This window comes from Larus michahellis, chromosome 1 (genome assembly GCF_964199755.1).
Source record: "Larus michahellis chromosome 1, bLarMic1.1, whole genome shotgun sequence".
Taxonomy (NCBI): Eukaryota; Metazoa; Chordata; class Aves; order Charadriiformes; family Laridae; genus Larus; species Larus michahellis.
In genome coordinates, this window is record NC_133896.1 from 17,844,900 (window position 1) to 17,905,847 (window position 60,948).

Here is a 60,948-nt window from a genome sequence, read left to right on the forward strand (position 1 = left end):
GACCCAGATTACAAATATCATTATTTTTTGCTTTGTCATTGTTTACCATTCTGGTTTGGCGTTTTTTGTCTTTTGTTTTTAGATGTTGGCACGAGAAGATGGCAACGGCGCGGTCTTATGCATTTAATACCATTTTGTGGATGATATGTTTCATGTACATTATTTACTCTAGTACAAAGAATACATTAATTATTCAGTGTGGCAAGAATTGAGTGTCAAAATGCCTCTGGTAAGTATGAATTATAGATTGATCTGGATATATACATGTTTTGTTCTTATGAGTTGCACTTTTAAGACTTTCCCTCAGTGGATTGTTCGTCAATATGATACTGATTCATGTCCGTAATCAACTATCAGTTCAGGTATACGCTCTGCCGTTGACAGGGCATGTTGCCTTCAGCTCTGTGGTCCTGCGCTCTTCACTACAGCAGCAGGGAATGAGGCCTGTTCCAGAATATACATGCTACCTATATACGGAATCACGGAATCACGGAATCTTCAGAGTTGGAAGGGACCTCTAGAGATCATCTAGTCCAACTCCCCTGCTAGAGCAGGATTGCCTAAAGCACATCCCTCAGGGCTGCATCCAGGCGGGTCTTGAAAATCTCCAGAGAAGGGGACTCCACAACCTCCCTGGGCAGCCTGTTCCAGTGCTCTGTCACCCTCACCGTAAAGAAGTTTTTCCGTGTATTTGAACAGAACTTCCTATGTTCTAGCTTGTGCCCATTGCCCCTTGTCCTGTCGCTGGGAACCATTGAAAAGAGCCTGGCTCCATCCTCCTTAAACCCACCCTTTAGATACTTGTAAACATTAATCAGGTCCCCCCTCAACCTTCTCTTCTCCAGGCTAAAGAGTCCCAGCTCTTTCAGCCTTTCCTCATAAGGGAGGTGCTCCAGTCCCATAATCATCTTGGTTGCCCTACGCTGGACTCGCTCCAGTAGTTCCCTGTCCTACCTATATACATGCTACCTATATGGTGGCCATGGCGACACACGACATGACCACCGAAGGTTTCATTGCTTACCTCCTTGCTCTGCGCAGCACTAAAGCTCATGCTCTGTGCCAACTACTGAGAGGGGAGCTGGTGCCATTAATCTCTGCTTAGAAGGTGTGGGGGTTGTCCCAGACATACCAGAATCTTGCCAGTGCAGCCTACCCAAGTGCAGCGGAAGCTGGCTGGTAGAAATTTGGCAGAGGTGGGAGATGGGAGATATTGCTTCTCAGAGAGACAAGCTGCTGTCAGTCAGTGTTATCTTGTGCCTGTGCAAGGCAGAAGCTCTTCAGTTCCTGCTGAATTTGTAATTTCTCCATCTGCTGCCCTCCTGTGGGCTCTGTAACTCCCCCCGGCATTTTCCAGGCCACACGTGGAGTACTGCACCCCCAGTCCCCACAATGCTGGTCCCCTCAATTCAAGAAAGACCTGGACAGACTGGACAGGGTCCCAGGGAGGGCCATGAAGATGATCAAAGGGATGGAGAACTTGTCCTTTGAGGATCAACTGAAGGAGTTAGGTTTTTTCTTCTCAGAAAAGAGAAGGCTCAGGGTGGGCCTCATGACTGTATTCCAGTACTTAAAGGGTGGCTACAATGGGGATGGAGGCTCTCCTCTTTCTTCACAAGGAGCCACATGGAGAAGACAAGGGGCAACAGGTACAATTTGTACCAGGAGGGGTTTCATCCCAACATAAGAAAAAAATTTTTTAGGCTAAGAACAATCACTGTCTGGAACAAAATCCCCAGGGACATGGTAGAGACCCTATCATTGGAAGTTTTCAAGATGTGGTTGGACAGGATGCTAGATAATATCATCTAGGCTACCTTTCCCACAAAAGGTTGGATCGGATAATCTTTTGAGGTCCCTTCCAACCTGGGCTGTTCTATGATTCTGTGTTTATTGTCCTGTACAAGAACAGCTTTTCCAGACAAAGTTCTGCTGTCTTAATGATGGCATGATAACAATATACATTCATCTCCTGCTTCAACTTTGAGTATAACCACCTCCTGGTTACATATGTATCATATGTATTTTCTCACCAGTGGCGAATGGCCAGGTGTTATGCAGCTATCTACTTCGAAGATTGTGGTGAGAGCTGCAGAGAAACTAGCTTAGGAGTTGTCACCAAGCTGAGTGGTGCAGTTGACACACCTGAGGGATGGGATGACAGCCAGAGGGACCCGGACAAGCTCAAGAAGTGGGCCCATGTGAACATCATGAAGGTCAACAAGGCCAAGTGCAGGGTCCCACATCTGTGTCAGGGCAACCCCCAGTATTAATACAGGCTGGGGGATGAAGAGATTGAGAGCAGCCCTGTGGAGAAGAACTTGGGGCTACTGGTGGATGAAAAGCTTGACATGAGTTGGCAATGTGCGCTCACAGCCCAGAAGGCCAACTGTACCCTGGGATACATCAAAAGCATGGCCAGCAGGTTGAGGGAGGTCATTCTGTCCCTCTACTCCACTCTAGAGAGACCCCACCTGGAGTACTACATCCAGTGCTGGAGCCTTCAGCACAGGAAAGACATGGACCTGTTGGAGTGGATCCAGAAGAAGGCCATAAAAATGATGAGAGGGATAGAACTCTGAGGACAGGATGAGGGAGTTGGGGTTGTTCAGCCTGAAGAGAAGGCTTTGGGGAGACCTTATTAAGCATTTTACTTAAAGAGGGCTTGTAGGAAAGATCGGGTCAGACATTTTACTAGGACCTGTTGCAATAGGACAAGGGACAATGGTTTTAAACTAAAAGCGGGTAGATTTAGTCCAGATTTGAGGAAATTTTTTACAATAGTGGTGGTGAGACACTGGAAGAGGTTTCTCAGAGAGGTGGTAAATGCTCCACCCCTGGAAACTTTCAAGCTCAGGCTGGATGGGGCTCTGAGCAACCTGATCTGGTTGAAGATGTCCCTGCTCATTGCAGGGGGGTTGGGCTAGATGACCTTTAAAGGTCCCTTCCAGCCCAAACCATTCTATGAGTCTGTGAGTCTTTAAGAGAAGCCGTTTTTCAAACCCATGAAACCACACAGACTTTTAAACATCAGGCACTTGATACAGCTGAAAGTAATTGCTCCGGTGCTGAAAAACAAAATTGTTCTCTGGGGATGATAGTGTTCTTTAGTTAAAATCACAGGAAAATAAATAACTTACTTTTCTAGAAGAAAGCCAAAAATGTCATTTAGAGCTGAGCAATCATTCTTAAAAGGCAGCACTTGTCTGACACGGCTACAGAAACAGCACTCTTCTCAGGAAGGAGCTTCTGTGGTTATTATCGTGATTCGTGCAGGTCCAGCTGCCTTGCCAGCAGAATGCGGAGCAGCTTTAATCACAGCTTTAAACTAATGTGGCAGATATTTATGATGAGAACAGTGGTGTCAGCTGTGTCAGATGCAGTAAAAAAAACCTCTAAACAATCAGCTGTCAGATGGGTTAAAAAAAAAAAAAGCCCTGTTTCCTCTGAAAGTGCTGAGGTAATTTAAGAAAAAATTATAAAGAGCAAAATTAAGTTTAATCAAACTATTTCAATGATAAATTGCAGCTGGGGAAGTCTCCTGGGGTTGCAAAGAACAGGTTTATATTGTCAGATGTGTCAAAAGGAAGATTAGATGGAGACATTGTAATGGCAGGGGAGAAGCAGGGAAGATCCTTTCCCTCAGTCCTCTGCTGTTACAGCATCCCAGAAGCGCCAAGTGATGTCCCCCGCCTGCTTTCTGCCCCCCTCAGACTTGCACCAATGAGGACACTTGATTCTGCAGAAAGCAGAAAAATAGTAAGAAACAGTAAGAACCTAAGGAGCCTGTCCCTGGAATGACAGCTCTGGGTGTAATAAGGGGACATCGGCTGGCACTGTCTGTCCTGCTGCGGGGCCGTACGACAGGGGACACGTGTGGCTTTGCTTTGCTGTTGTATCACTCCTTGTCTCCTTGCCTTGGTGCCGGTGGGCTGGGATCACCTCACCCTCCTGATGATGGCAGGAACAGCCGGCGTCCATCCAAGGGGCCGGATTACCAAGAGCACCCCTCCGCAGGGAAATACAGCCTGTTCCTCTGTGTTTGCTATGCAAAACGCTAAGGCTAATGCGCGTTGGGTGAAGGTGGGGCTAACCAATTTGGCTTATATGACGTGTGCAATCATAGTCCACGCTAAAGACTTAGCACATTAAAATGGACAGCCTGCACATTAATCTTAAATTTAAAAAAAAAAAAAAAAAGTCACGTCCTTTGTTGTTTCTGTATGGCAAAATTAATATGGGGAAGCAGAAAAATTAAATAGGCTGATCACTCAGTGCCATGCATTAAATGTTATCATTGAGGACTGTTGTACACGAAGATGGAAAATATTGTAGATATTTCGGGGATGATTCAATGTATCTGAAATAACTCGTGAACATAAGCTCTCCCTCACCACTGACAGAATAGCTAGACGTGTTTGATTTAGTTCATGCTGCTGCGCTGTGTCGCTCTGCTTTGTAAGTCCACACTTTTTCTGTTAACTCCTCAATTCAACCTTACAATGGGGAATTCAGATAACACAGGCCTTCACTTCTGATCTTAGTTGAATACCAATGCCATAATTTTATGCTTCCTTGCTTTCTCTACTCCCTGACCTTTCATGTTTCTTGAGGGACATCTCATTTCCTCTAGCTTTCAAACACCTTAACACTTATTTCTTCATATTGGTGATACAATTAAGTACACAACCTTAATTGAGTTACAAGCAAATACGTAGAATAATAACAGGGTGTTTATCTTTGTCAACCCTAGACAGGTAATTAAATAGTCTCCTTCACACTCTTCTAGGCAAACAGAACCCTTTAAACTGATACGCCGCCTTTACATAATGTCAATAGACCGTCTCCTCCTCTCCTGTGTTTAGATGGGCTTGTGTATGCGATAGAAAATGCAAATTTGTCTTGAGACCGACCTGGAAATGAACTTAACACTCCTATTAGTCTAGTTCCTCTGGTTTAGAGTATATTGAAGTAGAATAAAAAGTTACTTTGCTAGAGGTGACGGAACACAATTCCAGAGGTCACACCATGGATGCAAAGCCTGTTTTGAATTTTGGTGAAATGCATCCTGATACGTGCTTGGATTAAGCACGTATATTGGCTAAGCAGAGCAGCAGAGCTGCACCTATGGTAAACTGATGTGGCTCTACTAAAAAGCAAAGGAGCGGACTTCCATCAGCTGAGGATGTAGCTGACCTGCCACCCACGTCTTGTCCCTTTGCCCTTCAGAAGAGGAGGAAACCCTCTGATGTTCAGCATGGTAGTCGCCTCCAAAGGCTCTGTTGAGGAACCGCAGAATTTCAAAATCTTCATGTGAGGGTGTTGAAGAGGAATGGTGACTAGCCAAAGGCTCCAAAGTGCAGTTGGAATTTTGCAATCAACATGCCGCTGGCCAAGCTTTCTATATGACCTGAGATACACAAACACGCAGAGGTCTGGCTTCGATTTGTGCTTTTCTCTGCTCTGAGTTATTCCCTTTTGCTCCCCACAGGGCAGAGCGATTGGTACTTCTCCTGCTACCTTTTAGATAGCGTTGTGTTCTCTCTCATCATTTTCCACTACAGGCCCCAGGGATCTTAATACTCCTGAATTTAAAAGACATCCACAAGCAGCACAGCCCTTTTGGCCATAGGAACAGCCATTTTCCTTTTTACAGCTTATGGTTTCTGATGAAATCCGGTTACAAACATTAGGATGCACAACAATCAAGTGTTGTGTGGATTATAGATCCCATTGTAAACAAGCCAGCTCATAGCAATAAATGCTTGGAACATTTGCACTGAAATCACTCTATCCCATTTTCTGCAAAATTGCTTTTACACATATATCATTGCTCTGCTATACAGGAAAAAACATGTAGAGCATAAATATTGACATTTATATTGTCCATACTTGTACATGTTAAAGAAATCATTATTTTTTTAAAGGCTTTCAATAAAGATGGCTGTTGGAAGGTTAAGAGAGGGAACAAACATCTTAGCAGCGCCACACGGCACTTCTGTTTCCTTGGAGATTCCTTTTAATGTAGAAATAAGTAAGAAAAGCTCACTGTTCGCAGCGACGTGCTTTTTTTAACCCAGTCTTCTAGACAGAAAAGAAGTATGAATATGGCAGTGCGTTACCCCGATGGTGGTAGCGGTGACACCTCGTGTCAGTGATACTTGGCTTTTAAATGCTTCCTTAGAGACTATGCACTTACTTGTAATTGAATTCCATGTCACGAATAATAATTTCCTACTGCTATTGTCATTTGTTTATTATACGTAAATATTTCCCCTTGATAAAAGGTGTTTTTGAGAATTTTCAAACACTCAGGCAGAAAAACACGCACAAAGCCACGGTGCAAAGCTGATCAGTATGGCTGGGATATACCGTAACGTAAAATACTTGGGTACCCAAGGACGTGTCCAGATGCCAAGCATCTCTTCTCAGAGATATATAAATAAATCCCTTGTTTCAGATGAAAGTCTGCATCCCAAAATCAAGTGGAAAAGCTCCAGAAGAGAAATAACGTAGAGAAGAAGAACTTGACGGCCCATGTGCTGGAGCAGGAGGCAGCCAGCCCGAGGGAGTACCAACGGCAGAGCAAAGGAGATCAAAGGAATAGAGACATGTCATCAGGACAGTACTATGGGTACCATAGTTGAATTCCAGAAGGAGCCAGTAAAAGAAAGCAGCGGGAATAGTAAGAGATGAGGACAGCAATGAGGAAGGGATGAAGAGAAAAACCGGCAGCGCTGAGGGCATGTGCCAGGGCCCGCTGGCTGAGTTAGGGGGAATGCTGGGGCAGAAGAGGGGTGCTCAGAAATGCGGCCGTGAGAGGAGAAACGGGGCTGAGCCCCAGAACCGGGAACTGACAGGGAGAGGAAAAACAACAACAGCAGATGTAGCCAGGTTTGCCCCCGCCTCCCATAAGCCTCGTGGCACGGACCGAAAATAATACATTAAATGGTCTGTCCTTGCGGGCTATCAGCTTAACAGACATGGAAGCTTATTTTCTTTATTTATAACATTCTTCCACTCTTGCTTGGGGCAGAGCACAGTGAACTCTCATTCACTGAGAACTAGAACTACCTGAGACCTGCTGGAAACAACTATTTAAGCCACCTTTACTAGTGTGCCCAACACACTTGCTGCACAGGCAAATTCTCCTGACCTGTGAAAGTTGGTACATGAACAACAATCTAAGGGTCCCAGATGCTAAAATTTACAATTATACTTTTCCCCTATTTGACCTATGTTTACGTATTTTTTTTAGTGAAGCCATGGTTCAAATCATTCAGTTGCTTGGGACAAAAAACAACGGTGCAGCATCTGTCACTGTTTGCTCACGTCGAATCCTGTAAAGAAAAATTAAAAGTAGAAATTACCAGGGTGAAGTAACACGTAATTTGAATTGAAGCATGTTACTGCAGATCTCATCAGTGGGGAATCACAGGAAATGGATTTGCCAGACTACCTTAAAAATTAATGCTGTATGTGGAAATGTAGAGTCATTTCCAAGAGAAAAAAATTTCAGTAGAGGGAGCTGCAGGACTAAGTCAGACTTAAAACACTGAATAGCAGTTACTGCAGTAAGGTAGATAAAAAATTATTTACATTAACATGCAGAATTATTAAACAGTGTACCAGACAGTTTATTATCATAAAATGATTTAAACTTTAGAACTCTCAGCTGCAGCTTAGGGTGTGGAGAAAACAAGTGACATGTACATAACTGCATGTAAAGCCATTATTTGACATTTTACTGAAGAATAATTTTCTCTTTTTCTGGATTGTAGGCACTGATTTGTGATACAAAGACTCCAAAACCAAAACAAAGCTATATTTCTTTCCTTATTGAAAGTTAGTGGCAATATTTCCGATATGGTAACTGTAGACTGCAGATTGAGAGATTCAATCAACGTGCACATCAGAGCGCAATAGGCAGAGCGGTATTTGTATGCAAAATAATCTGCTTCTACCCAAAGGCAAATCCTGTGTGTGTGCAATTTTCTCTAGATGTGTCATTTTCAAGCGTTATCCTTTAGACTCAACAGGCACTGAGCCTTTTTTCTCTTGACGTTGCTCTTCCAATGTAGGCCAGTTAGAGACATTTAAAACCCTGTGCCGTTTACAGATGTTTAGTGTCCCTCAGTGTTAGTGAGCCTTCTCTGTACGGACACCACTGTGTCGGCAGTGACAGCCAGGACTGACACCTTGACAGGTGCCTGAACAAAAGAAAATGAAGTTACAACAAAATATCCGATGTTATTTACAGGTCTCGGACTACATACAAGAATGTACCTGAGATTTTTATTTAGAGTTGAACACCTCTGCCAGCGGACCCACAGGAAGAGGCTTTGAAAATACACCTTTGTCACAACTATTTCATCATATCCCATTACTCTGAAATACTTACAGTTACAAATATGCAGTAGCACCGGGGCAGCACCAGTAGAGTTGCTCTTCAGTCACTCCTGATGGCTGCTTCATGGCAATGGGCCTCTCCATGCCACATACGTGTCACTGGGCATGTGACACAAACCCAAAGGACAAGACTTTACTCCTCTACCATAACTCTTCTGCATCACATAGACCCCACTGCCCTATATAAAAGGTCCTGATGTGATCACCTCTCAGCGTCTGTATTCTTCCTGCTCATCAGTAGGTCGTAACAGGCTGATACTCATGAGAGGAGAGAAGGGCAAAAGAGCAAACAGGATGTTGCAGACAGCTTTAGGTAGGACAGCCACCACACTAAATGGCCCAGAGCATCTCAGGAGCCACCCTGCCTTAGAGATTTCCGAAACAAGGGAGGATGGCTAAGTTGCTGAAGGCCATCACTCGTGACATCAGGCTTGCTGTGTTTTAGAGATCTGGGATGTGGATCAGGACCTTTCAGCCCTCCTGGCTTAGCATAACTGCCTACACATGGTTAATTTTTGGACCTTTAGGCCAATAGATACCACAAAATCTGGAGTGACAATGCACTTGTTTCTAGGCCCTCACTCCCAACTAAGTGAGTGGCCATTGCCTTCAGTGAGCTCATAGAACCAAAGAACATCTCAAGTTGGAAGGGACCCATAAGGGTCATCGAGTCCAACTCCTTGCTCCTCACAGGACTACCTAACGTTAACCATATGACTAAAAGCGTCATCCAGATGCTCCTTGAACTCTGACAGCCTTGGTGCTGTGGCCACTTCCCTGGAGAGCCTGTTCCAGTGACTGACTACACTCTTGGTGAAGAAGCTTTTCCTAATGTCCAGTCTGAACTTCCCCTCATGCAGCTTCATTCCATTTCCTCATGTCCTATCGCTGGTCACCAGAGAGAGGAGATCAGCACCTCCCCCTCTGCTGCCCCGCCATGAGGAATTTGTAGACTGCCATGAGGTCACCCCTCAGCCTTCTCTTCTTCAGGCTGAACAAGACAAGTGACCTCAGCTGGTCCTTGTAGAAGTCTTGCTCTCTAGGCCCTTCATCATCTTGGTTGCCTTCCTCTGGGGACACTCTAATAGTTTGATGTCCTTCTTATATTGAGGTGCCCAAACCTGCACACAGTACTTCAGGTGGGGCCACACAGTGTTGCGTGGGACAGTCACTGGCTGTGCTCAGTCCCTGCAACTCTGTTGCACAGGAGTTCACAGTCAGCAAGTCCGTTATAGACATCATTAAGACCATCTCTGTCATCTCCTCTATTTTGTATAATCTGTTTTGTCTGTTCCCTGTTGGTTGTTGCTCACAGTGTCACTTCTGCACTCTGGAGGCAGAGCGTGACTTGTGTCAGAGCCATCAACGAGACGCACATCCTAACCTAAGGTCCTTTGCAGAGTGTACTCCACATGAGTGCTCCTGAGGACTGAAGGCTGCTCCTGCTTACCACTGTTGGCTGCACAGCCATGGAGGATACCCACATCTTTCTCTCGGTGCATACCAGGGTTCCCCAGAACAAGTTTCGACATGTATGAGAGACAACTACACAATCAACAACATCTCCTCTTCTGCAAAAATGTCTGTGGCCTTAGCCCAAAGGTAATGGCAACGTCATTTCCTGATGGATGTCAAAGAATCATAGAATAGTCTAGGTTGAAAGAGACCTTTAAGATCACCAAGTCCAACCATCAACCTAATACTGACAAAACCACCACTAAACCATGTCCCTAAGTGCCACGTCTACCCATCTTTTAAATACCTTCAGGGATGGTGACTCAACCGCTTCCCTGGGCAGTCCAACGTTTGATAACCCTTTCAGTGAATAAGTTTTTCCTAATATCCAACATAAACCTCCCCTGGAGCAACTTGAGGCCATTTCCTCTTGTCCTGCTTGTTACTTGGGAGAACAGACCGACTGCCACCTCTCTACAGCCTCCTTTCAGGTAGTTGTAGAGGGCAATAAGGTCTCCCCTCAGCCTCCTCTTCTCCAGGTTAAGCAACCCTAGTTACCTCAGCGGGTCCTCGTAAGACTTGGCCCTTCTGATTGCACCTTCATGTGGCCCACAGCCTGTTGTTACTGACTAAGACATCAGTCGATGTTAGTAGAAAGTGCACTGCAGGCATCATCATGGCCTGATGTGTGCTTCCCAGTCTTTATGAAGACAGCAGAGATGCATTCTCACCCAAGTGGCTTTAGGAGAAACATTAAACCAGAGTAACTGTAGTTCCTTTCACTGCTGCCTTGCACTAAGAGCATAGGGAAGCATTTGCCACTCCATAGGAAGCTCTGGCTGTCACCACTGACAGATGTACGCTGTGTCCTGGGACTGAAGGGAATTCAGATACAGCTATTGGTGCTTGTGAAAGGGTATGGCATTCATTTCCTTAGCCCTCACCCATGCCAAGGGGAGGAAGGAGTCTGGTATCTCAGTAGCCTTTGTTGGAAGATAGAAATCAGAAACTCTGGTAGAAATGAGTACAAGTAGCACTAGTCTCCCACTCCCCTTGCACTTGTAATGTAAGAGGTGTTGTGTCGTTGTGTCAGGTTCTTTCGGTAAGGGACAGGGTGAATCAACAACCCTTTCCTCACCTCCTTTTTACTTTTTTATCTCCAGTGAAAAAACTGAACACAGCCTACTTTTTGCTAATAAATTCCTGCTGTGCTTTTTCACAGCAGTGTTAAGGGAGATTTATCCCAGACCAGCGAAATTTCCAACAAATGAAGGCAGGGCAGACAGCAGTGGCCTTCAGTCCCCAAACTCGAGCAATTCACACAGGTGCAGTGCAACGTTTTGTCGGCTGGGAGGTTGAGTTTGGGCTGCTGAGTCTGCACAGCCCCAGATCTTTTGATATTCCCGCTCACCTCATCCCTCTCCCACACGAGTCCATCCAGAGGAGGCGTCACTGCCTGCTGTTCCCACTGAGACAGCCTGAGGACGGACTCCTCTGAGCATGGACGGCAGCAGGCCTCCCCTTCCTCCACGCCTCCCCTTCCTCCACCAAGCCTGCAAACTCTCTTACGCAGGAAGAAATAGAAATTCTCTTGTTGGCTCAGTTTTGCCTACGCACAGGGGAGAACAAACACCACAATCTGCTCTGGTGAGAGAATACGCCCATGTTTACTCTTTCCTGATCCTGCTACCAATGTGCTGAAGACTTTCTGAAAACCTTTAGTAGGAAATTGCAAATTCAGCAACGCCAGGGTGTTCAGGTTTTGCCTGTTTTCCCTAGAAAGCATTCACCAGAGGTGAAATGGAAATAGGAGGCTCTGGCCACCTGAGAGCTACTTATTGGGTTGACTCTTCTTGGGCCAGGGGCAGGGCAGCACCTACCAGCAGTGTAACCCTCAGAGTAGTTATTTATCTGATACATATTGCTGAGGGGAGATATCTCCTCGAAATGCATCCATCAGAGCTTTAGACAGCACTCTGTGAAAACATGATGTCTGGGAACTAACAGTATCGGATTTGATTGAGGACTTTATGCAGACACGCATTCCTTTTTCGGAGCAACCCTGTCAATACCAGCTCTTTCTATCGGGTCCCTTCTTTGGCGGTAAACAGAAATCAGCTTCAAGCAATTTTTCTTGGTATCGATATGTGCTCAAATACTGTGGGTTTTTTCCCTTCTCTGTCTGAATATTAATACTGTTTAGGCAAAGAACAGAAGACTGAGAGGGAACCCAAGAGCATAGGTAGGGAATTTCCCTGAAGGGAATGAGCCGGCCTCCGTGCCCACTGAAGACTTAATACTTGCATAAATACAGCAAAGGGGATTCAGTTAAGTGAGTAACCAAAGTTTTCTAACTACAGAAATCTTGAAGCAATCTGTTCTGATGGCTAAACTGCTTTGCAGAATACACACCACTGAAAGCGCAGAAGAACAGGTTACGCAAACACCTGCCAGGGACGGCAGAGGTATTTCTGCACGCAACCATTTTCTGCGGGAACTTTCCCTGCCGTGACGAGGTCTCTGGGGCAGACCCTCGGCTGCCGTGAGCCGCTACCCCACCACCTCGCCCCCAGCAGCACTGTAGTACCACCCAGCATCTCTTCTTGCTGCCCAACCTCCCCTTTCCTAAAACGCAGCTGTTAAATATTAGCATGAAAAATAAACATTTGGCAGATTAAATTGACCGGTCGTTTCAGAATGCTGCACGTCGCTACAGGAAGCTGCTTTTACAATTCTCCTTTAACACCTCTTCTAGCCATGCTGCTATTTCGGTAAAAAGTTTGTGAGTGGAAATACGGAGCACGGCCCAATATTTTTTTGGAAATATGTCTTCACAGCAGTGATAAAGCTTTTATTCTGTCTACCCGTTGTAAATAGTCCAACTTCTAACAATCTACTCAAACCTTTAGTGCTAGCTTCACTGTGCAGTTAAAGTACACATGCTTGGGCAATGCTTTCCAGCAAAATAAATTAAAAAAATTAAAATCTGTGGTTTGTTTTCCTATTTCTTCTTTTTAAAACCTCTTTTGCACTCGTTCTCTTTCATCCTTTCCAGAATTTGGTCTCCATGGATTTTTTTTTTAATTTGCATCACTTCTGTTATTCTTTCAGTATTTTTCCTTTATGAATAATTATTTTTCCCTTTCTATATTTTTCCTGTTCTGCGCTATTGAAGTCTTCTCTACATGTGAGAAAAAAAAAAAAAAAGAGAAAAAAATCCTATTGGTTTTATTTATGGCTGGAGGATTCCCATGAAATAAGGCACAAAACTGCATGGCAGGTGAGACAGATAGCTACCAACAAGAGCAAGTGCCCCTTTCAGACACCTAAGAGCCTTCAAGCAGGAAACATCTTTTGAAGACAACCTCTTGTTGGCAATTTTGGTAGGGACATATTAGGAGTCATTTCTAAACAGTAGGAAATGGAATACAAAAATTCGTTAATCCTCCCATTGCAGAGGATTTGAAAGGCATGACTGATTGCAGAATGAATGCCCCACCCCTTTCTAATTACTGGGACTAGTCACACGTTAATTGAGAACATGCATAAGCCTTTGGAAGATGTATGTCGTGTGCATGTCAGCGGGTACGACAGTCTGGGGAGACTGTCGCTTCATTATGGCCAGAATTCATTTACTGCAACTTAAACACCAGTTAGAATCTATTAAATGTACTTAACAATCCTGTTGAAAATTTGAAATAAGAGCAATGTGACTAATGAGAATAAAAATGATTAATTTCTATTACTCATTTATTTCATGGGGATTAAGGCAGGAGTTCTAGGGAAATAATACTTGAATTGCAAGACCGAGGCGTTCAGAGAAATTTCCAATTCTACATACTGCCTTCCCGTTCACGAATAACCATCGATTTCGTATAAGAAGCCACCAGGTGCCCACCCAGCCACTCTGTCCCTCCTCCTCCTCAGCAGCAGAGGGGGAGAAAATACAATGAAAACCTCTTGGGTCGAGATAAGGACACGGAGATCACTCCGCAATTGCAGTCAGGGACAAAAAAGGCTCAACTTGGGGAAGATTAATTTATTGCCAATTAATAACAGGGTAGGATAGACAGAAATAAAACTAAACCCACCTCCTCCTCTCCTTCCGCCCTCCACCCCTGTTCTTCCCAGGTCCAACTTCACTCCTGACTCTTCCACCTCCTCCCTCCACTTTGATCTGGGCAGGGGGCTGGGAAATGGGGGTTGTGGTTGGTTCATAACACTTTGTCTCTCTGACTTCTTCCTCCCTCATGAACTTCTCTGACTTGGGTCTGCTATGGGCCACAGTTCCTGCCAGAAGACCAGCCTCTGCATGCTCTCTTCTCCACGTCTGCAGCTTCTGCCAGGAAACCTGCTCCAGCATGGTGTCTCCATGGGCTGCCGCTTCCTTTAGGGCACATCCACCTGCTCCAACTTGGGATCCCCCACAGGCTGCAGGTGGATATGTGCTCCATTGAGGGCCTCCATGGGCTGTAAGGGGACAACCTCCCTCACCATGGTTTCCACAAGATTCTCTGCTCTGGTGCTTGGAGCACCTCCTCACCCCTCCTTCTTCACAGACTTCAAGTGTCTGCAGGGCTGTTTCTCTCTTCCCTCCCCCACACCGCTCTCTCACAGCTGCTGTGCAGCATTTTTTACCCTTTCTTTATTAAATATGTTATCACAGAAGTGCTACCAACATCACTGGTGTGCTCACTGCATGGTAGGTGAGATAGCTACCAACAAGAGCAAGTGCCCCTTTCAGACACCTAGGAGCCTTCAAGCAGGAAACATCTTTTGAAGACAACCTCTTGTTGGCAATTTTGGTAGGGACATATTAGGAATCATTTCTAAACAGTAGGAAAGGGAATAAAAAAGAATCATTAATCCTCTCGTTGCAGAGGATTTGAAAGGCATGACTGATTGCAGAACGAATGCCCCACCCCTTTCTATTTACTGGGATAGTCACACATTAATTAAGAACATGCATAAGCCTTTGGAAGATGTATGTCGTGTGCATGTCAGCAGGTACGACAGAAGTCTGGGGAGACTGTAATTTAGATTACATTGCTCTAAGATATATTTTAATGATTACAATGTTTTTTAAAAAATGACACGATGCAGTGTCTAAAATTAAAATGAAGCCATCAAAAAAAAAATATCTAAAATTGTAAAATCATTGTCAATTTGACTAAAATGCATATTCACTCAATTTCCCTGAGCTTTTATTTTTTTCTTCTCCCCCTTTGGGTAACAGTGGCTATAGTAAGTGTTCAACACGACCCTGGCTGTAGGCCAAGTCTTTACAGTTTTCCTCGATTGCCCTTGCAAATACGGCTCAGCCCACCCCCGGGGGCAGCTTCTGCTGTCTTCTCACAGATGCCAGCCCCGCAGCCCCCCCAGCTGCCAAAACCCGGCCACCCAAACCCAACACACTTCACAGGCAGAAGTCGCCACGGTGCGAAAGGTGTGTTCTCCTGCTGCGCCCACCGTCCGTCCACAACAAACTCGGTTTATTTATTAGAATATGAACTGCACCCGTAGTGATTGTTGCAATAAAATTCTAAACCCCCATCTATTTACTATATACTATTTAGGGTATATTACATATTTCATGCTTCTTAGAACACTAGTTTTCTTTGACTTTTTGTAGTTTATATTTTTCCATGATCAGTATCTCTAAATACTTACATTGTAACTAAGTTTCTTCTCCCCCATTCAATCTTTAGTTTATCTCGGTAGATTTACTTAGTTTTAGCAGAATTCCAGCTTCACTGGTTGCTTTTCTTTGCTCTCAGTGTTTGTCCACGCTCCTGCTTGCTACAAAGCTGTGGTAAACCCAAATGGAAGGTGAGGAATTACTTCTCGACCTGATTTAATCTGCCCACGTTGGTCACACTGAGTGACCACACCTTTGTCTGGTAGAAATACAGCAACAAGGTATTTTTTCAAATCAAGTTGTGCCAAGAAGACAACCACTGCATGGCTGTACAACGTATTTTTATTTTTTCAATGAAATGCCCTAGCGTCATAAAACAGAACACATTTTCTAATCTTGAAGCCAGCAAGATTGGGGAAAAAAAGTAAAATTGAACTTCGTTTTCCTATACATAAATTCCATACTGAGACTACATTCAGAGAGAAAAACCCTAGAATTAAAATGTAAGCAGACATTACTTAGGCAGCCCTCTTCTTAAAAATAAACTGGACATGTCATACAACTCACATACGGTGCTTTGCTAGTACAAGATGCTACAGATAGAATTATTCAAATGCAACTATGCAGCTTTTCTATTACCTAAGACCTTTCAATTTTATTATGTTGAAACACCTTTGTTATTTACTTCACACTTCATTACCATACTACAGAACCATCCCGTCTCCTTTTCCAGTGGCTTGTTTCTCAGAAAGGGAGCCTTCACTGTGGCTTTCTTTGGAAATTCAGTTTCAGATATTAAAAAACACTCAGTTTCAGATATTCAAAATACTCAAAGCATTTCAATATACGTTCGCAACTAGATTAAGCCTCCGTTTTTCAAGTAAGAGTCTCATGAGTTGCTAGTAAACCAATGGAAAGAGCTGGTTAGTATTTACTCCTGTACTCATTTACGAGAATGTAATCCAGACAGCTGTAATGCCTCGTAAATGCCCCCGTCTGTTGGTGAGCTGAGTGTGCACCATCTCATCCCCCACAAGAATTACAGTAACTCAAAGTCTGGGTTCTCACAATATTCATGGGACAGCCCAAAATAACTGTAGAACTTTTTAAACAAACGACACTTTCAAAAAATATTTGCATCTGTTGAACTGCATAATCTCATTTTCAATGAGGTTCTTAGGTCAAAAGTACTATTTCGCTTATTAAACATGGCTTTAAAAATACAGTGTACATAACACTTATGTTACAAATGTCTGAAAAGCATTGGATCAATCAACATTTCAACTCATTGCATTAATAAGGAAAGTAAACAGCAGTACTTTTGGAAAAGTATTCAAGTATTTCCCTGAAATACTATAGAACAAAAAACAGATCCTGAACTTCGTATGACTGTTCTTTAAACAATTATCATTTGCAAGTGCTTTTTTGTCATATAGAGCAGTATGACTAATACTTTGTAGCAGAGATATAGCACAACATTTTGACATTACACAGAACTGGAATGTAAATAATTTCAATAGGAAAAAAAAAATAAATCAGCCATTTATAACAATTTTCAAGTGCTTCAGTAATAAACTGACCAATCACCATGGCTTACACAGAGCAAATACATGAGAGACATGAAACTAATACAAGCTGAATGACAGAAGTGCCAATAAATATACACGAACAGAGAATCATTAGCTGTTCTGACACAAAAAAACCCTCAGATGCGATGAGTTTTAAAGAGAACTACGCAATTAAGAAGAGACAGAAGAGAGCAGGGGCTAACTTCTGATTCTCAAACAGGAATAAATCTGTATGAGAAAAGCAAAACTTAGCCCCAAGCCTACACACAGAACATGTGTGCGCCACAGTACCCAAATCCAAACGCAACTTAAGTAATCACTCCATAGCTACACACGATAGTCTAATGTTTTTTGCTATAAAAACAAATCGGCACAGTGAATTCATGATTTATCAGATGCCAGTTTCTTCCCTTGACTTCACAAAACAAACTATGTTTCACATTTAGTAAAATAAACATTATTTTAAAAACTTTCAATCACCAAATCATATTGTTAAACTTAACATTACAACATCTTATTTTGCAAAGACATTCCAACCTATGTAGTAGAATTTCCACAGAATTGTGTACTGAAAAGGGAAGCTTTTCATTTATTAATTTTAGATGTTTTAAAAAATTTAAAACTTGCTGGTGTTTCAGAAGATATTTGTATTTTCCTTTGCCTGTGCCTTCCTGGTATTATAAGTATCCCTGCGAGTTGCTTGCAAGACATTTCAGTTGCAGTGTGTGGTATTTGGTATCATCCAGTCATAAACCCCTTTACAATCCCAAAAAGCATCATGCAAGCAAGCCTTTATAAATAGAGTATATAGGATAAGGTAAGATCTGTATACAGATGTGCTTTGATTTTTCAAAGTATTTCTAAACTCATTACTTAAAGCCAGGAATGTGTGTTCCAATTGCATTGATAAGTTGCAAGGTATAGTCAGAATTACATAACGAAAGATTTTACTAAAGAAAAAGAAAAGTGAATGACAACACTGTTGTCCAGCATTTAAGCCACATGCAACTACATAACACTCCCAGCAGAAACGTCTTCTCAGATACTGAAAATGTCATTTTCGTATCTGTTATATTCATGATCAATGACAATGGAAAGTTCAATGTTTTATAACATTTAGGTATTATTGCAACACAACTGCTAAATAGCTCTCTACAGAAGCACAGAGAATTTATCAGTTGTCGTGAGTACATATATATATATATATGCCCAATCCTCTCTTTTCTAACATAACTTAGATTACATTGCTCCAAGATATATTGTAATGATTACAATGTTCTTAAAAAAAATAATACAATGCAATCAGATGTCTAAAATTAAACTGAAGCTATCAAAAAAAAGAATCTAAAATTTTAAAATCGTTGTCAATTTGACTAAAATGCATATTTACTCAATTTCCTTGAGCTTTTATTTTTTTCTTCTCCCCATTGGAGGAACAATGTCTATAGTAATTGTTCAACGCTACTCTGGCTGTAGGCAGCTTCATCTTTACAGTTTTCCTCGATTCCCCTTGCAAACAGTTTCATCAACTGGCAGTGAACCCTGAAAAATATGGAAATCAATTAAAAATAATTGAGTCCTACATATTTAATTCTAATAATCCACGAATTTCAAGCAGTTGGACAAAGTTCCTTGCTCCTGGCTACAGAAACCACACTCTCATTCTTGATACAATCCTCCCCTGCAAAGGCGGCTGGATGCGTTTGTGTATCCATCACTCCTCTTACTCCTCTTTCCCACACAAAATGTTCTACAGGCCACTTAGATGAGCTGATCGTACACAATACACAATATTTATAAAAATCACTTTGGACTCCTAAGTGATTATGTTTTAATGGAACACACTTGCATGTAAATATTTTGTATTGGTTTTGGTTCCCTTTGTTCTAGAAATGTCAAACAAAAACATTCAACCAAAACCAACCTCAAAAAAAAAAAGAAAAGAGCCCTTCAAATTTCACAAACCTCTATTCCCTATTAATTTGATTATTTGCACAACTGAAAACTTCTTTCTCCCTATGCCAAGGCTGGAAATAAGACTCTGTGCTGTGTGTCAAAAAAACACAGGGACATACTCAGTATTTCTGCAAGACAAAGATGCTTACTTAAGCTTAATAGGAAAAGCTAGTGCTGAGAGTAATGAGGTATGCCACTTATTTAAAAAGAATCCTCCCAACACCACCTTCACCTTCAGCACTTCAAACACACAATATCAGTCCTTTACAAGTAGGTAGGACTTCAAAGGTAGGGCCATCCATCTATCTCAGAGTGATCATTTACAATACACATGGTTGGAATAGTGTCTGGAAAGGACTCAAAAAAGTAACAAAAAAAAGTTTATTATCAGAAGACTCAAATTTGCTATGTGGAGGCACTTTTTGGGGATGTCTTTATGAGCACCTTTAAAATCATTAAAAGGCTTAATGTTCTCTGGCATATATAGAGAGAAAAAAAGGATCCTTACCTCACTTCAATCACTGAACTGTCCAGAGTTTCTCCATCACAATTCCAGGTGCTATTAGCAATATTACAGCAACAGACCGGATGATCTCTGCAGAACTGGCCAAAACGTTTCTTTCCTATGTCTGTGACATTGCTTTCATTGTCTTCTGAAAGCTTTGATGTAAATTGAAAACTCTTCACCCGATGAACATCTACAAATGAGAAGTCAAACTACAAAGAAAAAAATAAACAAAACAGGCAATTACAATTAGTTAAATATATTTGATGTGTCAAGCAACTCAGCATGCACATTTTGTATTCAAGAAAGTTCGTCCACTTCAATTTTCTAGAGAAGCTTACCTGAGACAGAGGGATTTTTGTTTTTAAAATCTGCACAAGCCAAAAAAACAATAAAGCAAAAGTGGAACCTGACTTTTCACTGGCCCTCTTTAAGGAGCTGCAAGTTTATGGATTATCAGGTAACAGGTTCTGAGATTATGAGTAAATGGGTTATAAAAAATATTTTAAAAACCCTATAAAAATTATTATAACATGGAATCAAAGTTAAAAAGGTTTGGACTGGATCCTTGTACCATCCTCAGGACCTGTTCAACTACAGCCCTTAAGACATACAGGTTTTTCTGAAAGCCTTCTGCTTCTGCATTTGGAACAATGGCCTGAAGGTGAGGATTCCACGGCAGTGTGGTCACAACACAGGGCTGGGTGTATACAAAAATAAGAATAGAGGGCACTATTATTACATTCTAACAAAATTAATTTTAACTAGTTAATTCAGCTAGAAAAAGGAGGACAATTAAGAGAGCGATCTTCTTCGATTTACGCTATGATATTGTACAAATGCTTTAAAATAGGCTTTGCAAATTAAAGAAATAATCAGATTAGAGGGTGCTCCCACCTGCCTTGAAAGCAACTTAACTGTAACATTAAACATGTAGTAAGCGGTAATAAGTACAGACATGCAATGGAGTATGTCTGTGTGTATCTATGGGAAGGGGATGGCAACGGAGCAAAAGTGGACAAAGAAACATTTTACCCATAAACCAGTCTGTATTAAGGTACGGTCACCCTTTTCTTCCTTTTTCTTTTCACATTTTCTTAAGTTTTCAAACAGGGTTTCTCATTATTATGGTAGATCCTAACCTGAGGTGAAGACAATATGTACAACCCTGCCTTTACACCGCAAAACCAACATATACCAGGGAGAAACGGTGGGAGGGGAATGACCACAGTGGCTATCACAAAAAGCATCAGAGTTGAAGGGACCTCCTAGGCGTTAAGTTCCTTTGGCTTTTAACCATAAACAAACTGTGAAGTTGTCAAACGCTGCACTTGGAAGCCGCGGCTCCTGGATACAAGGAGGCTGACCAAGCAGTGTGCTAGCCCCAACAGCCTAGTGGCAAAACCTGGCATCCACAGCTGCACAGAGCCACCCATGGATGCTCTCCTGTCTCCAGGCTAAGCAGAACCTAGCCTCTTGATAAATGTTGAAGCCAATTTGAAAAGTAGACAGGGAATGCTTCAAATAATCAAAAACAAATCCCTCCCATGAACGGCACCATGAGAGTGAGTGGGAAGGAGAGAAGGGAAGCAGAGGAGACCGAGAAGAGCAGGAAGGAGGGATACAGACACAAACACAATGTCCCAGGGAATGGTAATGAGGAAATACAAGAAAAAAAAAATCTATATTAATTCTTCTACAGAGGAGGAAGAATAGCATCATAAAAAAGTGAGATTTATTATTGCTTTTATAACTAGATATGACATTAGTCCATTGTTAGATAATTTCCAGACCGTGCTAGTAATATCAGGTTGTGACAAATACTAAATGGGTGTATTCACAGCCACAGCTCTGGTTTCAACAGATACTACAATCCAAAGCAGTGATGCATCTTCCCTTGTAGTCTGTCCTAACAGCTACAACATATGCAAGGAATAATTTTGAAGCTGAATGCATAAGCTCATATCCTGGTCACATATATGTATTAAAATTCTGCTAAAAGCCTGCCGTTTAGAATCAAACTGCAGTTCTGGTAACTTGCTTCTAAACTACATTTTTATACAGTTTACAAAAAGTGATTTATTATTCTTCACTACATCTTCTCTCTTAGCTACATTATACTGCTGTGAGCAGTTTTTCATGACGAATACATGGGGACACAGTTGTGATAAAATCGCTTTAAATATTGTCCAAACAGCAAATATATGGAATGTGTTATGACACAGAATTCAATTAGCAGAAGTGGAATTTTGTTAGAACATTATGGACAAAGACTTGACTTAGCTAAAAGGATTCTTTTTTCTTTTTAGTGGTACTAAAGATTATGTCACCCAAAATGCATAAACTTTTTTTTTTTTTTAAAACCTGCTTCGTAGATATTCTTTTTGCCATGTGAGAATATCAATATCTACAACTCTAGACTGAATCCTCTTGAGAATTCACTGTCAAAGGGAATACACACCTGATCATCTTGGTTTGTATGTCTGACAAGGTACCGTAGAAAATCGAATCTGGAGCATTTACGAACTAGAATGAGGTCAGCTGAGCCATCTGCCAGATGAGCTGCTGGTGAAAGACCTTTTGGACTTCGTGGACAGGCACAGCTCATATTTACTGCATTGATGGCTAGAAATTTCCCTTTAATAACCTTCCATTCTTCATCTTCTGAAACACATCAATAAAGGCATGGTGATAGGTTATTATTTGGTCTACTCACAAGAACACTAACAGTTGACAACTTTTACTGGCCATATTCATGCACTGTCAATACATATCTAAAATAAACTGCATTAAAAAAAATATTTATATTTCATATACTAACAGAGAAGGTTGCTTTCTCCCTTCACAGCCTGATTATCTACTAAAACTGCACACTATTTCTGACATGTGCCTGTCAAATTCAGGATCAATGCTATTTGGGAAACCCCACAAAGCGTTAGCCAGGGACAAGACAGAGGCAAGTTACAACTCTTGTAGCGTGAAAGTTCAGGGGGACTTTCAACTTTAAAAAAAAAAAAAATTATTATTGCTCTTCAACATGTTAATCTTAGCTAAACAGCGATGCAAAACAGTGGTTTAAAATTTGGTTTCTAAATCAATATTCCTCTTCTGCCTAAATGCCAAAACTATATTAAAAAAAAAAAAAAGACAGAAAGGGAAGAGATGACTCAGGGTTCAGCAAGGACCAGCAGGCAGCAGATCAGGAGTCTGTTTCCACCCCACGCCCCTCAAAATGGGGGCTCAGATATTTGAAATGAACAACTGCACAGCAGTAATGAATGCAGAGTAGTCTGTGGAGATACACGTGGTTCTAAGACTGGAGTTCAGGAGTGAAGCGCCATTGTTGATGATGAGGGGTAAAATTAAAGAATGAACAAAAAAATGATAAAGTTTGTTTATATAAGCTTGTTAACGTTTGATCATAAACCATGGCAAGACAGACGTTTTGAGGCATATTAGCTTGTATGGACTTAGAAATCTAACATTATTCAGTTCCCCATGTTTGGGTTAACTTATAGTTATTTTCAAGGTGCTTCTTTGATAGACTTTAGATGACATTTATGCTATATATTTCATGTCCTGAAATTCTGATATTCTTTACTGTCTTAGTTTTAGAAACTTCACATTTACTTTAGACAATCATTACTACAATTCTCTAGGTAATTTTGGACCTAACATCTATGATGCATTCATTTTGGATTGACCTCTTCCAAGCTTTATACAGCAGAAAAAATAAGAAAAAAAACTATGAAAAAAAATATTTTTGAAAGTATTTTGTAGTTGTTCTTTGTTCTTACTAACTACTCTTTAGTAACAGAACCAAAAAAAAAAAAAAACCACAAAAACAGGCTTCCAGGAAAAACAGAGTAGGATTATAATGTGACAAAAGACTTAAAGAACATTAAAAATTTTATTCTTTTTCCATCTAAACTGTCCTCTCTATCTCCTGACAAACAAATCAGTAATAACAAGAAAAAATGCAGGTCTTAAATTCAATATTTTTGTATCATTTGCCTGACTGGTTTTAGTATTGCTTGCTTTAATGCCGATCTTTTAATGCTGCTTTCAAACAGGACATTACAGAAAGAAATAACTTAAATCAGATTCAAAACGTGTATCATAAGAGCGATGAGAAAGACTTAAATGTCAGACTACAGAATGAATGTGTTCAGGCTGCAGGCAAATAATGGGGCCCTGCTCTGAGATTAAGGTAACTGAACAGAAGAACTACTGGAACTGGACATATCTGTGTCCGGAAGTGTAAAGGAAAATTTACAATATTTACAAGAAAACCAGGTGTTTTCTGAGATACACACAAAATGAAAACACCACCATTTACTGGTAAATGCTGTTGTTGTTTAGCTGAGAAACATTAATCATTTAGACTATAGTGCATCCAGATACGTGTTAACATTAGAAGTATGCTCACTGTAATAAATAAGTCTCAAATTACTTAAAGTAGAATGCTTATATGTGTTACTGTAATCGATTGTTTTCACCTGGTGGAAAAGTATAGTTCAGCATAAATTTCAGCATGTTACTCAAGAAAAGCTTCACTGTTCAAGTAGCAACAAAGTCAGGGTATTTATCACATTTTAAATGACCAACTGTTTTCACACCCATTCTGCAGGGTGCATCACTGTAATAGCACAAATTATTTGCCCACAATAACTTCCATACAATAGAGCAATCATAAGCAGGGAGGGCATAAACAGCACTCATTTCAGCTGTCTATTGTGTATATATACTGCAAGTTACTGAAATCAGCATAAAGCACCAACACTCAAAATTTACTCAGCACACGCACATAGAATTCTGCACCACACAAAGAAATATGTTCAGTTACAGTCAACACAAACATCCTTCTAAACTTGTCTGAATTGCACTCAAACCAAGCAGGCACAACGGAAGAGTCAGCCAATACGCTCTGCCAAGTAAAAAGCTTATCTGAGGCGGTGATTTAAAATCCTTTCTATTGCAAATCAAGAGTAGCTGATTTTTATTGTTTGCTTACCAGTACTGCATGGAGGAGAGATCGAACTACAAAGAAAGCCAGCTACCAGAAGTGAAATGGATTTAAGTAAACAATACCCTACATAAACAGCTGCTTAATGTCTTGTGCAATGCTGGCTAAAGCAGTCTTGATTGCTCACTAACCTGTAACTTTCTTCTGCCTTTGCTCCTTTGCTGGATCAAAGCTAACAAAATGTCAGATTTGAAAAAAACAACCAACAACAAAAAACAACCCTAACCCCCACCAAAACACAAAAAAAAAACCCCAAACAAACAAAATATCAAACAAACCCCCCCACAAACAAAATAAAAAAGGTTGGCAATTTCTAACTACAGTTATTTCTCAAAAAGACAGTTTAGCTATCATATTTAGCTCCTAAGAAAATATTATGTAAAGCAATTTCTTTAGCTGAATCTGGGCATAAACTAAAACAACTCAAGAAATACTCCAATCTGGCCATCTGTTGACTATATCAAAGATGTGAAAGCAGTAGCTGGGACAAAAGCACTATGGAGAAGCATGTGTAACAGGAATTCAAGTTGGCATAGAAATCTATATACAGTCTTTATGCTACAAATGAATTTCTATACTATGATGATACTCTTTTTGCTAACAAATGGCTAGAGCCTGGCACAGACACTGTGCAAAATAGCTGCAATTATAAAATAATCTAGGTCATAATGTTTGTGTCAAGAAAATTAAGGTTTTATGCACTGGGCTTTACAAGGAAAATAAGAAAAAAAAAAAAAGAGTAAAAGCAGAAACAAGCACCAGTGGAAGGCTGCCTGCAGTTTAAGAGGGGTTTATCCAAGTCGATGAACTGAGACCAGAGGCGAAACTCGGCCAACTGAATCTGCACATCTTACTCCAGCAAGGCCACAAGTCTATCAATATAGCACCGGGACACCCCAAGGCAATCCAGGGGGATTCACGCAAGAGGGTGACACAGCCAGCCCAGCTGAAGTGCCTCTACGCGAATGCATGCAGCTTCGGCAATAAACAGGATGAATTAAGGGCCGCTATGCTGCTGGAAAGCCATGACATAGTGGCCATTACTGAAACTTGGTGGGATGATTCCCATGACTGGAATGTAGGGGTAGATGGATAGAAGCTCTTTAGGAAGGACAGGCAGGGGAGGAGGGGAGGAGGTGTTGCCCTCTACATCAGTGACCAGCTAGAATCAATGCAGCTCCACATGGGGAAGGACGAGGAGCTGGTTGAGAGCGTATGAGTTAAGATTAAAGGGAAGACAGGGGAAGGTGAAGTTACAGCAGGGGTCTGCTACAGGCCACCTGACCGGCAGAGCCAAGCAGATGAGGCCCTCCATAGGCAGACAGAAGTGGCTTCACGATCACAGGCCCTGGTCCTCAATGGGGGATTTCAACCACCCTGACATCTGCTGGAGGGACAACACAGCAAGGCACCAGCAATCCAGGATGTTCCTGGAATGCATAGATGACAACTTCCTCCTCCAAATGGTAGAGGAACCAACAAGAAACGGTGCTATGCTGGACCTTGTTCTCACCAACGGGGAAGGGCTGGTGACCAACGTGAGGCTCAGGGATAACCTTGGCTGCAGTGACCACAAAGCAATAGAATTTAAGATCCTCAGGGCAACTAGGAGGATATATTCCAAGCTTATGACCCTGGATTTTAGGCATGTAGACTGTGGTCGCTTCAGGGATCTGCTGGACAAAGTGCCACGCGACAAAGCTCTAGAGGGAAGGGGGGCCCAGGACAGCTGGTCAGTATTCAAGGGTCACCTTCTCCGTGTCCAGGAGCAAACTATACCGACAAAGAGGAAGGCAGGAAAGAATGCTAGGAGACCTGCCTGGATGAACAGGGAGCTCCTGGACACACTGTCACACAAAAAGAAACTTTATAAGGAGGGGAAGAAAGGACAGCTGGAATGGGGGGCACATAAGGAAGCTGTCTGAACTGCAAGAGACCTGGTGAGAAAAGCTAAAGCTCAGTTAGAATTAAATCTAGCCAAGGAGATCAAGGGAAACAGCAAAAATATCTATAGGTACATTAATGGTAAGAAGAATTCTAGGGAGGGTGTTGCCCCCCTCAGAAAGGAAACGGGGGAGCTGGTGACAAGTGATATAGAGAAGGCCGAGGTTCTCAATGACTTCTTTTCCTCAGTCTTCACTGGCAAGGGCTCCACCCACACTCCCCGAGTCACGGAAGACAATGGCAGGGGTTGGACAGAACTGCCCATCGTAAGTGAAGATCCGGTTTGTGACCATCTGATGAACCTGAAAGTGAACAAGTCCATGGGACCCGATAGGATACACCCAGGGGTACTGATGGAACTGGTGGATGAGGTTGCTAAACCGCTCTCTATTATATTCCAAAAGTCGTATCAGTCTGGTGAAGTCCCCACTGACTGGAAAAGGGGAAACATAATCCCCATTTTCAAAAAGGGAAAGAAGGAGGAACCAGGGAACTATAGGCCAGGCAGTCTCACCTCCGTGCCTGGTAAGATTATGGAGCAGATCCTCCTGGAGGCACTGCTGAGGCAGAAGAATAATGAAGAGGTGATTGGGTACAATCAACACAGCTTCACCAAGGGCAAATCGTGCCTGACAAACCTTGTGGCCTTCTATGAGAAGGTCACAACATCAACAGACAAGGGGAGAGCAACTGATGTCATTTACCTGGACCTGAGCAAAGCCTTTGACACTGTCCCGCATGACATCCTGGTCTCCAAGCTGATAAAATATGGGATTGATGGACTGACAATTCAGTGGATAGAGAACTGGCTTGACGGACACACCCAAAGAGTGGCTGTCAATGGGTCCATGTCCAAGTGGAGTCCCTCGAGGATCACTACTGGGACCGGTCTTGTTTAATATCTTCATCAGCGACATGGACAGTGGCATAGAGTGCACCCTCAGCAAGTTTGCCAACGACACCAAGCTGTGTGGGGCAGCTGACACGCTGGAGGGAAGGGATGCCATCCAGAGGGACCTTGACAGGCTGGAGAGGTGGGCCCATGCCAACCTCATGAAGTTCAACAAGACCAAGTGCAAGGTCCTCCATCTGGGTCGGGGCAATCCCAAGCACCGATATAGGCTGGGCAGTGACTGGCTTGAGAGCAGCCCTGAAGAAAAGGACTTGGGGGTGCTGATAGACGAGAGGCTCAACATGAGCCGCCAGTGTGCACTTGAAGCCCAGAAAGCCAATCGTATCCTGGGCTGCATCAGGAGAAGCGTGGCCAGCAGGTCAAGGGAGGTGATTCTCCCCCTCTACTCCACTCTCGTGAGACCCCACCTGGAGTACTGTATCCAATTCTGGAGCCCCTACTACAAGAGAGATATGGACGTGCTGGAACATGTCCAGAGAAGGGCCACAAGGATGATCAGAGGGCTGGAGCACCTCTCCTATGACGACAGACTGACAGAGTAGGGGTTGTTCAGTCTGGAGAAAAGAAGGCTCCGAGGAGACCTTATAGTGGCCCATGAGTAACTTAAGGGGGCCTACAAGAAAGCTGGTGAGGGAATTTTTAGGATGTCGGGTAATGGTAGGACTAGAGGGAATGGATTAAAAATAGAGATGGGACGATTCAGACTGGACGTTGGGAAGTAGTTCTTCACCATGAGGGTGGTGAGACACTGGAACAGGTTGCCCAGAGAGGTGGTGGAGGCCCTGTCCCTGGAAGATTTTAAGGCCAGGCTGGACGGGCTCTGAGCAACCTGATCTAGTGGGAGGTGTCCCTGCCCATGGCAGGGGGGTTGGAACTAGATGATCTTTAAGGTCCCTTCCAACCCTAACAATTCTACAATTCTATAATATCAGTCCTTCCCATTAAGGCACAGTAGTCAGACATAAAGAGATACAGCTAGGAGGATGACTGCACAGAATCCAGTATATTGAGAGTTGTTTTAACAGAGGAAGGAAAAGCTATGCCCATAAAAAAATCCATGGAAGTGTGCACAGGAGTTGGAATGGGGGGAAAAAGGAGAGTAAGGATAGCATACTAGAGAAATCTTATTTATTATTTATACTGAGTACCAGTGGGGTACTGTACAGAAATACTTAAGCCCATGGTGCGGTTTAACCCCAATGGCAACTCGGACCACACAGCCATTCACTCACTTCCTTTCACCCCTGGCTCCCAGAGTAGGATAGTGAGAAAAGAGAGGGAGAAAAAAGGAAAAAACTCGTGGGTTGAGATAAAGACAGTTTAATAGAACAGTAATGGAGGAGAAAAACAAATAACAGCAAAAGAATACACAAAATAAGTGATGCAACACAATTGCTGTCACCACCTGATGATGGATCACCCAAGCCCATCCCTAGCATCGACTGCAGATCCCTGCCCCACAGCCGACCCCCATTATTTATATACTGCACGTGACATCTATGGTATGGAATATTCCTTTGTCCCGGCCAGCTTGTCCTGTCTATGCTCCCTCTCAGCTTCTATGGGAAGCTGAAAAAGCCCTTGACTTAATATTAATAGCAACAACTAAAAAAATATGTTATCAACATTATTCTCATACTAAATCCAAAACACAGCAGCTACTAGGAAGAAAATTAACTCTATCCCAGCTGAAACCAGGACAGTCTACTAGTTTGGTTATTAGCTGTCCAAGTTCACTGCCTCACATTTATTTAATGAACAGCTTTACATAGGATGACTTTTGGGCACAAATTTTTAATCCTGATCTATTCTAAAAGTTATCTTAATGAACTGCTTCCTTCTATACCACCTCACAGTTTATCACTTAAGTCCTCACAAAAGGAAGAGTCCTAGCTCACAAAATATATCTTTCTTAAAGAAAAGAAACATAACACATTGAAATACACAAGTAATTAGTATAATTTTATCAGAAATTTCTGAGGTCTGGGTGGAGGAGACACCTTACATCTTTTTCACATATTTACATGTATTTTCCTTAAAATAAAGAAACAATGGATTATATAGTAATTCGTGTTTAAAAAAACCAAAACACACACACACTTGACCTGATATATTCTGAAAAAACAGTATTTTGTATAATATTACACCATCTTACTGTTTATGACAAATTACCTTCGTGTTTTAATCCGCTTTCCTTCTGCTGTTCTGCCAGCTGTTGCTCACTTCTCTTGCAAATGTAACATCTGAAAACAAAAATACCATTCACTTCCTGAAAACAAAGCTATTATGCAGTTTAACTTTTGTTTTACCCAATCATTACAGGACCTTTCTCCACCACAAGATGCGGCACGGCACTGACAACTCTGATGTGGCATGAATCACAATAGCCCTGCAGGCAGTGTAGTTTCTTAAGTACAGTGCTGAAGATTACTCGATGTCAAAAACAGCATCACAGAACCACAAGATCACATTGGTTGGAAGGGACCTCTGATGTGGTCCAAACCTCTGCTCAGGGCAGGTCTTATACGATCAGTGTCTTGTTCAATCAAGTTTTGAATATCTGCAAGGGTACAACACCTCTGGGCAACCTGTTCCAATATTTGACTGCTACAACAGTGAAAGACATTGACATACTGGAGGCAGTCCATCTCATAAGTGCTGAGTACAGGGGAAGAATCACTTCTCCTGACCTGTTCACTTCTTTTTTTGATAAGAAAACCCAACATACGGTTGGCCTTTCTGGCTGCAAGGACACACTGCTGACTCAAGTACAGCTGTTGTCCACCAGGATCCCAAAGTTCTTTTCAGCAGAGGCACCTTCCAGTCAGTACTGTTGTATGAGATTATTCCACCCCAAGTACATGATGTTTCCCTCTGCTGAACTTCGGGAGGTTCTTCAGCTCACCAAGGTCCCTCTTAATAGCAGCCCTGACTTTCAACATGTAATCCACTCCACCCAATCTGGTATCATCCACAAAACTGCTGAGAGCACACTCTCTGTCACTGTCCTGGTCATTAATAAAGATGTATTAGCCCCAGTATTCATCCCTGAGGGACATCTTGGTACTCACAACCTATCTAAGTAGTCTAGACAGTTTTCCAGCCATCCACTTACCCAGTCCACACCTCATCAATTTGTTTTTAAGAATACTACGGGACACAGTACCAAAGGCCTTGCTAAAAATCAAGGTATGTAACACCTACTGTTTCCCTCTCATCCACAGGACTAGCAACCTGTAAGGCCTGGGGGGAGACTACATCAGTGAAAACTGGGGCAAAAGAGCAATTTTCCAGCCTCTTCTGTATTTTTTTTTTTTTTTTTAATGATTGGTATACTTGTATCATTCCTTCATAAGAAGCAACACCCTTCACATCCCCCACTGACTTCAACTCCACCTGAGCTTTGGCTTTCTCGGCTCCATCCCTGAACATTTAGGCAACATCTCTGTGTTCTTCCAAAGTAACCCATTCCACTTCCACCTTCTCTTTACCTCTCAGATCCTTGCCCATCCACGCTGGATTTCTATCATGCTTACTCAAGCTTCTGCATATCAGAATGGGCTGTTCTTGTGCTTTGAGGAGCTACCAACCAACTCTCCTGAGCCTCTTTGTCCTCCAGGGCAGTCTCCCATGGAATCTTGCCAAGATTCCTGAATAAACCAAAATATGCTCTCCTAAAGTACAGAGCTGCAATTCTACTTTTTGTCTTGCTTACTTCTCTCAGGATTTTAAACTCTATAATCTCACAGTCACCGCTGCCAAGCCTCCCTTCAACCATCACACCCCCCACTTTCCTGCATGATCACTGTCATCACCGCACTCTGGGATTCTCCTGAATTGCTTGTGCCCAGCCCTATTGCCCTTCCAGCAATTATCAGGATGTATAAAATCCCCCATGAGGCATCAGGCACTCTTTACTCCCTAAGACCTGGATGACAGCTTTCTCCCTCTGGAGCTTCCCCTGCATCAAAGCACCTGATGGATCAGGACAGTTTCTCCAGGGAGTACTGGAGACCGTGATCCATAGCATGTCACAGCACTGTTATTACAGTCCAGTCTCAACAAGTTCCAGATAGTTTCTGGCCAAAGTTTCTGGCTCCTTTGTATCCTGCTGCGCTGTTTGCTGCTGTGACAGCTACTATATCTCTGATAGCTACACTCATATATGAAGAACAACAATAAACCCTAGCATAACTTCAAGCAGGTGAAAGCAAAAAGAAAGGAAGGAACACTTGGAGATTAAGGTAGGACCCCTTGATTGGAGAAACAAGTGAAGAATATCACACAGAATTTATACTGCACAGTAGCAGTTTATAAAAAAAAGGATAAATAGGCTGATTCCAGAGAGGACCTATCCTCAGGACAAGCCATGCCAGCTGTTGTCATGGCACTAAAGCAATTCCTAAAATTGATAGACCCAATTACAATGTGAACATTCGAGAATTTTTGAATAATTATTTCCATTTGTGGAAGCTATGGGGCATCCAGAGTTTTCATTTATTAGCAGTACCACAGCACAGTGTTACTTGTGTGTGCTGTTATACTTTGCTTCAATTAAAATTGTGGGAGGGAGAGACCAGTTAACAAAATTTTATTACATTTTTGTTTACTGACCTGATAAAACGAAGTGTTCTCTTTAATGAGTCAATAAACTTTTTTACAAGCTTGTCTCTTTCAGAGTAAATGTTTTGATATTAAAAACAACACTTCTGTGACCTCTATTTATGTACAGGCCTTTTAAAATAGTTCATGTCAAATATCCAGAGATAAACATTAGCCTACCCTGTTCTGCATCCGTCTTTATCTCGTGGAGATCCCCGTGTGTGTTTTGCTGGTTGAAAAGAAATTGTTCCTTCATAGTAATGATGAGAAAGAAAAGTCTTGAAGCCTACATAAAACAGGTATTAAGCAGCATTAAGACATTATAAATCCACATTGCAAACACCTTTGCATACATCCCTTAATTGTTCCTCTCTTTCCTCCTTCTCTAAGGACTGCAAAACCACAGTTGCTCTCCTCAAGCTCACAGCTCTTTGTGTTAAGATGTTTTAGACTGTAAAGGACAAGGAAATACCACCCCCCTAACTTTTTAACATTTGCCAATAGTGCCATTACTTTGTTTGACATCTTTAAAGCCAACTAAAAATTTTAGCTGTACATCACTGCTGAATCTTAAAATTGGCCTACGCTACTTAAATTCTGCTTCTGTATCTTCTTTCCCTAACACAAGACAAATCAAAGAAGGCAAAAAAAATACTTTCCAGTAGCACAGAAGTTATCCAAATATTAGTTAATTAGGCTAAACCACTCATCTCTCTCTCTAATTAGTGCTGGAAGAACAAAATTAACAATTCATTCCATCAGCTGAATGTCCAAGACAGAGGAGTGACTACATCTCTCTGACTGAAAAGGAACTCAAAATGATTAGCACAGAAAAGACTACTTTTTAGGCAGCTATCACCAGGTGACATATATTCATCACAACTTTGATGAGCACACTGTTAATGTTATCCCCCAAGTTACGGAGCTTTACATAATGTGATCCAACATACTTGGTACTACAAGGAGTTTAAAATCAGGTTCGGTCTGTTTCTGATGTTTAACGGCTTCTGAGAAGCTTGGTTTGGAGAGACCACATCAACTGCTCCAATACATTTACATGCTGACAAAGTAATGTAATAATTACACAAGTTACCTGAGTAATCATATCTCATCGGACCCATCCACCGCTTCTTTTCACTATCTTTTAATATATCTCCATAAAAACCATAACCCAGCAATGATACGTAGTACTTCAAAAACGTGTTGTTATGATGTATAGAAGAGACATCCAGAGGCTGACAGTCACCTATGAAGATTAGAAGTGCAAGGTTCTATTACGGCTTATTTTGTTTGCAGCTGCAAACGTGATAGTAACTTTAGCATTATCAATTTTTTAGCAGTAAAAAATAAGTTATATTATGTCATAACATATACATGTCATGTATACATATATATTTCTTATACATAAAGGGAAAATATTTTTTAATAGTAAATTCATTTAATATTTAAAAAGCATTAAGGACTAAGCGAGAGGAAAGGTTGGTATGCTAAAAATATGTAATGAAGAACTTACACTTGTTTACCATATAGCAGTAGGTGGGGATGTTATAGAAGACATCAATGCGGCATCTGTACATCTACCGGATGCTACTTAATCCTATATGTCATACTATCAGAAGGTAATTCTGATGGAAAGGGGCCTTAGGAGGTTTCTCATCAAACCTTCCACTTAAAGTAGCGTCAGCTATGAGGTCAGATCAGGTTACTCAGGCCTTATCCCGTCAAGTCCTGAAAAATCCCTAAAAACAGGGAGTATACCACCTTGCTGATGTCCTCATAGTGTAAGATTTAGAGTGGTGGTGGGTTTTGGGGGGCCTGGGGAGATGGTTGTGTTTCTTTGCTTGGTGTTTTGTTTGGTTTCTTTTTTTCCTCTTTTCTTCTTTCACTTTACACCCATTGTCTCTCAGCCTGCCACCACAGACTGCTGTGAAGAACCCTTTATGTGAAAAACACTCCTAAAAATAGGAGTGTATATATGCAATTTAATAATCCAGCTAAAAACCTATGATATAGTAAATCCACATTTCTCTCTATTCCTAGTCCAATGGCCTAAACTCTACACATGCTGAACAGATTTTATCATAGATTAATAACAGAGAAATACACGTGTAAACCTTTGCAACGCCAGCTCCTAAAACTGCAACTGTTAAGCACTCAATAACAAGTGATAATGAAATAATCACCATTTGGAAATGCTATCCTTTATGCTTACACAACATCATTATAACTGAAGACTGCCTTGCACAATTTTTCAAATTCAGTATTAAGAAATGGGTGATTGTGATTCTTCAGTTAAGTGGCAGAAAGGATGGACATCACAAATCACAATGCACTGAATATGCCAAGCTGTCTCCTTCAGCCCCTGTGCAGTTCAGGGTCTCCATCACTAGAGGACTTTGAGAAGTGGCAATGTCAGCATCCCTACTGATGACAATATATCAAAAAGTATTTATTGAAGAGGAGTGGTTCTCCTCCCTAGTTTCTCCTCAAATATATGACTTACAGATAGCAAAACCAGGAAATTATCAGCTAATTCCAGTCAAGCAGAAGCCATTCTTCTAACTTAGCATGGTAGCATTGAATTGCACAGGACAATTGGGCAACTAGTATAAAACACTACTATTCAAGTGTACGTGCACTCGTCATAGCTTTCTCTAAGATATATATAGAGAGAGCTCAGCAACTTACACTGCTCATTGTATTTTACTGCTATTTTCAAAAGCTTGCCAGAATGCATGAAAACTTAAGCACCAGATATAAAGTTTCAAGATGTTATGATCCCTTTAAAACAATGAATTACAGTAGAGAAAGCAATTAATTTTAAGCCTCCTGTATTTCAAATCAGACTTAAATCACAGACGCAAACTTTGTATTTCAACTCAGCCATTCTGTTCAAATTATATTTCACAGACATAGAAAGAACTGAATGAAACTATTATTTTTTGCTATTTTAATCATTTCCATAACAAAACAGCAAACTGTGACCACTCACCTACAATAATATGGAGAGCTGATGTTACTGGATCAGAAATGCCAACAGTTGAATAGCATATGCAATCTGTTGATCCTAAAAAACAAAAAAACCTAGAGATTAATCTATATCTTTTCAAAGCAAGTATTATTGGCATGGTCCTCCAAATAAAAGCATTATCTTCCTTTGTCTGTGCCCTTTCTATTCTATGGAATAAAGTAAACACAAGGATACAAGTATTATGATCTAAATTGTAACCTCTTTCCCCCCCACCGATGAGTAGGATTTCTTTCTTTCCGTACAAAGCACAAAGATTTTCACTATATGAGCAATAAATACATAGCAGTTAGTGAAGGGAAATAAGTTAATTTACATGAAAAACTTCAGGATTACATTACAGCTTTTATATCAACTAGGGATGTAGGGGAAGGCAGGCATACACTGATTCTCCTTCGCTTAAGATTTCTTACTCATTAAGATCTCATGAAAATAAATTGATCGGTGCCCTGTTTTCTGGGGGGAAAGTGATCCAAATTCCAGGCTGTCAACATCCCCTCCTCCTTCAGCTGCATCTTGAATCAGAAATTCCTGCTTTGTTCTGTTGCTTGAAAATTAGTAAATACTTGCTTTCAGGAAGTAGTTTATAGATAGGGGAGCAAAGTGGATAGAGATTTGCCTTTACAGTCTAGAGCAAAATACCTACAAGAAGAAAGGCGGGGGGGAAAGCTTTAGGTTTCACCTTTGTTCTGTCTTTGTTACTAACTATCTCCAGGCCCCCGCTCCATCAGTATGCTCACTCAGTATTTTAGGTGCTGTATAGAGACAGGCAATTCTCCCTGATCCCTATAAAAAACATCTAAGGGCTTAATGTAGGGTTCTGATTTCTTCTCTGCAGCAGGGACTTGGAAGTCAGGGCCAGACACAGCAAAGCATTTTTGTTGCAGCACCTAACTCCAAATTTATCTTTCAGTTTCTCCCATCCCTTCCCTGAAAATGAATTCCTTCAAAGTCAAGGCTGGAAATCTGACAACAAAAAATTACTTGGTCTACATATACATTCTCAGATTTGCTACTGATACACTAGAGAGAGTGTAGAGCAGCTCAGATACAGAGTACTTAATTTCTGAGGCCTAATCAAATTCAAATTGAAAACTAAAAATGGAGTAATGACTAATCACTATTTAAAATCTACTTTTGGTTCCTTCTCAATTTGAAGTCAGACAGGATATATGCAGTTAGCAATAGGAGCAAAGAAAATCCTTCTCCCTCCAATTCACTTCTCAGGAAATGGATACCACTTTCCCTGACAGTGAAGGGCATGAGAGAAGCTTCTATCAAGTAAACGCTGTGCGGAAGCCTGACACAGTCAACAAGCAGCAGATCCAGGACCCAATTAAAGAGGGTATCCCAGCACAGCAGTTGTCTGGTACTGGGCTAGCACATTTCAATGACGGTGGCACCATTCCACCATATGTAGACAGCTGAATCCCGAACTAAACATCTGAAATCTCCCAGCTAAAGAAAGCTCTCATCTCAGATATTTTGGTATTAAGAGCCTACTGAAAATACGAAGTGTGTAGAGGGCACATCAATTAGTCTTTGTTAAAATAAGTTTAATTACTTTGCATCTTTATCATAAATTATGTACACTAGAGTGCTGTTTCGTTACCCATTTTCCCCACAGTCTGTTTGTTATTAGGAGGTACCATACAGCCACACAGCTGTTATACAGGCAAGTTCTTCTACGTTCTTTCCCTCCCCAAATTTAAACACTGTAATTTTTAAAATACATACATTTAATGATTTAAAAATTATCAAGGAAATCCTTCCTTTTAATTAATCACAAGGAGAAATGATCAAGATATGATTTTAAAATATTAAAGAGAATGTGCTCCCCATGAAACACTTTTGCTAAAGCAAGATTAAAGAAACCGAAGTGATGGACTGCACTACATAGAATACAGTACGGCTAAATCACCAGATTTTCGCTCTGCATGCAGATATTGCTGGATATTAGAGAGTAGACAAGTGATGCAGACAGGTGCATAGAACCACCAAAGTAATAAGCAAAACCAGGTGATTTACTGGTTGTATGGAAGAATTAATGACATTAATTCTAGCACTTTTTTTTTTAATTATTATTATTGTGATTTTTTTTGTTGTTCCACAGAATCAATCATCTGAAAAATGATTAGACTACCAGCTTACAAGTAAGTTTTCTTAAACCAAAACACACGCATGCTGTGGGCTACAAGTATTAATTTTTGTGCTTTTATTGATGGAATAAACTAAACAAATTCTAAAGAACTGGAAGCACTAAACTAAGCAGATGACAGAACCAACAGTCAGCTACATGTTGATCCTACAGAAAAGAGTGAATTTAATAAAGAAATGGAAATACTCTTCGTGGTCATGAGCATTGCTCTATGTGAGATACCCTTCACAGGAGCAGGTGCTCCCACAGCACACACAGAATCATCAGAGACAAACTGGCTTGGCAACAGGAGTCTGCACTGCAAAGAGGTAGAGCAACAAGTTCAGTGGGGGTCCCCTGTCTTTATAGCATTTTTGTGAAGTCACAATCCACGCAGTGACCTCATAGACAAAATACCAGGTGAGCCATGCTAATGACAGAGCAACGGCATACTCTTGGCCAAGCAGCATTTAGTATTTTGAAAAATCTAGATGGTGACTTTTATGGGAAGTGATTTTCAAGTGACAGGATCTGACACATTCAAAAGTAAGGGGAGAAGCTACTGTTACAGATGAATGCCTGGGCACACAGTCATGTTCCTACTCAAAGTTTTGTACATCTATCTTTCTGCATCCAGAAATCAAGAAGTCAAGTTTAACATCTGCAGAATGACTGACTGGTTTAAAAAGGGACAGTTCAGAAGGACTTTGTTCTGGGATTTTTTGGCAGATAATCACTTCAGCAGAAGTTCAGTACCACAGTACAACAAAAATGGATTAATATAATAATGGCAAATTTAAGAGATGAAGTTAACATCACATGGAAAAGTAATCTTGACTTAGTTGTCTTCATAGCAGCCCCACCATATTAAATGCAGTACTTAGCTCTAAGACTGTCATTTCCAGAAGTATAATGGATTTAAAATGCTGAAGGAGGAACACAAAGCACTGCACGTCAGATTTCAAACTGGACATACTGAACCTTGAAATGAGATGCTAACTAAACTGCAAAGATCATTAAATATTACAAATGTTGTAACAGAGAAGGCTGCAGACACATCACTTGGAGTCATTTTAAGAAATAATTAGACAGCTTTCTATGCTATGCTTTAACACATTTTCAAAGAGAAATTTTACAGCCTAGATGACAGCAGTGTAAGAGTCCAGTCACACTTCATGATTTTACTTGCATCTGGTTTTTAAGTTTGTGAATTAATCTTCCACCATTTTTCTATACTACCTTCACATAAGAAGCCTGTGCTGTCTTTAGCATTCTGCATTTCTACAGCTATACATCGACACACTGATTACAATCATACTGCATGCTTCAATCCTAGACATTACAGAGTTCATACCTTGACCTCAACAAAAGCAAGAGGGATCTGGATACACCAGAACCCTAAATTGCTATAGCAATTAATACTTTGTATCTACATTTTGCTCACTCTTCCCTAGCACTTGGAAGATTTTTCTCCTATCCCCAGGGTAGGATGACAAACTTGGGTTTTGGAAGAATGAATGCATTAATTTTATGCCACAGCACAGAGTGAAGTAGGATTGGTTTTTTCTACCTGCTGAGATCTTAAGAGTATTTAATCTAAGCTGTTCTTTTACTAAAGAGTCCTCTAACAGCAGTTGACAGCTTTGTCCTCCTGTTCTGTGCCAGGTTGAGTAATAAGAATGATTTACTTTGTCTTACTCTAGAGGATATAATTTTAATACTAAAACATGTGGACAAAACCTCAGTGCCACTTGTTGTAAGAGAAATGATTCTCTGTTTTTAAGTTCTATGGAGGCATGCTACCACTCTGGATGCAGCAAGAACACATGGCTGAATGTGCTTTTAAGGCTAGATGGCACTAGGAGGAAGTAATAACTAAAGAGACTTGTAGTTACCACATCACGGTGCAAAGCTTCGTCAGGTTGCTACAGCCTCTAAGTGCCCTTAACAGCACATCTGTTTACAACCGCATTCAGTCAATTCACACTGGCAGATTTGGCAACTGGCAGAATGGCTGCTACTACAAGAAACTCAGAAGTTAAAACTGCCATTTCAGCAGAAGCCTTTATTCACATCAATAAAAACCCACAAGTTATTTCATAAAAATGTACCATAAAGCATAAGAATACATGATATTTTTTTAACCAGAAGACACACTAAGGAGAGAGACTGTCTGGAAACAGACAGATTGGTACAAAAAAAGGGGCCAAGAGCAGCCTTGCTGCAGAAAGCTAGAATCATGATTTACAAGTAGCATCCAACATTAAAAAAAAAAACAAAACCAAAAAGAGCCTGTAAAATGGGATTCTGCCTACGAGATAAAGCTAATCACTCAAAAAAGTCATAAAGATGAGAGTGTGCTAGCATTAAATCTCTTTCATTTGTAGTTTCAAACCTTTGTACAATTAAATTGATAGTTTCTGAGCAAAGATTAAGTCTGCTGAATTGAGTGTTAGTTTGAACACAAACACTGTTTAATCACAGTCATAAACCACAACCTGCCATGTTTCTCTTAAGACAGCTTGACATTAGGAACTAAATGATAAAAAAGGCAAAAACACTTATTCAGTGCTGATTCAGTGTCACCTTACCCCAGGCTCCTGTCCTCACTGAATAAAGTGTCTCCATGTACCAGAAGACAAACAGAGCTTGAAAACAAACACTACCCATAGTTTAAGTTCTAAATATCTATTAATGAGTTCGTAGGATTGTAGAAAAAGGTTGGTTATAAAGAACTAAAAAGAGCATCATGGATGAAGTTTTTCTAGATGCATGATTTATATTCCACTATTCCTTTTGACTTGCTATATTTAGTTAAAAAAAAAAAGTATTTTTAAGGATGTCACTTATTTTGGAACAGATTTCTTGTACTAGTCTGGCAACTAGGGGACCTGTTGGGGTCAATACATGGTCAGAGCTCCATTACATCAAGCAAAGATGAGCAGAAAACAGCTTCACCAAGGGCTGGGAAAACAAAACAAACTCTTGCTGCCTTCCTGACCACCCTGCAATGCATGGGTTTGGCTGTTTCATACACAATTTAAGGTCCCTGTGACAGCTAGAAGTGTTAAGAAAGGGTTAAGATTTGATCAGTAAATAAGCACTTTCCCATATTTTCAGTAATATATCATTTTAAACATTGTACGTTATACAAACAGATCAAGATTTTTTTATTTTCTGTACTTCCAAAAACTTAATTAATAGAACTTCATGGCCAGCTTCCTTATACACCATTATAAATAATTTTTGAGGGATCTGAATAACGACTTGGAGAAAATATTTGAATCATAGGACTGATTACAAGGCTGTACCTCATGTTAGTTCAAGGAATAGAGCATGCAGTATACATACAAATAGCAAACAGCTACAATGGACAAAACACAACAAACAAAACACTAAAGTATGTAAGAGAAAAAAGTGACTTGATACATGTTAGCAATATTAAAATATCAGTGAAGATCACAATTTTTGGTTGCAATTGGAAAAAATGCATTAAGAAATTCTTGAAAAAGCAAGGTCAATCTTTCAATTTTAGCATGCGTAGAGTTAATTTCCTAAGGACAAAGAAATAGCTCTTAATATTGAGGTTCTGTTTTTCTTAATTGTATCTTCTTATGGTCACTAACCTCACCAGTAGGCAAAAATCTTCTGAAACCAACCATGTAAGCAAAAACCTGTAGTCCAAGAAATTCTCTCAAATAAGGGAAATGAAGGGTGGAGCACTTCAAATTCTATTCTTAAGTTTATTATACAAACTAATTTTAATACAAAGCTTTAACAAATAAAATCAGAATATATTTAAATATAGTCATTCTGTTATACAGAACCCTTAATATGCTAGCTAACAAGGAGAATGAAAAACCATAAGGGGACACTGACATTGCAACTTTTAGATAACTAATACTTATTGTACTGCAAGCAGAAAGGGTTAAGCTTCTTCCAAGCAAGAATTCAGACCAGTTGGGTTTGGACACATTCTTCACAAAGATATGACAAGTATAAAATTAGTCACCTAAAGCCTGAGGGTACAAATATACTACTTTACTTGGTGTATTTTTATCACCTGTGCTAAATTTTCTGATAAAGTCTGTCAATAAAAAAGTTTATCACCAAAGACCTGAACTCCAAGAATAAGTTCTCTCAAACGTCTCTCAACGACAGCAGTCAGGATTGCCTGAAAAAGCAGCTGACATTGAGAACTGTGAAGGTAGAGCACCTCTAAAAAGGGGCAGAAATTGCAACTTGGTCTGGAACCTGAGGACTGTTCCTCAGCTCTAGTTGCTTTCTGCGATGACAGCTGGAGGAAAAAAAAAAAAAAAAAAAAAAAGTAATTTTAGCATTTGCTCAGAGTTTGCCAGACCAGTGGGAGGTTGGGAGGTTCTCATTACAATTCTAACTAAATTTGTGGAGCATTTGGAACTGGAAAAATATTTATCAGGCAAGTCCCTGTTCAGTAAATTTCACTCATTAACATGTTCAGATGGGCAAAGGTATTACTGTCAACATCTTATCTGGCATTAACACACAATAAGCCACACCAAAAAAAAAGTCATAGTAATTAAATTCTGAAGTTGCACATTAAGATTTGATTTCCTTTGCAAAATATCCTTCCCAAATAAAATTGCATGTGATCAATAATTACACTGGGACACAAACAACTTTAGCTAGGTGTCTTTATGGACTACCATTGCTCATATCTTACACTTCGGCCTAAATTCAAGAAGTTATGAATACGAAGAAATTTCAAGAATAAATTAATAAAGTAAACTGAAAGTTAACCCTTTCTTACCAGCAGGAATTATGCCAATCCTTATATTGCACTGGACTAATGGTGCTTTGGGATTATTTTGGTCTATGCCAGAGTCCTTCTGCATTCTTCCAATGAGACCATGCATCACTTCACTGAACATGCCGTCCCCACCAACACAAACAACACTGCCAGGAAACACAAATTAGAATGCACACTAACAGTCAATAAACAACACAGCAAGTGTTCTACTTACAGCATGCACTGGGCACATCAAAAATAGTTGTTAATTCTCCTCCTCCATTTTTACAGAACATAGTAGCCCACAGTCAACTTGGCAATTAACAAGAAACAGAAAAAAAAATGATCAAGCTACACAACTGCAAATGCACCTAGACACATCTGTAATGTTAGAAAAAAATGCTGGAACGCAACCTAAAAAAAATTAAAGATTTTTATCTCCTATTGCTGTGTGCGGACAGACAAATATCAGTGGAAATTCACTATACAAGGAAAACACTGAACAGGACTGTACATACAGCTTTCTAAGTAAACAAAAGGGAAATAGGGTACCTGTACTAAAAAGGGAAAAATAAGTTAATATTTGTGGCTAGAGGCAGAAGTATATTTATTTCACTGTTAATTTAATAGGTATATACATTATATGAAAGTCAAAAAAACAGAAAAGTGCATGCTTGCATGCTCTTCTGAACATGCTGAGCGCCCAAACAGACAGAAGTCATGTGTATCTACATAGCCATTCATAATGAAACACAGAGTTCCAAATGTTACCAGATGCAAAACTTTGGTTTGCAAACTTAATTCAGGTCAGAGCTGGTGCAGCAGCTACACAGATCCTCAATATGTTAAAGCTCAGCAGAGAGTCCACAGCCAAGCAAATACTAGGAAGTAAAAGACTATTTTACAGCAATATACATTTCATGCACAGTAATCAAATGCACACTCTGAACTCTAAAAGCATAAACATTCTTTAACTGAAAAACTAATTCAAATACACTTTAGAGGAACACATGACAAATCCGAAGTTATGCATGTAGTCCCCAGCATACCTGTTTAGGAACTGTTACTGTTACCTACAGCAATCATTTCCAATGCATAAACTAATACTTACTCTTCCACATAGTCAGCAACAGATACTGCAGACGAAACGCTTATTTCATAGGGCAAGTAAGTTTACTTAATTTTTAAGTATTGATGATTTAAATTTACTTATTATTCTATTTTCAGCAGAAGGAAAGCTTGAAAAAACCCAGACGTTTTTTCACTAATGGAGAGGACAGTCTTAGAAATATACACTGTCCAAGTCAAGACTTAAGAAACTGGGAGAGAAAGGAGAAAAGGATGTTTGTTTTTCATTTTTATAATTAATTTCCCTTTCCATAGCTTAACTACATTATTCCTCAACTTTAGCCTGTCTCATCTTTCTCTGCAGACTCTAAGAGGTTAAGTGGACTAGAAGTATCACATCAGCTCAAGGTCAAAGTTGTCTCAGTAGTGTTCTATTTATAACAAATACTATATCCAGACTCAGAGACGACACTGATATGAACGTCTATACCTATCAAGGGTAAATACTGGCAGATAAAGACGTTCACATACACAGTATCAGCATGACCAAATTAATTGCAAACATCAGATGACCAGTGTGCAAGTCACACCTGTGAAGGCCCCTAGTGAAGAACTACTGTAAGAGAGATCCTGGAGCAATTCTTACATTTTGGGTTTATTTTTCTAATGGGCTAGCATTTCACTTTTCAGACAGATGACAATAGTAAACTACATATGCTAAAGGACTTCAGGAGAAGCAAGTCCACAAGACAACTGAGTTTTAAAAGAACTATGGTCCCTTCTAATTTCAACCACTCTGTGAAATAGTTCAAGAACTAAGGAAAAAACCAACCTGAAACAGTTTTACAGAGGCTTGTGAAACAGGCATATGGATAAGGAAGCATAGCTATTCATACACGTCAGGCTTACTCTAAGCATAGCAATTACCTGCATCATATTACAGCATGCTCTAGTTGTTCTGCACAATGATGTACAAAAACCTGCTATATTGTAACTGAATGAATATTGTAAGTAACTGTCTTCAAAGAGAAGCTGTTCTATCACTGAGCTATTAGATACTCACCATAAGAAATTCTTAAAAGGGGAAATGAGAAGAACAAACAGGAATCTAGCACAAGAGGTTTAAATAAGCTGTCTCAAGTAAATACACTTGGAAGACAGCGAAGCAGTTATCTCTAAGAATCCTGTATCTAGTTCCAAAATTACAGGCATGGCTTTGCCAAATAGGGAATCCGGAGAGTAAATGAAGAATCTCATCACTGAGTGAAGGGAAAGCCACTTATCAGAACCAATCTAAGAGGACAGATGAACAACAACTAGGTGTAGGAATCCAAAGAAGCTTTTCCTGTATGTACGAAGAATCAAAGTTGAAGAAACACATGCATTTCTGTGGTTCAACCATTTTTAAAATCTTCCATGTAACCATGTGGTTTGGACTCACGTATACATCAATACTACCTATACCACAAAACATTTCAGGGTAGCTTTCAAGCTCTCAGAACACTCAACTTCTGGAATTAATATTACATTCATCTTTTGAACACAAATCTCATGCAAACATTGTTACACTACACTTGAATGCATTGTGTGCTGAACAGGTTTGCTGGAACAGTTTAGTTTTCCTTTGATACTCCTAAACATCATTCTCTTATGGAAAGGAATATGCCCCAGAACTTTCAGATGTTGCAATAAACCTATCGGCAATGAAGGCTACTATTTTAAGTTAGAGAAAAGAACAGACTGATTACAGAATGTATCAGCTAGAAAAGAAAAGGCAAGTGAAGTTACTTACCCATCATATTTATTAATATTAACTTCAAATAAATTGTCCTTAGCATGGTTAGCATGTTCAGTTACTATGAAGAAATAAATACATTAAAAATTACTATTATAAAATTACTATTATAAAATGGTATATAATATACGATTATAAAAATGCTGGGTTTAATTCATTAATAACCATGATTCTATTACCAATGTGACCATAAAACAGCCTGCCCATAAAACGTGTTTCAAAAGGTTTTATGCCAAGGAAAGAATTGAGAGAGACATGCACTGCAGTACATATGGAAAAATATTTCACTAAAAAATTGTACAAATGAACAATTGGTTTTAACAGTAAAACAGAAAAAGACAAGAAGGACAGTATCTTATAAATTAATAGCTCAAATATCTCAGAAGTACAAGAATTTTTAGTTTAGTAAGCAGAAAATTGATATAAGGTCATCATTTATCTGGCTACCTATGCTTTAACTAGAAACATTCCCTCTCTACCACTTAGTTTAACTTCCTTAGCGTGAAAAGGTAGGTAACAGAAAGAACTAGCTACTCAGAGATGTTTTAACAGTTCAGATTGTGTTTATTAATAAATTAAAATATTCATTACTCACCAACAACGTCAGTGGAGATAGAAGCCAGACTGAAGAGTGGAGCAACTTTCTGTTCATAAATCCTCTTCCCTTGTCGTTTTCCTCCATACGGATTGATATACACAAGCAACTGCTTTGGTCTAGACTCTGCAGTAAGGAAAAACTATTAGAGTACCCTGCTCTTGTACACAAAACAAAAACCCAGCAAGCTATACAAAAACAAACCCGCAAACATCAAAGCAAACACAGCACAAAAGCCTTTTATAACTCTTTATGAACTCTTACAGAATCATAGAATGGTTTGCGTTAGAAGGGACCTTAAAGATCATCTAGTTCTCACTCCCCGCCACGGGCAGGGACACCTCCCACTAGACCAGGCTGCTCAAAGCCCCATCCAACTTGCCTTTGAACATTTCTAGGGATGGAGCATGCACAACTTCTCTGGGCAACCTGTTCCAGTGCCTCACCACCCTCACAGTAAAGAATTTCTTCCTAATATCTAATCTAAATCTACCCTCTTGCAGTTTAAAACTGTTACCCCTCGTCCTATCACTACACTCCCTGATAAAGAGTCCCTCCCCATCTTTCCTGTAGGTCCCCTTTAAGTACTGAAAGGATGCTATAAGGTCTCCCCGGAGCCTTCTCTTCTCCGGGCTGAACAACCTCAACTCTCTCAGCCTGTCCTCGCAGCAGAGGTGCTCCAGCCCCCTTGTCATCTTTGTGGCCCTCCTCCAGACTTGCTGTAACAGGTCCACGTCCTTCTTACGTTGGGGGGCTCAGAGCTGGATGCAGTACTCCAGGTGGGATCTCACCACAGCATAGTAGAGGGGGAGAATCACCTCCCTTGACCTGCTGGCCACGCTTCTTTTGATGCGGCCCAGGATGTGGTTGGCTTTCTGCGCTGCAAGCGCACATTGCCGGGTTAAACTCTATAATTCTTTATCAAAGAGCTATAAAAACCTGCTTCATCTATCCTCTTTATTATACTGACAGTATTGAACAAATTTGTAATAAGACATCAAGAGAAAATCAGAATCATTTCATCTGACTCCACATCTCACATTCTTATGCATATGATTCTTGCAGTACCTTCCCACTAGATGATGTCAGTATCACAGACATACAAGACAAAAGACAAACCAAGAGGAGCAATAGGAAAGGCATTTGTGAGTGAAGTATACACAGAAATACTTTTACATTAATTTATTTAAATAACGTTCTTGCTTTGGTAACATAGTTATAATGCATTTCCTTTCTGTGATAAAGATACAATAAGAGTAACTTACAAAACCACATCCTGCACAGCAAGTGCTTGCTCTGTAGTGTAATCCCTTCCCCCCAGAAAACACCTTTGATATTACTATCTCAAGTTTGTTCAAATAGTTGTGGTGGTGACAATGAAGACAATTATCACATCTCTGTACTAACAGATACACAAAATGGTAATGCTTGCTGCACCTAGAGAGCCTTCATTTTTTGTATAGGACCCGAAGACGTGTTATAACATTCACACTTCCTCAGATGGCATCCTAAGTTATTATTTTAAAAGGAAATTAGATCAGCACATTTGCATTTGCATAATAAATCCACCCAAGCTAGACTGCTTGAATGGTTTAAAGCTGCCACACACCCAAAGCACTATTCACCCTCTCTGAAAACGTTTTCTGAAATAGTCTGTTTTACTGGAAGTCACGTACCTCATGTAACATATACAAAACAGGAACATTAGTAAGATACACTCTTCAATCCCTGTTCAGAAGAACATTTTTTTGTTAAATATCCACTTTTATCCTGTGAGCCTTAAGTACTTGCCTGAGTCACATCATAGTCCCTTCTCTGTCTCTGTGCCTCAGATGGATCCCAGACCTGTGCTGTAGGTAGCTTATCGCCAGTCCTGTCCCCAGCTCCATCTCCTGCTGCTCCTGTCTGGCCTCCCTGGATGGACCCAATTGCTTTATCTCATCTGGGCTGTAAAAGGGACCTGCTGTTATCTCCATCCCTGCTCAGATATAGTACAGCTGCACCTTAGTTGGCAAGAACACTGCCTGTGCTATGGCCATCCTTGACCTTCCTTCTGTCATGGAGCTGCCCTGCTCCTGCTGCTCCTCGACACCTATCAAGGTATCTCTTTCAGGAATAATTCCTGCAAAACTACTTTTAGCCTTCCAAGAAGTAGATATCCAACAGTCACAGAAATTATTAATGGCACCTTGTTTATAAGACAGACTGGAAACTCTGTTAAGCTTCTAACGTGTCCCTATTTTGTGAAAATAATTTACATCTGGGAAAAATTATAAGACACCTATAGTCCTGACTGATCAGAGCAAAACACTCAGTACGACTTACCAAATATGCGAGATAAAAAAGTAGAGATAGGAAGAATGAGACACTTCAACTCTCAGTTCCCTCAACTTTTGAGTATAAGCTGCTCTTAAGAGTTCAAAAAAGCAGCTCTATCAAAATAATATTAAGTTACACACAAGCCTGTAAAATGATGCCGCAAGTGTTAGTAGTTTAATCAAACTTACTCTGCATTTCAAGTAATTCTTTCAGTGCCTGTATCCACTGATTACACAAGTGCTCATCAACACACCAAAACGTCACATCACTGCACCGCCAGCGGTGATTTCGGGCTTTCTTCACATAATATACTAGTTAAATGTTAAAAAAAAAAAAGAGAGAAGAGGCACAATGAGACAGTTTTATGAAATGACAAATGCCTTAAATGCATCTCGGAGACATCTCCAAAATATCTGTCTTTGGAAAAAAGTAGTACTTAACCTCCACTACACATTTCTGCAAACATCAGAAGCATTCAGAGTGTGAACAGGACACTTGTAAAAAGTCAAAATGAAAACATAAATGAAAACACCTGCTCTAGGTCATTACCTTATAGTAGATACCCAAACATATACTTCTTTTTAAACGAAATACAACCCATTTTCTATAAACTAATTATAGACATACTTATACAAAAGTTCACTGAGTTTACTTTAACCATATTAAAGTCTGCAATGTCTACATAATATAAAATGTCATAAGCCAGACCCTCACATCAGCTCCCATGTAACAAACAGGGTGTATTTAATTTCATAAAGCTGAAACTTGAGAAAAAAAATCTAGAGTTTTCTCGTGCATTAAGAACTAGGCTGATGAGACAAGAAGCACCCTTACCTTTCCATCTACAGTATCACCACTTGTTGTTACCAAAGGACTAAATGTGAGGAAAGCAGTCCACAGCATAACAATTCGGCAGGAGAGCAATCACATTTGCCCCAGCTTTGCAGCACAGAAGTCACCACTCTTTCCCCATAACAAACAGAAATTTATTTCTGGCACTTTGTTTTAAGAATGCAGTCAATAATACAAAGAGCCTTTACACATTCTGATGGTTAGGGATAATTTTAAAAAACCCAAACGTTTAGGACTCATTTTCCAGCTTCTCCCTTGATTCTCTAATCAATTAGTAGAAAGCAAGTGTCCTGCTGCAACGTCATTCAGCGGCAGAAATGTAAGACATTAGTTAGGACTTCATTAAATAACTAAACACAGCATGTGTTCTTAAAGGAAGGGTTTATTTCCCAAAATAAGGATCTTTAAATATAAACTGGCAAATTTTTTATTTTTTTGGGGGGGGGGTGGTAGGGGTGGTGTTTGGTTGGTTTTGTGGGTTTTTTGGGGGGATTTTCTTTTGGTTTTTTTTTTTTTTTTTTAAAAAAACACATCACTTCTGTTTAAAAAAAATTCTGAAGATAATCCATTTGAGTCCACGCTAAAGTACCCCTAACAAAGTAATTAGCACAAGCATCCCAAGACTGTATTTGCCTTACCCGTGAAAGCATGTGGCTTTGCCATTTTTTGCCATTTCCCAGTATTACGCTGTTTCTTGTTAAGTTCAGTTTCTTCTACAGCAATGATCTCAGAGGTTGGTACGAAACAGTTTTCTGTATAAACACAAGATCTTACATGTTAACATTTTAAAACAGCACCAGAATGATTATTTCTACACATAATATGACATAGACATACAATTAGAGTAGCTGCTCAATATGCACAACCAAGAGCATAAGTAGAAATTTACTGAATATTTTCTATTTCCTTTTGCCTTTAGTCAAAGCATACCATCCATAACCACCTAGGAACTACCCCAAACGATATTTTGAACGTCTATGATTTCTTCAGAAAAATTAGGAATTCAAAGTATAAAAATATTTTTGCATGAAGCCAAAATCCATCAAGATTGCCTTTTTCAGAGTACTGAAACTGCCCCTTCAGTGATGCCTAGTTCAGATATTTGACAGTGAATAGCACAAGATATTTCAAAGAATGTGCAACTAAATCTAGTGCAGGGAGACTACAGAGGCTATTTGTTATTCGCAAGTAAGTAGTTGGCTTATGAAAGAAGGGCATTCATATGAATTCTTAAGACTTTAAATCCCACTAAGCTTTTAAACTTCAGGATCTCCTATGAAGCAAATTCTAGATGTTATGTTTATGTACTGTTAAATATATTTCCCTTGTATCAACTTCAAAACTATTGTTTTTTCAGACAATAGTTTTGCTTTTACACTATGAAAGAATTTCCTCCACCCTCACTCTTTCTTCTCTTATAGTCCCCTCAGCACCTTCTCAGTCTTCTTAACTCCTGTCAAATTGAGGATTTTCTCTCATTTTCATTACTAATTTCAAAATTTCTTCGCTTTTACCTTATCTCTAAAAAAAGAGTGAAACTGAAAATGCATGCTTTCTATTTATGCACAAGCAAGCGCCCTGTGTATATATACACAAATAAAACAATTACATACGATTATATTATTGTACTTATTATATAAGAAATTTTATTATTATAATATACTCATTTCTGTCATATATAGATAGATATAGAGATATAAAGAGATATTAAATGCATAAAATACAAACACTAATACTGTTGTTGCTAGGTTTTATTCTGCATTTCATCTTCCTCACTATTTTGCAGAAGAACCATGGTGGTGGTGAGGAATGTAAAATAGGAAGAATTATTTTTTTTCCCCATCCTATTTCTTTGTGTTAGTCCATAGAGTTGTTACCTATTTTCATGTCTATTGGTATGTCATGGACTACACACACAAGTTTTTTTTCCTTTATGTGTGTTTTAGTATTTGACTTTATTTATATTCCTCTAGAGATTTTATCTTCCTAGAGGTTTTTAGCTTGATTCCAAGGAAAAGTAGCCTCCAAACTTTACACTGAGGTCTTTCAGTAATCTGGATGTGTTCAAATGTTTTACCTACTAATAAAACAAATTTTGGCTTATAATAATATAATAATTGCATTTACTATATTTAAGGCATGATGGGGAAATGCAGCAGTCACAGAATGTCTTTATAAAGATCCAACAGCAGAGATGAACTTACTAAAACACTTTACGTGTATACAGATATAGATATCATACATATACACGTGTAAGACCATCAAGTATTTAATAATGGACAGCACCAGTTAATTCGTCTTCCTAACATTCAGAGACAAGATCTGCTATGGAATCTCGATAGGATTCTTCACCTACCCATTTATCCAAGGGAAAAAAATACAGAACAGAGATGGAACAATAAATTAAGGGAAGCATGCTGTTTAACCCTTCTTTCCCAGAACTGCTTTTAGTTCTCAACTTTCTACTGACTATGCCACCTACCCATATGTCAGAATATGAAAAAAAGCTTGCTGCATTTATAAAGATTGCACTCATTTTGTTGTTACTCACTGATATGCTACAAAACTGACAAACAACATTTAGATCAAAATTTAAATGACTATTCTCTAATGAACATTTTTGGAAATAGTTCTGCGTACTAGATACCTATTAGCACATATGCTAGGAGTGACAACAGAAGTCATTGTTTTATTATGCATTTTCTATATAATAAAGTTGCCCAACTGTACAGATAGGAAATAGATTAAAAAGCACTTCCAAATCTTTATCACTGAAAGCACTTATTTGGATAACACAGTTTAGCACATATTACACAGCTTATATTAACAACCCTCGACCTTGAAAGCACTTCTGCTAAGCTCTCCTAATTCTTCAGATGTATTCTCCCCCTGATGGTCTCATGACTGGAAGTTCTGCTTTTCTAGCAAATCTCTTCACAGAGGCGGCAGAAAAGCAAAGATTAAATGTTTTAACTATATATGTGCATTTTTTTTTTAATCTTAACATGATTTACATATTTGAAAAAACAGATTCCTGGGAGGGGACGGGGGGACGGGACAGACAGACACAGGAAAAAAAAACACACAAAAGCAAAGAACAGAGTGATCCCATCTTCCCCCCTGTAAATCTTTGGGTTTCATAAAAGTCTGAGAAGTTTCTGTTCTGCAAATACCAGCTCTTGTCAATCGTGGCCCTCAGTGCTACTTGGCACTGTACAAGCATCACCCAACGCCACTGCCCTGATAAGTATACTGCAATCTTAAGGCAGTCAAAACCACACGCTACCTAGTACAGTAATTGCAGAGAGCCAAAAAGATGCAAAGCTGTCTCAAATACAAACATGTTATTCAGAAAATTCCCTACAGCTTATAAAACCAAATCTGATTGCAGTGGTATTTGTGTCTGAATAGAGCTCAGGAATTTCTATCAGTCCAAATATGACTATCACTATTCAACTTAACGTTATACAATATATTGTTTAATCATAAAGCAAATCAACTACTTAGTCCCACTCTCTCCCCTTCTCCCCAGAAGGGAGAAGTTTCCACTGGGAAGAAATAGAGACCTTCAATACAAGCAGCACAATGCCACTCCTATAAACACAATGCCTTCATCTGCCATTTAATCAACAAAACCCGCCCCATAAAATTAAGTAGAAGGTCTATCCCACCCTCTTTTGAGAGGTCAACAAGATTCACATATGTACTAATTATAGTCCTTTCCCACACCTACTTTGCAGCATTTACCCTCTTATCAAGCAGCATGAGCCATTCCTTTCACTGATTTAGCACAAAGGTCTTCACTCATAAAGGCCTTCACCTTTACGAGTTCCTCCCAAAACATGGAAAAATCTTATTGCCACATTAACAAAAAGAAAATCGGTACTTGCATCAGCACTACTACACCAACATTAATGAAAAAAAGTTGAAATGTGGGCTCAGATCACACCAAAGAAAGAATTTCACTTGGCTTAGTGCAATATACTCAAGCAAGCACCACGCAACAGTTCCTAGACAAAATTCGAGGCAAAATACCGTGACTCTTTCAACACATGCATCTAGATTCAAGAGACTGAATTTCAAGTTCAGAAATGTTGAAGTACATATCAATTTTCTTAAGCTTAATCTCAAAGATCTTCACACGTTTATGTTTTCATGTCCACCTTGTTCAATGTTTCGCATACCTGACACACTAAAGAGAATGAATTGTCCATCCAGAGCAGCTGGATGAAGGGGCATGGCAAAAAAAAAAAAACATTAAAAAAACCCAATCAAAACACACAACAAACAGGTGACAGTCTTCCCAGCACACTGCCTGTGCCAGTCATCACTCATTCCAGGTCACAGAGCTCTTATAATCTTAACAGACACTCTTCCGAAGTGCAAACTGACAAATCAGCAAAATACTGTTAGATGCATACTACTTTTCCCTACATTAAGCAAGTGGGAGAAAAGAAACACACCCCAAATTAAGCACACTAACAGCGGGCTTTCTTTGTGAAAAACACAGCCAGCAGTTGTGAAGTGTGTTTTTCTGTGTTAAGAAAGGCTTTTTGGTGCATCATCGCTGTCTGTCACTCCCACAGAGCTCTGCCTGAGTTAATAAGGAAACTCAGTCGGAACGCCAGTCTAGATTTGTTCATTCATCCTGTCAGCTACATATCCTACAGGCCAAATTCCTCCCTCAGGAACGTGTTAGCTCAAAGCAACACAGGCATGTGCAAAAACATAAAAATGTCGCTGATCACAGCATTTGGTTCATTCTTAAAATTCAGCTCAGGCCCACGGATGCAGTGGCATTCAGAATTAATTGAAATTATTAGTAAACTCTTTGTGACTTAAAAATATTAACAACTAAAAAGCTGGGGTGCAGATTTAAAGAAAAAGTATTTTTTCAGTCCCTTTGAAAACTAATTTACTGTTACAGACCACATGAACGGTAAGTTATCTTGCCCTAAGTTTAAGCTTCGCCTTCACCTAAAAGCAAGAAAATAATGTTTTCTGTCAGAAGGCACATTGCATTATATTGATCATGCACTACAGAAAGCTGTGTAATACAGACCAGAAGATGATGGTGGATAGGGATATAGAGTACAATTACAGAGAATTCACATCCTGGGAGAGGGGGGAGAAAAAAGGCTAAATGATTTAACTGAAAACTGTGAGAGAGTCACAAAAATATCTGAAGGCCAGTATCTCACAATACACAGCCATGTATAGGGAAATCGGCTTTTTTTTTTTTTTTTAAGTAAATCAAGTACTTTGTAAATCAACAGACAATAGATCAGCTCCTACTATGATCAGACACACAGTTGCTACTTCACATCGCATATCTGAATTTGAATAAAATCACAACAATTTGAACTTGGATCAATTTGCATATTTAAATCGTACTATTGAATGTTTTCACATTGATTTTTTTTTTTTCAAATTTCCAAGTTAAATCTTTTCAACTGAACTATGAATATTTCAGTTTTGAAGCCAGAAATAAGAAACACTTCTTCACCTTAAGGGGAAAAAAACCCATCCAAACACAAAAGAGGTGTATGCTGAAAAACATACATTGTTTAATGTAGTGTGCATCTATATTTGAATAATGTATCTTCCAGAAGACGACGCATTCTTCTAGAATGGCTTCTAGAGCTTTTATTTCCCACGTCCTACCGGTTCAATGTAGTCAGGGGAACTGCCTAGGGAAAAACATGGTTCAGATTTCTACACATGTCCATTGCCAACTGGGAACGACTGATGAAAAATGACCTTGCTAAGGATGTGCCAGCGCATTGCAGGTGCTGGATAGACCTTGTTTCCAAGCAGGTCCATCTCTGCTGCCTTGGTACTGTGTTTATCAAACTGAGCGTTCTTTAGAAGCCACAACATCAGAATAGCATCAGGCTTGTGAACACTAGCACTGAGGCTTCCTCAAGCGGTTGTTTTCGGGGGAAAGCTGGAAAAGACATGCGGAGGGAGGAGAATTCTGGAGGGACAAATAGAAGGGCTAAAAGAAAGTGCACAGAACAAGTGAAGGCATACAGTTCAGTGTCCAGTTTGATCATTGCCTTCACGCTTGTACTTTACAAAGGAAAAAAAAAAAAAAGCAGAAAAATGACAAGAGAATCTCATTCTGTGTTTGTAATGCCTTAGTACCAGGCATGACACAATCTTAGCCAATACTTCCAAAATACCTGTAAGTACACATGTACAATGTATAACCTGCTATGAAATCTGGTACACAAAGCTTTATCATGTGTTACTCAAAAACCTGATTGTGCCATCGACATGAAGAAATAATAAAAAAATTGATCTGCCCAGCTTTGCATACACTATTTATGATTAACAACTAAATCTCATGGAGGAATGTTACGAGATTGAAAAATAATGCTCTTCATAACACTTGAAGATGAAGGCATGCCTAGGAAAAAACTGCACAGCTAAAAGTAACAGCGAAACACACTGAAAATTTCAGATAAAGCTTTTCCCTCTAAGTTCAAACAAGTCTAACCAAACAAAGAATGGGAAATGGGGAACCTCATTACACTGAGGACAGAACTCGAAAATATGATCCTGTTAAACAAAGTCTAAGAGCAGGAAGGAAAGTAAAAAGTATTTAGGATTTAAGGTTTTGAAAACATACCATGACTTGAGCGAACATTTTACATTTTTGTTACTGTTATCTTCTCAGAAATAGCATTAAAAATAATTCTCCTGAATTAATACTTCTTTCTTCACAAAATGCATTTTCACAGAATGGGGTTTAAATATATATATTAATATCATTGTACAAAGATGAAAAAATACAAGAATCTCCCCATATTCTGTAAAACTATATTGTTCTTGACAATAGGACAAAGTCTCTCGTTCCCCACCTGTTCCTGAATTTCAATGCAACAGGGAGAGGTAGATATTTCAACACTTCTACAACACACCTAACTATAGCTCTAGTTCCTTACCTGTCAAAGTCTGACAACCTTGACAAAATATATACCAAACCATTTTTACTTACGTAGCTGAATCTGAGACAATAATAAATACTCAGAAAATAAGCAGCCCTTACTGAGTTTTTTCAGTTTAAAGACAACTGTTTCACTGTAATAACTACCTATTAAACAAAAAATACAGCACTTTTATACTGCATAATTAAGTCTGTATTTAGGCATAATGCACAGTAGTCACGCAGTCAAAGACTGAATGGTAGAAAGATACCAATCTTGGTCAAGCAACTCCTCTGAAATTATATGCTTCTAACTAACCATCTTACATATTATAAAGTTTATTTATATACTGTGAAGTATGCTGCTCATATTTCCAAAATAATTGTAGAGAACATGATGAGCTATCCCAGGTCTTAAAAGAGCTTAAAGACAACAGGGCAGCAATAACATAAATCTGTGATGGTATTAAAGCACAAGTGCAGGAAACACATGAATTAATCAGGCATTAAGAAGAGGAGGTACATCATCTATTGCATTGCTCTCGACATAAATTATACCCGTGCCTCCAGAACACTTAGGCATTTCTTTTTCTTCTCACACCCTCCCTTTTCTCTTCTGATTCCATGTCATATTTTCCAAAATCTGGTAAATAGCTATGCTACAGGACAGCATCCACACTTGGTAACCAGACTGGCCTCCTAAGGAATCTCCAACTGGGTACTGCTTCAGAAACTGCCTCAAAAAGAGTCTAGCTTTCTGCATCCCACCCTCCTTTCACCATTCCCAGCATTCTAACATCCACTTTGGAACAGGCTTCAGGACAGGTTTGTAGTCGGTTTGGCCCACCAGGAACAAGTCGAGACAGCTTACAACTTAAAAAGTTGAAAAAAAAGTTATAACTGTAAGTGGTTGTAAACTTCAGAGTGCTAATAAGAGAGTTAGTGTGATTTTGTGGGCACTCTTTCATGGTCTAAAGGAAGCTATCATACAGCAGACAGAGCTCCTTTTGAACTTGCTCTAGCCTACAGATCAGTCAGCCGGTGACTTTGCAAGGGAATTTTTAGAAGGATTTTACACAATTCAACAAAATTCTCTACAAAACAGGGGCTTTTTTCAAAAATAGGCCAATAAGATATTATGATAAAGTAAGGAAAATATTTAAGAAAGGTATGTGGTAAGAAGGAAAGAAATATTTAACTATTTAAGTTTGGGAATTGTAGACATCTAGATTCTAACCTTTCTCAGATAAACTTCCAGTCAGCCTTTCTATTATTAGTTTCCCTGTCTTAGTTCCTCCAGCCTCTAAAATAAGGGTGACAGCAGTTTTCCACTCTACAGCAGCTGCTGTGAAAAGAAGGACTTCACACATTTTCAGATGTTCACACACCATGCTAATAGGGTTATGTTAATAATGGGAATAATTACTATATAAAAACCTCAAGGTCAAAGATTCTGATAAAATGTCACCTAAAATACAGTAGGAAGCTTGACATACTGTATGTACAGACCTTTTCAAATGTTATCCTGAAATTTTGTCAAGTATTTTTAGCAGCAACCTCTCCCACTTGCAGTTTTGTAAGTTGGCACTATTCTAATTGCACAAAAGCTGAACCATAAACAACTTTTTTAGCTCATTACAAATTATTAGCCTATATTAAATATTTCTAAAACAATAACTCGCAAAAGTTAAAGTTTCATTGGAAGTTTCCGTGGAGCCCTTTAAAAAGAGCTTTAAAAAAAAAATACTCATTTGAAAACAAACAAACACAACCAATCCCAAAATAAGCAATAATTGCCTGAAACACTCCCACAGCATGAAAGTGTTTTTACCCACACCTAAGTCATGCAACTAAAAGGAAAAAAGTTGCTTTTAAAGTTCTGTAAGTCTGCTATGTGCTGCTACCTTAATTTACTGCTACCTTAATTTAAACACAAAACTGCAAACTACATGCTGCTACCTACTCGGAGCGCCAAGAAACAATGGGGTTCAGCTAAACAAATCCGTGCCTTCCTCACCCAGCGGCAGGGGCAGGCTCCATCCTTTTGTTACAGAGGCAGCTCTCGGAGCAGACGTTTAAGTTGCCTTTCTCTGTACAACAGGGTGCTTCGCTGCCCTCGCCGTGTCCGCGGCTCACGCTGAGCCGCTCCCAGCTCTGTCTGGGAAGGCACAAGGCGACTGACGGGCCGACGCGTTCAGCACAGCCGGCGACGGCCCTGACACCGCTTCGCCCCCGGCTTCATCTCCCCGCACCTCCCGGCCGCGGCCCGGGCCCGCGGGGACTAAACCCCCCTCCGTCCTTCACCGCCGGACTCTGAACCCCAGCGCCGGCTGCCGCCCTTCCTTTGGAGGGCGAAAAGCCGCCCAAGTACAGGAAATACCCAGTGCCGACACAACGCCGAACCCTCAGCGTTCCCCGAGCCCAGGAACCGCCATGAGAGCGGCTCCCGCAGCACGGCGGGCCGTCCCCGCCGGCACCCATGCCCGAAGCCGCCCTGCCGCAGGCCGCCCGGGACGCTGCGGACGCCCTTCCCCCACCGCTGAGGAGAGGCGGCCCCTCAGGCGGCCCCGGCCCGCTGCGAGGCCGCGGCAGGTGCGCTAAGGCCCGCCCGGCCGCCCCGGCCCGGCCCGCGCCGCCGCTCCACTCACCGCCGCCGCGGCGCGGCGGGCGGGGGTCGCGCCAGGCCAGCCGCCCCCGCTCCTCGTCTAAGGTCACCTCCCAGGAGCGCCGCCCCAGCCCCAGCGTGGACACCAGCCGCGGCCTCCGGCCGCCCGGGAGCTGCTCCATGGCGGCCGAGAGCCCGGGCCCGCCGCAGTCCCGCTACCGCATGGCCCAGCGGAGCGGGCGGCCGCCGCGGGGGCCGGCCCGGCAGGTAACGGAGCCCGCCGCCGGCCAGCCTGTCCCCCAGGCGGGGCGAGGCGTCAGAGCCTACGCCAGCGCCGCCGGGGCGGGGCCTGCGGGGGACGCGGCTCCCCGGCGCGATCCGCGGGGCGGGGCGGGGCGACCGGGGACCAGAGGTCGGAGGCCGCCAAAGCCCTCGGCGGCCCCTGCGGGAAGCGTTCCCAGCGCACCTGGGCGCGGAGGAACGTGAGCCAGCAGTGTGCCCAGATGGCCGAGAAGGCCAACAGCATCCTGGCCTGCACCAGGAACAGTGTGGCCAGCAGGACTAGGGAAGTGATCGTCCCCCTGTACTCAGCACTGGTGAGGCCCCACCTCAAATACTGTGTCCAGTTTTGGGCCCTTCACTACAAGAAAGACATTGAGGTGTTGGAGCATGTCCAGAGAAGGGCAACGAAGCTGGTGAGGGGTCTGGAGCACAAGTCTTATGAGGAGCAGCTGAGGGAGCTGGGAGTGTTTAGCCTGGAGAAAAGGAGGCTGAGGGGAGACCTTATCACTCTCTACAACTACCTGAAAGGAGGTTGTAGCGAGGTGGGTGTTGGTCTCCTCTCCTCAGTAGCAAGTGACAGAACAAGAGAAAACGGCCTCATGTTGTGCCGTGAGAGATTTAGATTGGATATTAGGAAAAATTTCTTCACTGAGAGGGTTGTCAAGCATTGGATCAGGCTGCCCAGGGAATTAGTGGAATCACCATCCCTGGAGGTATTTAAAAGCCAGGCAGACATGGTGCTTAGTGACATGGTTTAGTGGTGGTTTTGGCAGTGTTAGGTTGATGGTTGGACTCGATGATCTTTAAGGTCCCTTCCAACCTAGACGATTCTATGACCTGCTTTGTCTCCTCAGCCCTTGCTCTGTGACCCACAGTGGAGGCTTGCCCAGGCTGAGCCCCTGGGAACAGCCAGCACAGGGGAAACACCAGCACCACAGGCATGGCTCCGTGTGGAGAAACTGGGGTTTACACCATAACATGTTTGGGTTGTTTTCATGTTGGTTTTTTTTTTGCGGGAGGATCAAGCATCCATCACAGTGACAATGAACTCTACCCTTATCAAGACAGTGGAAATGTAATGAATACATCTACCACAAACAACTGGTACCACAAACCTCTCCATCTAATCTTGCCTTCTTTTACATAAAAACATTCAGGGTTTGCCTTAAAGATACTGACCGTAATTCCCTATAATTAAATTCTTAATTGTTTGCTGCCTTACCTCCATGGTGTCCCTGAAACTTATCACTGTAGCTATCAGTATCTACCCAAAATACAGGCCAGACTGAGCAGCAGTCACTCTGTCTCTGACCTTACTCCAAACAAACTGGTTCAGAATATTTCCTACAGAGGTTACAGAAAAATGTCACTGGTCTGTTCTTACATGTGTTCAGCCCGGGGCCAGTCCTCTGCTCCATGAGGATGATGCAGAGATGCTCCAGCTGGCTTTGCTCAGAGCCAGTGGAGATCTAAAAAGCTTCTGCTGGTGATGTCTGCTCTGAACCTTGTCGTGTACTCACATTTCATTTTTCTGAAAACAAATGGGCTAGGTCTTGTCATCCATGTGTCCAAAATAGTCTTCTTGTGCCACGAATGCTTGTCATCTTCTGTCTCGATTATTGCAACATCCCTTCCTCTGGCCTTGAAAGACATGACGTTGCCACCTTTATTGTTGAAAATGCCTAGGTATGACACACCACACTGTCACAATTTCAAGGACTACTTTGTTTCTGTCAGTTGTATTGCCCTTTATGTTTTGGAATTTTTCCCCTCATAAACACCTGCAAAGTTCTTTATATTGAGGCTTAAAGTAAAGTTTGTTTGTTGCAAAAGTCACACAACAGTGAACATGAGTCTGCCAAATCCACCACTGAGCAGTCATCAGCGTCTCACTGGTTCTTTTGCATTTTGCCAGCTGCATCAGCTGTTATCACCGTCTTACACTTGGATGGTAAGGTCACTGGGCCACAAACATCCTTTTGGGTTTGGGTGGTACAACATCTAGCATATTTCACTTCCATTAATTTATAATCACTTCTGCGAGCCAGAAAAGCTGTGTGGAAACCACAGCCTAATGCTGATGCTCACAGTGCAACAGAGACTCTCTCGATGTTGACCCCCTCAGACACGCTCGAGGAGCTAATGGATCGCTAATATCAGCCTGTATTCTTAAAAATACTATTTATCATTTCTCCACTGGGCAAATTAGATCTGATCTTTTATAGCCTACAGTCACATTAATTAATATTCTTACACCATGATCCGTGCTAGCTGAAGAAATAAAAAGTTCATTCTTTTTACCATTCTTGCTTATGATTATTTCCTTTTATTCTTACTAATCTGACAACTCTTTTTGGATTAGCTAAGGCTAAAGCCTTCAACTGTAAAACACAGAAGTGATAAAATATTCTCTGGTCTTTTAGAGGCCTACAGAGGTGTACTAGCACCATTAGCAGGAGTGGCATTCCCCATCCACATTTCTTATTTGTTTAGATAAGGAGAAGCCACTTATTTCTTCCTTGCATACCGTTTCAGTGTAACGGTGTTTTGGT

The 60,948-nt window shown here is 40.7% G+C and overlaps 1 protein-coding gene across 2 annotated transcripts; it reads right to left on the reverse strand.

Moving 5' to 3' along the window:
* Positions 1–15,826: 15,826 nt before the first annotated feature.
* CERK (ceramide kinase) lies at positions 15,827–58,424 on the reverse strand. 2 transcript variants are annotated; one of them, XM_074586122.1, is made up of 13 exons: positions 58,158–58,424; positions 49,217–49,330; positions 47,915–48,037; positions 45,408–45,533; positions 44,810–44,873; positions 41,971–42,116; positions 35,009–35,083; positions 33,110–33,262; positions 32,197–32,302; positions 29,587–29,657; positions 21,993–22,192; positions 19,535–19,743; positions 15,827–18,612 (listed from the first exon to the last, which is right to left on the reverse strand). In XM_074586122.1, exons 1-13 carry the CDS (start codon positions 58,294–58,296, stop codon positions 18,513–18,515), a joined length of 1,626 nt encoding a protein of 541 aa, XP_074442223.1. In that variant the 5' UTR covers positions 58,297–58,424; the 3' UTR covers positions 15,827–18,512. The 2 variants fall into 2 exon arrangements, with proteins under 2 accessions (XP_074442223.1, XP_074442123.1); XM_074586022.1 differs by having other exon boundaries at positions 21,993–22,195.
* Between the last annotated feature and the right edge of the window lie 2,524 nt (positions 58,425–60,948).

Bases quoted from the DNA above. Each gene is read 5' to 3' on its own strand.
- CERK (XM_074586022.1), bottom strand. From the start codon at position 58,296: ATGGAGCAGCTCCCGGGCGGCCGGAGGCCGCGGCTGGTGTCCACGCTG. The intron at 35,084-41,970 runs GTAAGAAAGGGT...TTTGTTTTTTAG, and splicing joins GATTGGCATAATTCCTGCTG to GATCAACAGATTGCATATGC. The intron at 19,744-21,992 runs GTGTGTATTCCC...TTTTCTTTGTAG, and splicing joins ATACAAACCAAGATGATCAG to TTTGACTTCTCATTTGTAGA.